This window comes from Euphorbia lathyris, chromosome 7 (genome assembly GCF_963576675.1).
Source record: "Euphorbia lathyris chromosome 7, ddEupLath1.1, whole genome shotgun sequence".
Taxonomy (NCBI): domain Eukaryota; kingdom Viridiplantae; phylum Streptophyta; class Magnoliopsida; order Malpighiales; family Euphorbiaceae; genus Euphorbia; species Euphorbia lathyris.
This window is the reverse complement of record NC_088916.1, coordinates 60,223,419-60,295,507: the sequence shown is the minus strand read 5'-3', so window position 1 is coordinate 60,295,507 and position 72,089 is coordinate 60,223,419. Positions and strand designations below refer to the sequence as shown.

Here is a 72,089-nt window from a genome sequence, read left to right as displayed (position 1 = left end):
AATTTTCTATAAGGACTTTGCCAATTCAAGACTTTAGTCGGCATAAGATTGATAAGGTAGGTTGCATGCAACATAGCCTCTCCCCAAAATTTGTTTGACAAACCTGCCTGGAAAAGCAAGGATCTAGCAGTTTCAGCTAAAAATCTATGCTTCCGTTCCACCACACCATTCTGTTGCGGGGTGTTAATGCAGGATCTTTGATGAACAACACCAAAATTCTGCAATATTTGTTGAGTTTGTCGACCAGTAAATTCAGTGCCATTATCTGTTCGTATGGTGCAAACTGCAGCATCAAATTGTGTCTTGACCAGATGTAAAAATCTTTGAATTAATGAAGGAACTTAATCTTTGTTAGCAAACAAAAAGATCCATGTAATTCTAGAGTAATCATCCACAATTGTCAGCATATATCTAGCTCCTGTGATAGATGTTTGTTTGTAGGGACCCCAGACATCTAGATGTAAGAGTTCAAAAGACTTTACAGATTTTATTTCACTCTTAGAAAAAGAAAATCTATGTTGTTTAGCCTTGTGGCAAGTATCACAAACAAGATCAGTTTGTTTACATGACAAATCTTTGATATGAGCTATTTTGCTAGATGAAATATGACCTAGTCTATTGTGCCAAAGCACCATATCATTTTCATCATTATTTTGTAAAACAACATTAGTAATAAAGCTATGAGAAATATCTTTCTTACTAGCTACTCCCAATTGTTGTAGTTGGTATAAACCACCTGTTTGTTCTCCAATAGCTATGACCAAATCAGAATCCAGGGCCTGCAATACACATTTTCCAACAAGGAATTTAGCACATAGTTGATTCTCTTCAACTATTTTTCCTACTGACAGTAAATTATACTGAAAGGTAGGAATGTACAACACATTCTTCAGCTGTAATTATGAGCTGATATCAACAACTCCAAAATGTGTAACAGCTTGTGTTGATCCATCTGGCAAATAAACTTTTCTAGGCATTCTTAGGCTCTGAATGCTAGAAAACAAATTTTTGTTGTTGCACATGTGAGCACTAGCTCCAGAATCAACTATCCATGTTTGGTTATCACTAGTTTTAACAGCATTAGAATTAATTGAGAGAGCATGAGAGTGTACAATACCACTGCAATCTCCCTTAGCAAAAGCAGAGAAATCAGTTCCAGTAGCTCCCGTGCCTCCCGTGCCTTTGCCGCTGAAATATTTGTGCATTTCCCTCTACATCATCTCAGAGAATCCTTTATCAAACATTCCTGAAGAAGAACCTTCAGTGAGCTTGTCATTTTGCACTTCACATGGAGAATCAATCTCATAGGCTACACAAGCTGCTTGAGGCTTCTTTCCTTTATAGTTCGACTTGAACCATTCCGGATAGCCAACAATTTTGAAGCATTCTTCCTTGACATGACCTCCTTTCTTGCAATGTGAACATTGCGTATCTGCCTTCGCAAGAGCAGTTTTCTTCTTAAGAGAATCAACATTGCAAGTATGAACTGCATTAACAGTTGTAGTAGAAAATTCTACTGTGTTCTCTGAGTCAGTTTGTTTCTCAACACGTAGAACCATAGAGAAAGCTGTATTTAACTCTGGATAAGGATCGATCAACAAGATCTGATTCTTAACATGCTCAAACTCATTATTTAAGCCACCAAGAAACAGCATCAATTGATCTTCGTTACAGTACTTCTGAACTCCACAACTACAAGAAGGAATAGGCCTCAAAGTTGCCATTTCATCCCAGACTTTTCTTTGCTTTGTGAAATAAGAAGTGACTGACATTGAACCTTGAATAATACTGTTTACCTCTTGTTTCAGACGGAAAAAGAGGATTCCATTATTCGCACCGAAGCGTTGTTTGATATTTTTCCACAAAGCATATGCAGAAGTAGTGTAGAGAAAACCTTCAGCAAACTCCTTTGAAATACAATTGCAGATCCAGGAGGACACAAGGCTGTCTTCTTCTTCCCAGCGAATATGCTCCGGCGTATCTTCCTTTGGTTCGAAATCTTCCTTTAAGATGTAATCAAGTTTTCGCTTAGCTCGAAGAGCTCGAATCATCGCATAACTCCATGAGATGTAATTCCTAGTGTTGAGAAGCGTAGGAACCAGAATCAAACCAGGATTTTCTGTTTGTAGTGTTGAGCGAAACGAATCTGGAATTTGACTCATCTCGAATCTCTGATGCGATGCTGTTGGATTTTCTTCGATCGATTCTACTGAAGAATCAGATTGATCGTCTTGATTTCCTTCGGTCGATTCTACTGATGAATCAGAGAAATCATCTTCAAGTCTCTCATCTTCGAATTCTGTCTGTAATGCACGTAGATAGGAATATGAATGCTTTACCATTGAAAAAGCATGAATTCCTCAACCTTTTGCTCTGATACCATATTGAATTAGTTGAGAGAATGAAAATGGATAAAACCGAATGAATATTATTGAAGAGAAATACAGCTTATATAGCAGAGTACAAAAAAACTAAGTTGAGCTATGCTGAGCTGAGCTGTGCTGAGCTGAGTTGAGCCGAGCTGAGTTGAGCCGAGCTGAGTTGTCAACTTATACAGCTGTCAACAAAGACGTAGAGAAAAAGAAGAATGGAGAAGCAAAACAAGTGAAATTCAAATAACGAAAGCTTATTTATAGGTAGCCTCGGAAGTCCAACCATCACTACAATAAACATTGGAAAAAGAAATCATCATTGTGATAGACACATGCGTGACACACGTCCATAGAACATTACTAAAAGAACAATTAAATGCAGCCGCCAAAACACGCACATGCGCAATGCCAAGACATATGAGGACATGTTGCTGCCTCTCCCCTGGAACAGACGACAAGAATGCCCATTATCCCCTAAGATCGCCCGCACCCACTAACTTACCTCGACTGGCCTATGGGGAGTTTTGATGAAGCATCTGGAGCTAAAGGCCCATGTACGGTTTCTCAATAAGGAATTAGGCCCGTTAAAAAAGCCCAACTTACCCCTCGCATCTAAGGATGGTGAAATAATCCATCTCCCAAAATAAGGGTATTAAGGACCTTACACCGCTCCCACAGGCCACGTGTCACACCCGACCCTAGACGACCTCAATCGGCATCGGGCGTGATATAGAAAGATCACAATCAACACCTAATAGTCTCCAAATTATCCAAATATAATAACAATCATACTTTTCAAGAATTCCTCTTAGATATATTATGAAATAAACTCATATTTCTACTACATTAGTCATTTAAGAGCCTCAACATATTTACCAACTCCTTGATATTACAATTGATATACTAAAGCTTTAGTGACAATTCTAACAATAAGCAACAACTTCCAATTCTCGCCTAATCAGTCGGTAATCTTCTCTATACCTTGTACTTTGTCACCTAAAAACATTAAAACATTTTAAAAACGTGAGACAGAAATCCCAGTAAGCAATTATCAACTACATAAAATACTTATACTCAAAATAAGTATATATATAGTTTAATTTTCAAAATACATCATATAAAATTCATATACTTCAAAATGAACATTTTATGGATTAAACCATAATAAAATATCCAAAATAGTACCTTTAACCAAATATGCAATTTAAAATATCAAGTTTGCTATCATTTCTCAAAATACCACACATAGTCAAAACGTAAATCACTGTATTAAAACACTTAATATAAAACTCATGTCCAAAATAGCTATATATATTTAGTTGTTTAAAATCTTAACTATACAAAATAAATAGGTTTGAAATTAACTATTTACTCAAATCAATTGTAAATCAATAAATACTCCATAAACCGTATTTCGGTAAATACTTCATAAATCGTATCTCAATAAATATTTCACAAACCGTATCCATCCGAGAGATAATCCCCATATGTATCAATCCCCACAATATAATAGAATCGAGATATCTCATAATTTGCCTATCCCGCATGGTCTTACTCAACGCTTCTTTGTCATACCCGATAGGTCTTTCAACTGTGTACACAGACCGTATTTCTCACTAAATATGGACTTTAATAAAAACAACCTATCCGGATTACTCTTGATGGATACTAAAAATTATATCATGCTCAAATCACTTTTCACAATCAAATTTCATAATTATTTCATAACCTTAAACCACAAACCATTTGGCTTCCGCAAAAGAACCACAATTATTCAAATATTCTCTAAAAATTGCTCAAAATACAAAATCATTTAAAATCAAATACTCCTTTAATATAACTAAAATCAGAAATATATATATATATATATATATATGTAAATATATATATATATATATATAACTCATAAATCAACATCATAGAGTTTTTCAAGTATTTTTCCTCAGATCAATCCTTCAAAATATCAATTCTTATACAAATATTAACCAAATATATTCAAATTCATCAAAATATCAAGTATACTCAAATCCAAAAATCCAAATCATGTATATATAATTATATATTATAGGTTAAAATTAACATGCAAATACATATATAATCACTTGAACTTAACTTTAAACTCATGTTAAAACTAATTCATAAAAACTCCAATTAATCAAATGCATGTTAAAAATCACCACAAAAATTCAATTTTCTGGAAAATATAGAGTTATATATACATATATATACATAAAAACTCAAAAGGGTAGTTGATAGTTACTTACTTTAGCAATAATTGGGAAAATAAACACATTAAGCCTCAAATCTTCCCCTCTAATCTGCTTAGAACGAATCCATGCTAAAAATCTCCAAATCAAAATCACACCGTCCACAATGTGTATTAGGATGTCTAGAAGCTACTGTAAAAAAATCAGCTCAATCGGACCACGCAAACTCCGGAAATCAAATAATCATTGCAGCTGGGTAAATCTTGGTGTTTGAATAAGAAAGGGAGAAGATGAAGAACAAACATTTGGGGGAACTATCCTGATGATGATGAGCACGAAATTAGGTGCATTGGAGTGTTAAATGTAGATTCCCAATAAGGGAAATTTTCCATTTTGGTCCCTCTATAATATTACTTCTTTTAAAATTTACCCTAAACTTTTAATTTTACATTTAAATCATGAAATTAGTCTCTAAACTATGTTCATAATACTCAATTAACTCATCAATCAATAAGTGAATGTAATGTAACATAATATTAGGGTATAATAACTAAAATTAGGGACACGGATGTGACACCACGCCTATAAATAAAGAGATATGACCCCACGGTAAAGGATCTAATATTTCTCTCTACTCTCTCTCGCTCTATATACATTGTTATCTTACCATCATTCAACACTAACTTGACCGCTGGAGTGTATTCTAGGGACCTATCCCGACGTAGGTACCAAAGACGAACTCGGCAAAGACCTCACGATCTCAACTTCTCATGAATACTTGTCTTTAGATGTATTTAATAGATACAACTGTGAATAGTGATCCCCAATTTATATACAGTCGTGATCGCCCTAAGATCCTTAAAAATAATAATTTCGTACGCATTCTCCACCCTCTTCGACTTCGTTGCAGATGGCCTATCAAAGGGTTCATACCAAGCCCAATCTCCTTATAAACCTTAGGCAAACTCACTGTAACGGAAGTCTATTGTCATAAATTATCCCTCCACTAGAACGAGGAAGGCCGGACAACAACTTAGGCTCTATCTTCTTCTTCTTCCTTTTCTTCCTAGTCACCTAGGAGGTCGACAGGATCCTAGAGTCCTACCACAGAATCAGACCTAGCTTGCTCCAACTCCTCCTTACCTTATGATTCTACATCCACATCAACTTGAGGATTCAATGACCCAGAAAAATCTATGGCGGACATATTAGGCCTACGCCTAAACACCTAAAGGTTTTTTCCTAGACAACAGACCCTCAACGAAGGAAAAGAGAAACATGAAAAAAAAGCAAAATGAAGCAAAGAGCGATAGGGGACTGACTTTAAAGCTGCCAGAAAACACCACCTTCTTTCTCATCGAAAAAGCAAAAGCTCCAACAAAACAGTAGAAATTGAAGAAAAAAGAAGATGGAAGACGTAGAGAAAAAGAAGAATGGAAAAGCAAAACAAGTGAAATTCAAATAACGAAAGCTTATTTATAGGTAGCCTCGGAAGTCCAACCATCACTACAATAAACATTAGAAGAAGAAATCATCATTGTGACAGACACATGCGTGACACACGTCCATAGAACACTGTTAAAAGCACAATTAAATGCAGCCGCCAAAACACGCACATGCATAATGCCAAGACAAATGAGGACATATTGCTGCCTCTCCTCTGGAATAGACGATAAGAATGCCCATTGTCCCGTAAGATCGCCTGCACCCACTAACTTGCCTCGATTGGCCTATGGGGAGTTTTGATGAAGCATCTGGGGCTAAAGGCCCATGTATGATTTCTCAATAAGGAATTAGGCCCGTTAACAAAGCCTAACTACCTCTCGCATCCAAGGATGGTGAAATAATCCATCTCCCAAAGTAAGGGTATTAAGGACCTTACACCGCTCCCACAGGCCACGCCTATAAATAAAGAAATCTCACCCCACGGTAAAGGATCTAATATTTCTCTCTCTACTCTCTCTCTCTCTCTCTCTCTCTCACTCTCTCTCTCACTCTATATACATTGTTATCTTACCATCATTCAACACTAACTTGACCGCTGGAGTGTATTCTAGGGACCTATCCCGACGTAGGTACCAAAGACGAACTCGACAAAGACCTCATGATCCCAACTTCTCATTAATACTTGTCTTTAGATGTATTTAATAGATACAACTGTGAATAGTGATAAATGTAGATTGACTGGTTTTTCTTTTCTTTGCAGGGCATATTTAAACCAGTCTAGTATTTCACTGCAGTGTTAAGCAACTTCAATCTTCAATAAAAATAAAGGGTAAATTACACCCATAGCCATTGAACTTTACCCATTTTCACATTATAGTCACTCGACTTCATTTCTTCCCGGTATGGCCACTAAACTTTACATTTTTTAACACCGGTGGCCACTCAATTTTAACTAACTTCTCAAAATGACCGTTAATGATCGTTAACGACCTTAAAATGAAAATATTCAAGAATTAAAATTGTTGAGAACAACATTTACCATGAAACCACATTTTTTATTTTCGAAAATCACATTTTTTGGAGCTTTCTCTCTCTAAAAACTCACTTTCTCTCTCCAAACAACACCTAAATGACCTCAAAACGAAAATTTTCAAGAATTAAAGTTCCTTAGAATATCAATAACGCTTTGGATTTTTTATTTTTAGCCGTCAATGGTCGTTTTGAGGCATTAAGTGGCCACCGGTGTTAAAAAGTGTAAAGTTCAGTGGCCATACCAGGAAGAAATGAAGTTCAGTGACCATAATGTGAAAATGGGTGAAGTTCAGTGTCCATAGATGTAATTTACCCTAAAAATAAAGTGTTCTTTTTGTAATAAACAATATCTCTGTATATTCTAAAAAATGTGATAAAACATTATTGTTCTTAAAATAATATCAAAAACATTATTTATATGATGATTTATTATTTCAATAAAATTAAAATAATTATACTTGATGATCCAAGTATATTTCAATAATCAAAAACATTAAAGTAGCTTCACCTACACCTTGACATTTACAATGGACGTGGTTCGAGATACAAGGAGGGAAATTGGGGAATTAATATGAAAAAAAAAATCATTATTTTGTACTTAGAATAATATTGAAAATATTCTTCATAAATTCCAAGAATTTATTTAATTAATTTCAAATTTTTAGAATTATTCAAAAAAAAATTCATTTTAATAATTTCAAGAATTAAACAAAATAATTTCAGCAATTAATTAAAATTTATTTCTTATTATTTTATCTCTCTACGAAATAAATAAAGCTTTAATAATCAATATTAATAGATGAATAGTGTACTTGTTAAAGGGTGTTGTTAAACATAGTCTCTATTTCTCACCTCTAGCCCCGTGAAAGAATGAAAATATCCTTAGAGCTTTTGGGGTGGGAAATGGAGGATTTTTTCCTCTACCGGCACGCGGACGTGAACCGGACGTGATAGCCTTACGCCTCACCTTGTGGTAGGTGAGGCGTGATATCCTCACGCCCGCGTGGCTGGGTATTAAAAATTGTGGAATTTAACCTTGTCAAAATTAACTCGGATTAACCTTTTAGAAATAAAAATTACAGAATTTAACTCGGATTACCTTTTACAAATAAAAATTAACAACATAAACATTAAAATAAATTAATAAACATAAAATAGTACATATCATCTCAAAAGTGTTAAAATGTGAGGCTATATAATAAGTTCTAGTAGATAAAAACATATATCAGTTCGACCGGCGCCACGCGTCCATAAACTCATCAATCTCGCTCCTAATAAGTGGGGCCTCCTCATCATTTCGGCCGGCAGCCGATGGCTGAGTGATACGCCACAACCAGCTAACCCACTGCAAAAAAAAAAAAAAATTTGAACTAAAATTAAAATGAACAAAATTAAATTTACAGCCTAAACATTTAACTAAAATTAAATTGAATAAAATTAAATTTACATCAACTAAATTTAACTATAATTAAACAAAATAAAATTTACATACATACAAATTAAATTAACAATTATTAAAATAACAATTATAACATATAAATTATAATCAAATTAATGTAAACAAATAACAAACAATTAAATTTAATTATATGTATTTAAAAAATAAAAAAAAAGGTCGGAATCGCACTCGGGCGTATGAACATCACGCCCGAACCATAGGTCGGACGTATGAACATCACGCCGCACCTATATTATAGACTTCTAAATTATAAATTTTAATCCTTAAAATATATTAAAAGTATTGATTTTACTGGTTTGACATAATTCAAATAGATACTTTTTAAAGTGAATTTATATGTAAATTTCTCTTTTCTTTTCTCTTACTTTCACGATCCATGCGTGAAAACAACTCGTCCAAATTTACCATTGCGGTTTCTACTCTTAACTGCTTCACTCTCTCTTTTTAATTATTATTTTTTTGTTAATTCTCTTTAAAAACCACTTTATCTTTTAATAAGTAGTTTAGAGGTTGATTTTCTGACAATGCATGTTATGGTTATCTCCTCTAGAATTTTCTACTTGAAGACGAGTACCTCCTCTTTGATGCGCTTTATTAATTGTAAGGAATCCCTTTCAGAAGTTTTTCCATGATCTACAAGACCCTCATCCAACAACTCATTATTTTTGTTAACTGTTTATAAGTTCGCCTTATAACAAAATTGTTTAATTTCTTCAAAAGTAATATATTTCTTACCATACAATAAAGTCCTTCTAAAAAGACTTATACTACTGTGGCAACGAGCATAACAAGATAATAGCCAAATCCTCGTCATCAATTTCTATATCAATCCAATATCCATCTTTCAAAAAGAAAACCCTAATATCATTTAATAATCTCGTTATATCTCTTCCACCCATCATATGCATAAATCAATAGTCAATTTATAATTGATTTAGCACCCATATAAGATAAAAGTGATTAAGCTTAAAAAAAAAAGGCCAAGTCAAGGAAAATGTGCATGCTAAATATTACTGGATTATAAATATATATATATATATATATATATATATATATATATACACTTGATTACTTTGTTGGAAAACAAAGTAACCATACTTTGTTTTAGTATCCAATAGTAATTGAACATATGTTAATAAAAATTAATAAAAAGGGTAACCAGCTATAGCAGGTAATATTTAATTATGGAAATTTTAAAGATTATTAATTACGAAGTAAATAATATACGAGTCCCTATATTTTAATCTAATCACTATTTAGTCATTATATATTAATAATACACTATTCAGTCCTTAATTCTAGCTCAATTCAACAGTTTAGTCTCTTATAAAGGGACTAATCTGTTCAATAATTTAAAAATTTAAGTGAAAAAACTGTAGATCAAAATAAAAAATAAAAACTAAAGAATATATTATCAAAATACCTGAACTAAACAATATGTTAGATATTTAACATAGAGACTGATAAAATAAAAGATTTGCGTAAAATTCGTAGATTTTACGTAAAACTCTATTTTCACAAGGTTTGTGAATTTTTTTCTCATAAAATAAAAAGGTTACGTAAATTTAGTCAAACTTTACCTATATTATGTCTAAAAATAAAAGATTTACATAAAGTTCAAAAGTTTTACGTAAAACTCTAATTTTCACAACGTTTCTGGGTTTTTTCTCCTAAAATAACAAGGTTATGTAAATTTAGTCAAACCTTACGTAAATTATGTCTAAAAATAAAAGATTTACGTAAAATTCAAAGGTTTTACGTAAAACTCTAATTTTCACAAGGTTTATGGATTTTTCTCCTAAAGTAAAAGGGTTACGTAAATTTAGTCAAACCTTACGTAAATTATGTCTAAAAATAAAAGATTTACGTAAAATTTATAGGTTTTACGTAAAACTCTATTTTCACAAGGTTTGTGAATTTTTTTCTCCTAATATATAAAGGTTACGTAAATTTAGTCAAACTATACGTAAATTATATCTAAAAATAAAAGATTTACGTAAAGTTTAAAGATTGATAACTTGTGGAAAAATCCTTGATCGGAGCACTTCCCTGTGAGGCGCCGTTGGGATCGGCCGGGGACACTCCGATGCCAAAGTCAGTAATATTTCTGAGAATAAACTGTAAGCACAAAAGTAGAGAATCAGTAAGTGTACCTTTGATCCTAGGAAGCTGGGGTATTTATATAGGTTTCTGTAACCTTCAGCATTAATGGGGAAGCAGGTGAAGAGTTGTGTCATTACTCATCTTTAATTGCTATCAATTCTCCATTAATCCCAGCATTTAGCATTGAAACCCTCAGAGTTGAGGTATTCGAACAGTCAAGTCTTTATTCCCCTTTAATGGCTATTAATTGCCATTTAATTGTATTTATTCCCATTCATGGATGGTAATAAAGGCGCCTTTTCGTATTCTTTGATCCGTCAAGGCGTATGTACGCTCTCCTTGAGAGCTATGGTGGGTCTCCGCTACTCACTCTCATCGGGCGTATCTCGTTATGGCATATCTCGCCATGGTCCACGGGGCGTGGCATAATGCTAGAGACTCCTTCCTTTTCCTCATTATTTGCATATTCGCCCCTGCATTAATTATCATTAATTCCACATTAATCATGCATAAATATCTCTTTTAGAAGGAATAATGGTTTGCCATTATTTCTATTAATTTTCCCTTATTCCTTATTCAAGAATAATTTGGGTTGTTATCAGAAGCCCCCCCCCCCCCCCTAAAGGTATAAAAAACTCTTTAGGGCTGTCTAAATGGTGTTTTATTTTTCCATCTTGGACGAAAGTGGACCCGCCCTAGATGGGGGATCATATATGGAAATGATGCGCCTTTTGGGGCTTCCTTATGCGGGATCTTATTAACAAGATCCGCCCTATGTGGGATCATATATGGATATGATGCACCTTTAGGGGTTTTTGCTTCCTTGTGGATAGGTGGCCAACCGTATCCATTGTTATCCTCTAGGGGCTTCTTGAAAGTTATATTTCCTTTAGAAAGGGAATAACCCGCCCTTTATGGGACCATTTGTTCCTACGACATAGGATTATGATTCGCCTTAGGGACTTCTTTTGTTCAGTTCTGCCATATTGAGGAGAATGACCCGCACTTAGGGATCAGTAAGAATGATCAGCCATTTAGGGACTTTTGTGCATTTTGTGGAGGCGAGACTTTGTTATTTCTATGATGAAGATGCGGATTCATTACTTTGATGAAAACGAGACTTCATTGTTTGGATAAAGACGAGATTTCATTAATTGGATGAAGACGATGCTTCATTGATTGGATGAAGACGAGGCTTCATGAATTGGATGAAGACGAGGCTTCATGCATTGAAAGAAGACGAGGCTTCATTAATTTGATGAAGAAGAGGCTTCATTGTTTGGAGATGAAGACGAGGCTTCATTACTTGGAGATGAAGACGAGGCTTCATTTTTTGGAGATGAAGACGAGGCTTCATTAGTTGGATGAACCCTTTGCTTTCCAAAACTATTTTTACTAATGCATTATATCTTTTAGCAAGTAATTTTCTAGAATCTGGTTTAGGATTTCTCTAATTGTTTAGGGTAGGTGGCCAGCCGTACCCCAATGTGTGAACCTTTGTGAAGGTTTAGAAGCTTTTATTCCTGGTGAGGAAGTTAAGCTGCCTTAGGCGATCGATTTGCTTCCTATCTTTGAGGTGAATCGATCCGCCGCCAGGTCTTGAGACTCTTCTTTGGGAAGAGTATTTGAGAGTGTAAAGTTCTCACGTCTGAGAAATGTTTTAACTCTGTCTCTGACGGTAATCAATTGTTTCCTATCTTTGAGGTAGATCGATCCGCCGCTGAGATTATTGTCCGATTATTTGTAAAACTTAAGTACAATTGTTTTAATCCTTATGGTCGCCATTTACTTTTACGTTTGCGTAAGTAAATATATAAGTTTGTAGGATTTAATATGGAGTAAGTGGCCAGCCATACTCCGTTGTGCGAACCTTTGTGAAGGTTTGAAGCTGTTCTATTCCTTCTAGAGGAAGTAAAGCTGCCTAGGGGATCAACTTGCTACCTATCTTTGAGGTGAAGCGATCCGCCCGTAGGACTTGTGAACCCTTCTTTGGGAAGGGAGTGAGAGAGTGTAAAGTCCTTGCGTCCAAGGAATGTTTTAACTCTTTCTCGAATGGTGATCATCTAAAGATGGATCCGCCCATGAGAGTGTTCTCCTATCTTTGAGGAGAAAGTTGAGGGTGTAATGATCTCATGTTTGAGACGATTTTAACCCGCTTTGATGGTGGTCAATCCTTTTTCTGTCTTTGAGGAGAGAGTTGAGCTCATTTGAAAGCTCCTGAGGGTCTGTGCTTCTTATCTTTATGGAAAGGGGATCCGCTCGTGATGGGATCAATTGTCCTATCTTTGAGGTAATTGATCCACCTGTGGAACTTTTCATTCGCCAGCCACTGGGCGTATATCAGCACTAAAAGCTAGGCAAATGAATATAAGAAGTATGGCGAGAAAGAATAAATTATAAAATATAGGATACTATAACAGTTTAATGCACATATAAGAATATGTAAAAATACTGATTTTTAGGCCCATGGTTCCGTCTTTTCTGAGCAACTAGAACCGCATCCTCAATGATGTTTAACTTATGAGTAATCACATCTGGGCTTACTCCTGTGGGGATCTCATTCTCCTATGTAAATACGCTTTCAGACTCAATGAGAACTTTTTTAACATCCTCTTTGATCTCAAGTTTTAATCCTTTGGCGATCCGCACCCGCTTTCCATCAGCAATAAGGAGCGTTTCTGTGTCGTCCAAAGCTGTAGTGACAAGTTAATATTTCTCACCTTCGTCCTCTTTGGATTGTGGGCGGATTGATAGTGACGCCGAGTATAAGTCTCTTTAGCCACCTTTTGGTTCCCGCTAATCATTACTCCTCCTTTGCTGGTAGGAATGTACATTGTCAGACGACGGATGGAAATTAGGGCTGCAACCTCTGGCCCTTGGTCTGGATAGTGTGACCCGTCACTCCAATGATGTCAACAATGGTTGTTTCTATTTGGATCGGATCAACCTTTAGTTTGGCGAATGCACCTTTGGTGATGACATTGCGAGAACTGCCCGTGTCTTTACTCGCTTTATTTTATCTCCCATCCTTGAATTGCCATTGTTACTACCAATGCATCTGCATGTGGAGAGATTACTGGACCTGTTTCTGCAAAAGGAGCAATGGAGGGATGTTTTATCCAGAGCGGATATTTTTGCTTTTTCCACGGGTGGCTGATACACTGGTCCATCTGCTATGACATTAATGACACTTTTGAATTTATTTTTGGGATCTGTCTTCTGCTTCTCATCTTGTTATTTGTTATTCTGGACAAAGCTATCTAGTTTGCCAGCTCCCAGCAAGCTTCAGTGTGGTGGCCAACCTGTAGTACGCTTTGGCGTTTCTTCCAACGGTTACATGCTCCCCTCCTTTGGGTTCGGGATATGTAATGTCCCGTTTATATTGACTCTTCTCCTTTATATTGTGGCAAGTTGGAAGCTTTAAACATTCTGTCCGCCTCGTACCTCAAGATCTGTGCTGTGAATGGCGAATTCCTATTAACTGGATGGCATATCTTTCTGCATTGTTCTCTTGTCTATCTAGAGCGGTATGCCCTCGTCTTTCAATCTCATCATCCGTGTGTTCAATGTTGAATCGTGATGGTAAATCCGGCTCTTGATCTTGATATCGATCATGTTGAGGTTATGCTTGGAGCTATGGTTTAACGCGGATGGATGTTGTCACAACCGTGGGAGCCATTTTATCTAGCTTCGAATATCTTGTCTCCGCATCCTTCAACATTTTGCTAACATAATAGATGGAGAACTGCTGACCTTCTTCTTCTTGAATAACCACGGTGCACATAGCTTTATCCATGATAGATTGATACAAATGCAGGTCTCCCCTTCAGATTGGTCTGCTCATCAAGGGTGGTTCTGCTAGGAATTGTTTTATACCTTGATATGCTTGTTGACAATCTTTCTAGTATGATGATCCGCCCGTTCAACCTCTGGATCTTTCTCACCCATTGTGAGGTTTTCATTTAGGCGCTCTTTTCACATTTTTCCTCGCATGGCTTTTATTTAGGCGCTCTTTTCACCTTTTTCCTCGCAAGGCTTTTATTTTATCTGGATTTGCTCTAACTCCTTTTTTGCCAATGACATAGTCAAGGAATTTTTCTGAAGTGACTCTGCATATACACTTCTTTGGATTGAGCTTTATTTTTCATATCAGTGTTTGCACTGGTTGTAGTATTAGCAACTCCCTTGTACCTGTGGGTTAGCACTGAAAGAACTCCAGAAGTGGGGCATACTCTTTCCATTATTAAAAGATTGTGGTAAGTCATAAAAGCTATATTCACTTACATTGGGGATCAATGGCTTGATCCATGGAACATACTTCATAGCAAAAGAATGTTTGCATTTGCCTTGTTGGCAAATATCATGTATGATGCAATTCTCTTTATGGAATTTTTAATTCATCTTGGAATCAACTTAATAATTCCTTCATGTTGGTCCCTGACTCTAGAATGAGCTTAGTCAAAGGATAAAACCGAGTAAATATTATATGTCAAATAAATTCATAATAGAATTTTAATCGTGCTTGTTTTAATAATAATATCACGTATAACGGTCATAACCATAAAGATTGCTACTGCACATGAATATCATAATGAGTTCTTAATAAATAACCATAATGGGAATGGTTTAAGAATAATGTCCTTTTGTATTTCAATGCGCATTAATATCCAAGATAGCATATTTATTTTAAACGTCATAAAAGTTATGACATTCTATATTGGGTAAGATATCTTACATAGTTGCTATTTACTTGCAATTAATATTGTGCATCCATACATTAATGGCATTCAGAGATCATTAAAGCCTCATTTGAATGAGGTGTAATTAAAGAAAGGTAAGTGGTGATTTAATAATATAGTTATATATAAAATTACTCTTATATCATTTCATTTGTACGAATAAAATAAAAGAGAAAGGGTAATTTTGGAAGAAAAATACATGTACCATGATTCTCCTCCAATTTGAAGTGTAAGGAAAATTACTCAAAATCCACTCTCACCTACCTTCACATACAATCCTCCAATCTTTAAGGAATTCTCATGTATATCCTAAGAATTTTGCATAAATTAATGTTCTGATCCGAAACCGACACTTGTACTATTTTGTAGTTAGCTCAAGACATGAAAGTTTTGTTTATCCAATTTGGTAATTCATCAGCCCATAATGGCCTTAATAGTTAGGGACAATTACAGGATAATTACAAATAGACTCAATATTTTCAAGTCTCTTGTGTTGGTAACATAAATTCTAACAATGTCAAATAAACAGTTTTTATATGAATAGACACATCCTTGTAAAAAAGGGAATAAAATAACTGTTTGACAAAACAATATTCAAAAATATGAATTTTTGATATTAAAAGTACTATATAGGAGAAAAACCATATATAGATGGTGAATTGTACAAGGAAAAACTAAATATGATTTTTTTTGTAATTTCTTTTAATAGTTATATGCATGTTCATCCAAAAGACCGACCAGATCTAAATCATTTGTAATTACATGAGCCCTTTTATGATATTTTAATATCAAATGACAAAATCATATTGAATGGATGAATTTTTTTGTAAATCCCAAGATTTCGGGTCTTATACATGCGTTTGTACTAATTCAATGATAATATCATATTATACTTGTCATGCATAAAAATATGAGGGCATAGTAAGCATGCAATATTTACATGAAAGATTTGTGTCTATGACTTTATCTTTCGCAATTTATTAGATTTATCATAATAACATATATGATATTCATAGCACTTTATAAGAGTGAGGGATCTCAATTTTCTTTAATTAAAAATGGAATAAGAAAGGGGAGTAAACTTATCTTTTTCATCATAAAATTCCAAATTTAATGTAGAAAACTCTTTCCCACCAATATATGGAGAACTGTATCTTTGGATAGATTTATTGTACTGATTGAGCCAAAGTTTGAGATTGTGATTTCTATTCTGTTGACTCCATTGTTCTGTTCTTTGTGAAACTCTATACAATCAAGATTTTGTGATCTTCTGTTTGCTAGAGATCCACCTTCACCGCACCAATTGATAACTTGTGGAAAAATCCTTGATCGGAGCACTTCCCTGTGAGGCGCCGTTGGGATCGGTCGGGGACACTCCGATGCCAAAGTCAGTAATATTTCTGAGAATAAACTGTAAGCACAAAAGTAGAGAATCAGTAAGTGTATCTTTGATCCTAGGAAGCTGGGGTATTTATATAGGTTTCTGTAACTTTCAGCATTAATGGGGAAGCAGGTGAAGAGTTGTGTCATTACTCATCTTTAATTGCTATCAATTCTCCATTAATCCCAGCATTTAGCATTGAAACCCTCAGAGTTGAGGTATTCGAACAGTCAAGTCTTTATTCCCCTTTAATGGCTATTAATTGCCATTTAATTGTATTTATTCCCATTCATGGATGGTAATAAGGCGTCTTTTCGTATTCTTTGATTCGTCAAGGCGTATGTACGCTCTCCTTGAGAGCTATGGTGGGTCTCCGCTACTCGCTCTCATCGGGCGTATCTCGTTATGGCGTATCTCGTTATGGCGTATCTCGCCATGGTCCACGGGGCGTGGCATAATGCTAGAGACTCCTTCCTTTTCCTCATTATTTGCATATTCGCCCCTGCATTAATTATCATTAATTCCACATTAATCATGCATAAATATCTCTTTTAGAAGGAATAATGGTTTGCCATTATTTCTATTAATTTTCCCTTATTCCTTATTCAAGAATAATTTGGGTTGTTATCAAAGATTTTAAGTAAAACTCTAATTTTCACAAGGTTTGTAGATTTTTCATCCTAAAATAACAAGGTTACGTAAATTATGTCCAACTTTACGTAATTTATGTCAAAAAATAAAAGATTTATGTAATATTTATAGATTTTACGTAAAACTCTATTTTCACAAGGTTTGTGAATTTTTTTCTCCTAAAATAAAAAGGTTACGTGAATTTAGTCAAACTATACGTAAATTATAACTAAAAATAAAAGATTTACGTAAAGTTCAAGGGTTTTACGTAAAACTCTAATTTTCACAAGTTTGTGGATTTTTTCTCCTAAAATAACAAGGTCACATAAATTATGTCCAACTTTACGTAAAATTCATAGGTTTTACTTAAAATCTATTTTCACAAGGTTTGTGGATTTTTTCTCCTAAAATAAAAAGGTTACATAAATTTAGCCAAAGTATACTAAATTATATCTAAAAATAAAAGATTTACGTTAAGTACAAAGGTTTTACGTAAAACTTTATTTTTCACAAGATTTGTGGATTTTTCACCTAAAGTAAAAGGGTTACGTAAATTTAGTCAAACCTTACGTAAACTATATCTAAAAATAAAAGATTTACGTAAAATTCAAAGGTTTTACAGAAAACTCTATATTTCACAAGGTTTTTGTATCTTATCTCCTAAAGTAACAAGGTTCGTAAATTTAGTCCAACTTTACGTAAGTTATGTCTAAAAATAAAAAAGATTTCTAGATTTTATCTCCGAAATAACGTCATGTAAATTTAATCAAACTTTACGTAAATTATATCTAAAACTAAAAAGATTTACATAAAGTTTAAATGTTTTACGTAAGACCCTATTTTCCACAAAGTTTGTAGATTTTAACTCCTAAAATAACAAGGTTGCGTAAATTTAAACCAATTCTATGTAAATTATGTCTAAAAATAAAAGATTTACGTAAAATTCGTAGATTTTACGTAAAACTCTATTTTCACAAGGTTTGTGAATTTTTTCTCATAAAATAAAAAGGTTACGTAAATTTAGTCAAACTTTACCTATATTATGTCTAAAAATAAAAGATTTACATAAAGTTCAAAAGTTTTACGTAAAACTCTAATTTTCACAAGGTTTCTGGGTTTTTTCTCCTAAAATAACAAGGTTATGTAAATTTAGTCAAACCTTACGTAAATTATGTCTAAAAATAAAAGATTTACGTAAAATTCAAAGGTTTTACGTAAAACTCTATTTTCACAAGGTTTGTGAATTTTTTTCTTCTAAAATAAAAAGGTTACGTAAATTTAGTCAAACTATATGTGAATTATATCTAAAAACAAAAGATTTACGTAAAGTTCAAAGGTTTTACGTAAAACTCTAATTTTCACAAGGTTTGTGGATTTTTCTCCTAAAGTAAAAGGGTTACGTAAATTTGGTCAAACCTTACGTAAATTATGTCTAAAAATAAAAGATTTAAGTAAAATTCATAGGTTTTACGTAAAACTCTATTTTCACAAGGTTTGTGAATTTTTTCTCCTAATATATAAAGGTTATGTAAATTTAGTCAAACTATACGTAAATTACATCTAAAAATAAAAGATTTACGTAAAGTTCAAAGGTTTTACGTAAAACTCTAATTTTCACAAGGTTTGTAGATTTTTCATCCTAAAATAACAAGGTTACATAAATTATGTCAAACTTTACGTAATTTATGTCAAAAATAAAAGATTTATGTAATATTTATAGGTTTCATGTAAAACTCTATTTTCATAAGGTTTGTGAATTTTTTTCTCCTAAAATAAAAAGCTTACATAAATTTAGTCAAACTATACGTAAATTATAACTAAAAATAAAAGATTTACGTAAAGTTCAAAGGTTTTACGTAAAACTCTAATTTTCATAAGTTTGTGGATTTTTTCTCCTAAAATAATAAGATTACATAAATTATGTCCAACTTTACGTAAAATTCATAGGTTTTACTTAAAATCTATTTTCACAAGGTTTGTGATTTTTTTTCTCCTAAAATAAAAAGGTTACGTAAATTTAGCCAAAGTATACGTAAATTATATCTAAAAATAAAAGATTTGCGTAAAGTTCGAAGGTTTTACGTAAAATTTATTTTTCACAAGATTTGTGGATTTTTTACCTAAAGTAAAAGGGTTACGTAAATTTAGTCAAACCTTACGTAAATTATATTTAAAAATAAAAGATTTACGTAAAATTCAAAGGTTTTACAGAAAACTCTATATTTCACAAGGTTTTTCTATTTTATCTCCTAAAGTAACAAGGTTACGTAAATTTAGTCCAACTTTACGTAAGTTATGTCTAAAAATAAAAGATTTACGTAAAGTTCAAATGTTTTACGTAAAACTCTATTTTTCACAAAAATTTTAGATTTTATCTACGAAATAACGTTATGTAAATTTAATCAAACTTTACGTAAATTATATCTAAAAATAAAAAGATTTACATAAAGTTTAAAGGTTTTACGTAAGACCCTATTTTCCACAAAGTTTGTAGATTTTAACTCCTAAAATAACAAGGTTGCGTAAATTTAAACCAATTCTATGTAAATTATGTCTAAAAATAAAAGATTTATGAAAAGTTTCAAGGTTTTACGTAAAACTCTATTTTTCACAAGGTTTGTGGATTTTTTCTTCTAAAATAACAAGGTTACGTCAATTTAGTCAAACTTTACCTATATTATGTCTAAAAATAAAAGATTTACGTAAAGTTCAAATATTTTTATGTAAAACTCTATTTTTCACAAGGTTTCTGGATTTTATCTCCTAAAGTAACAAGATTACGTAAATTTAGTCAAACTCTACGTAAATTATGTCTAAAAACCAAAGATTTACGTAAAGTTCAAAGTTTTTATGTAAAACTCTATTTTTCACAAAGTTTGTGAATTTTTTTCTCCTAAAATGAAAAGGTTACGTAAATTTAGTCAAACTATATGTGAATTATATCTAAAAATAAAAGATTTACGTAAAGTTCAAAGGTTTTACGTAAAACTCTAATTTTCACAAGGTTTGTGGATTTTTCTCCTAAAGTAAAATGGTTACGTAAATTTAGTCAAACCTTATGTAAATTATGTCTAAAAATTAAAGATTTACGTAAAATTCATAAGTTTTACGTAAAACTCTATTTTCACAAGGTTTGTGAATTTTTTTTCTCCTAAAATAAAAAGGTTACGTAAATTTAGTCAAACTATACGTAAATTATATCTAAAAATAAAAGATTTACGTAAAGTTCAAAGGTTTTACGTAAAACTCTAATTTTCACAAGGTTTGTGGATTTTCCATCCTAAAATAATAAGGTTACGTAAATTTAGTCCAACTTTACGTAAATTATGTCTAAAAACAAAAGATTTACGTAAAGTTAAACTTTTTTACGTAAAACTCTATTTTTCACAAGGTTTATGGATATTTTTCTCCTAAAATAACAATGTTACGTAAATTTAGTTCAATTTTACATAAATCATGTCTAAAAATAAAAGATTTACGTAAAGTTCAAAGGTTTTACGTAAAACTCTATTTTTGCAAGGTTTATGGATTTTTTCTCCTAAAATAAGAATGTTATGTAAATTTAGTTAAACTTTACATAAATTATGTCTAAAAATAAAAGATTTATGTAAAGTTCAAAACTTCTACGTAACACTCGTCTTTTTTTTTTTTTGTAAAGTTATTGATTTTTTAGTAAAAATAACTTTATATAAATTAAATCGCAATTTATGTAATTTATATTATGTAAAATTCAAAGACGTTAAGTGAAGTTGACTTTTTATTATTATTTTATATATTACTATTTTTTTTCATTTTATAGGAAAATTAATAATGAGTTAACACCTTTTTTTTGGGGGGGGGGGGGGGGGGGGGGGGGGGGTTTGGTCTATTATTTGGTCATGTTTGGTTCCTAAACTATCCTAATTGATAATATTTCATCAAATTTGGATGGAGACTTGACAAAACTGTTATCCCTCTGACATATCGTGATATTTTGATACATGGATTTAACACATCGCACGTCTTAAATTTTATTTAACACATAATAAAAATTTCTTATGCGAAAATAATTAATTAGATTTAAAAAATAAAAAATAAAAACAAATCCATGTACTAAAATTTATCAAGTATAAATGTCAAAATATTGTTACCTGTTAATAAGATAATAATTATGTTAAGTTTCCATTCAAATTGGGTGAAATTTTAACAATTGGAATAAGTTAAGAACTAAATGTGACTAAATAATAAGTCAATGGTTAAATTAATTTTTTTTTTTGATAATATGAGGACCTTAAGCTATTATTTTATTATTAAAAGTTTAGAAATTCAAAAATTAATGCATGTTGAGTGGAGACTACCGTGGAGAAAAAATAGAGAAGAGACAAAAGTGGAATCTGGAATTGAATTAAATTGTTACCGGTTTAAGCTGTGAAAATCAATTCAAATATTTTGATGAATGAGATCTATTCTAAATTAGATCAATGGTATATATAGCAAAGTCCAGTTACTTTGTTATAAAAGGACGTAATAGTAGCCTTATATATATATATATATATATATATATATATATATATATATATATATTATTCAACACTCATACTTTGTCCTTCTTTTGATTTCCAAAATCAATCAAATTCACTTTTGGTCCAATTTTTTTTATTTTCTTCAATTTTACTTTCATAAATTAATAGTTAAAATTAATATTTTTATATTTGATTTATTGATTTAATATTTTTTTATTCTCTAATAATGAAGAGATTTATTTGCTCAAAAAAAAAAGAGATTTATTATTTTAAACTATTCTCTAATAGTTTTTTTTGTTTGAAGAATTGTCTAATAGGCTTTATTATTTTTATTAAAACTTATTGCGCACAAGTAAATTTTCTTTGTCGGTTGATAACATTTTATTTTAGGATAAGGTACTAAAATAGGTCTAAGGTTTTTGGGGAAGTACCAATTTAGGCTCAACATTCAAAATAGGATTAATATAGGCTTAACGTTTACAACATAATATCAATTTAGGCTTAACGTGTACAATATAGCATCAATTTAGGCCTCACGTACAAAATAGCATCAATATAGGCTTAACTTTTACAAAACAATACGAATTTAAGCTTAACGTTTACAAAATATATCCAATTTAAGCTAAATGTCACAATTAAATTAACCATATTATATTCTTTTCTTATTTTTTTTTGTAAGAATATTCTTTTCTTATTAACTTTATATGTTATTTTTTTATTTAGTTCTATTCTCTTATTTATTATAATACAATTAATTAGTTTTCTTGCTCATTAAAACCTTATTTTTGTTTTTCATCAACCATTCCATAACTCCTAAATTCCATGGCTCATGTAATTTATACAAACTAAAAGCAATTGAATATCCACAATATTTTAAACACTAGTTAAAATAATATTGATACATGTCAGTGTTCAAAAAAGAATATTAATCATTTATGAAATTAATTAGTATTAATTGTATTATAATAAATAAGAATATATGATTAATTTAATTATGACGTTTAGCTTAAATTGTATATATTTTATAAAACGTTAAGCTTAAATTCGTATTATTTTGTAAACGTTAAGCCTATATTGGTGTTATTTTGTACGTGAGGCCTAAATTGATGCTATATTGTAAACGTTAAGCCTAAATTGATATTATGTTGTAAACGTTAAGTCTATATTGGTGCTATTTTGAACGTTGAGCCTAAATTGGTACTTTCCCAAAAACCTTAGGCCTATTTTGGTACCTTATCTCTTTTATTTTTTATAAGCATGAAAGAAAAACACAAGCGAAAAAAAACTAAGGCGGAAACATCCTCGAAAAGTTAATACCCAAAAGGTCATCTAATAGCAGCCTTCAAATCTCCTCTGGCAGAGAAGAAAGAACAGAGACTCCGGAGTCAAAACCATGAGCCATACCAGCCAAAAAATCAGCAACCCGATTTTGCTCTCGGAAAACATGACGAAGCCAAACACACTCAAAATTCCTAATAAGATGCTTAACACCTTTAAAGAGATTCCGACCAATAACCAGCAACTCCATCTTCATTAAGAGCATCCACAATCTCGGAATTATCCGATTCAATCTCAATTAAACGGTAGCCTCTATTCGAAGCAAGAGAGATACCATAGAAGATGCCCCAAAGCTCCACATCATAGGAGGACTCTTTACCAATCTTTTGACCGAACCCAGCCACCCAATCCCCATGACAGTCACCAATGACTCCGCCAGTAGAAATGGATTTGTCACTCATCCTCAAGCCATCAATATTAAGTTTGAGCCACTCCACATGAAGTCTCACCCAATGAACATTGGTCTTAACACGAGAAGGCTCACAACTGCCTTCCCCCGAGTTACTTCATGCCGCCTGAAAATCATTAACAGTAAAACAAGTCCAGAAAACCAAAGAACATGGGAGTAGGAGAATGGTGTACAAGGAGTTCTCCCGCACAAGGCCCCAAATTTAAGAGGGCCCAATTTTTTTTTATTATATAAATCTAAATAAATTATTATTATTAATTATTATGTGAAAAATTAAGTGAATGTTAACGTATCCAGAAAATTAACGTTCTAAGAGTCTTAAAGGGTCCAGTTTTTATTATTATTATTATACAATATCTAATTTAATTATTTTTATTATATTTAGTATGTTAAAAATCAAGTTAAAAGTATTTTGGTGTTTCATTTTGTAAAGTATTAATTTTTTTTAATAAATAAGGCTTAATTTTTTTTTCATTTAGCACAGGGCCCCAAAAATGTTTAAGACGGCCCTACCAAAAAAAACAACAGCAAGTATAAACACTAGCAACAGCAGAAACCCAGTCAATCAACAAATACACAAACTTCTCTTCTTTCCCTTCCATTCCTTCAAACCAAATAATTCAAATAAATGTATCGAAATTCAACTGTTGGGTTCTTTTCATGCACTCCATATGTTTAATAAAACGTTCCAACGATCAGAGAAGCTGTTCTTGATCAAATAATTTAAGTGTGTTTGATAATTGTTTTTTATTAGTCACTTAATTTATTTAATTAAGTTAAAAATTAATTAGTTGTGAAGTTAAAATATTTAACTTATAATTTTAAGTTAACATTATCGACTAATATTAAATTCAGTACTTATATTCAGGAACTTGCTAATTCCTCTGGTTTCGGTTTTCTTTTTAAGGATTCTGCAGGTTTTTTCTGTAGTGCTAAAAATGGCTCTCTATTATGTCATCGAGAGCCTTTATTAATTGAAGCTATGAGCATGAGGCTTAAGGATGGAAATTATAATAACATTTACATAGAATTAGAGTCTCAAACTCTTAGTCGCTGCAATCCATGGTGCAAAAAGTTCTAATTCTCTGTTTATTTTAATTAAACGGTAAAGCAGAAATTCTCTGTTTTTGTAAAAAGCTACTTTTCATGTGTAAAAGGTAAACAGTGTTAGAGATAATGTTCATAATTATCTCTGTAAATAGATTCTTATCTAGTTAGAGTTTCAATTTGTCTATAACCCTAGCTAGGTAGAGTTCTAATACGATTATACTTGTGTATTGTATTCCTATACAAACTACTATTGGCTCACTATAAATACAAGGCCTCTGAGCCATAATCACCAAGGTGATTCAAACCATTAATTGTGCTATTACTTCTCTCTCTATCTCCATAATCTTCCCTTTATCAAATCATTCATCCAACATGGTATCAGTAGTATCAACTTCCGCATCTTCTGATCATCCTCAATCCCCAACCTATTCTCAATACAAAGCTTCCGTCGCTGCCAACACAGCCGCAAATGCCGCTGCCTCCGCAGCTGTCGCCGCCGCCGCCGCCGGCGTTGCTGCCGTCACCATCGCACCGAACACAGCTTCCGATTCCGCGGCTGCTCAGAACGCGGACGACGCCCTCGGAGGGTTGTTTGCATCGTCAGGATGGAGGTTCACCTCACCATTCGTCACCGGAGAATCTGAATTCCTAACCACCACCGCCGCCCATCCTACCGCAACAGTTCCGCCGTAAGAGAAGACGGTGGGCGACTTCTTCCCGGCGGATGTCCGCGATGCGCTCCACGCGTATCTGGTGGCCAGCGCCCGTGCGCCCACCGCGGCACCTTCGACGTCTGCGGCTGTGGGTCCGTCTGCGCAGGTTGCGCAAAATCCAACCGCAACAGGCGCGGCGAACTTGCTGTCTCCGGAAGTACAGGCTGCGCTCCATGCGTTTCAGGTGGCCAGCGCCCGTGCACCCACTACAGCACCTCCGACGACTATGGCTGGGGGGGCGTCTGCGCAGGTTGCGCAAAATCCAACCGTAACAGCCGCGGCAACCTCGCTGGCCCCGGAAGTGGAAGCTGTGCTTCTCGTGTTCCAAGCGGCCAGCACCCGCCCATCGTTTGCGCGCCCAACGGCAACAGTGGCTCCTGTCCAACCCGCGAGCCGTCTTCCTTCCGCGGCTCCTGTGCAAATCGCAAAGCCACCACCACCGACAACGTCTGACGCACATGATGCGGTGCTAGCCGCCATTACGGCATATCAGGCGGCCCTTCCGCCTACACGGACTCAACAATCCTCGACTCCTCCAACTCTATTTTCTCCATCAGTTCTTGCTGCCCTAGCAGCATATCAGGCGGCTGAAGCCAGTAACACACATCAGGTTATTTCTGAATCTCAGACTTCACCATTTTGTTACAATACTCAATTATCCCATGATCCCTCACCATCTTTCTTCTCAAATTCTTTTCACAACACTGTTGATGCACCGTCAACCAATGTTAGACACAATTTTATTTCCTCATCCATCCCTCATAATACAAACAATCTTGTCCATCCAGAACCTATACCCACTCATGTTGAACAACCAAGACAACCACCCACAAACATCAATATTAACATCAAATTAACCCCGAACAACTACAAAACATGGAGAATGTCCATGGAATCTACCCTTCAAACCTATCATCTTCTTCCTCACATTCTTAGTTCAACACCACCTCCACCCAAATTTATTCCTAGAACAGGTTTTGTGACATCAGCTACGGATTTAATCATAAATCCATCTTTTATTCAATGGGATGATGTAGAAAATATGGTTAGGACTTTGCTCCTAAATTCTATCACCGAAGAGGTGTTTTCTGAGATTGCATATCTCAAATACTCACATGATATTTGGCTAGCATTAGAGGATGCCTACGGGCTTATTACAGGCAGCAAGCAGTTTCAGATGGGAGTCGAACTGCATGAACTTGAGCAAGGGGGAATGTCTGTTACGGCATATATGCAAAAAGTGAAATCCATCCTTGATGATCTGGCTGCCTCAGGGAATCCTTATCCTCGACATCTACTACCGTCAGTTCTTTACAAAGGTTTAGCAGAAGAGTATCGCTCCACTGTCCAGAATCTTGTAACTCAGCGCGGTACAAACATCAACTATCAAGAAATTTTGCACAGCCTGAAGATAGTTGAGGGCATGATTCAATCGACCAGAAAGACAACTCTGCTTCAGCCCGAGGGTGTATCAGCACATCGGGAGGCCAATGTATCCACCATGGAAACAAATCAAGCAAAGAAGCAGAATCCAAAGAAGAGAAGAAGTGGCAAGTGCTACAATTGTGGTGATCCAAGCCACTGGGCTGACAAGTGCAAAAGACCAAAGAACAATTCAAGAGCACAATACAATCCTGGACCACAAGCGCACATGGCATAGCAACAACCACCAAATCCATTCATGGGTCCTAATCAGCCGTGGTATCCAGACACAGGAGCAACCAATCTCATGACGGCAAATCCGACTCAACTTCATCAAATGCAGCCGTATCCAGGATATGATACAGTTCAGTTTGGCAATGGTCAAGGTTTGCAAATTTCTCACTTTGGAAATTCAAATATCAATAATTTGAAAATTAATGATGCCCTACTTGTTCTCAAGCTTACCAAATCTTTATTATCTGTTCAAAAATTTACCCGTGACAACTCATGTTTCTTTGAATTTTGGCCTAACCATTTTCTTGTGAAGGACCAAACAACTGGGGAAATCCTGTTACGGAGCCCGAGTAAAGATGGGCTTTATGTGCTTACACCTACCCTGAAGGAGGCGCTAGTTGGAGAGAAGGTGTCTTTTAAAAGGTGGCATGCACGGCTTGGACATTGTCAGAATCAGACAGTCAGCTCAGTTCTCAAAGGAAACAATCTATCCTCTTCAAAACCAGTTAGCAATTGTTCTTTCTGTCCATTAGGCAAGCTTACTAGAAGCTCTTTACCATCTATTAGTCGCTCTAGCACATTCATTTTTTAGAACTTACATCTGGATGTTTGGGGGCCAGCTCCAGTTGTTTCTTGTCTTGGCCACCGTTATTTTTTAATAATCATTGATGAATTCACTAGATTTGGATGGGTTTTCTGTTTAAAGAATAAGAGTGATGTTTTCTCAACCTTCTGTGATTTTTATGCCATGATTTCTAATCAGTATAGTACAAGGGTTAAGAATATTTACTCTGATCTTGGGGGAGAGTTTCAAAAACTACAACCTTTTTTCAAACGACATGGCATTATACACAAAATTGCATGCCCTCACACTCATGCACAAAACGGTATAGCTGAGAGAAAAATTAGACATGTCGTTGACACCTGCCTTACTTTGCTAGCCAATGCATCTTTACCTCTAAAATTCTGGAACTATGCCATGATACACAGCATTAGGCTATTCAACTACTTACCCACCAAAATCCTGAACAACAATTCACCCTATTTCTTGTTCTACAAGAAACAGCCTGCCTATAAGGCCTTACGCATTTTTAGCAGTGGTATCTATCCTCTTCTTCGTCCATACAATCAGCACAAATTTGATTTTTGCTCCAATCTATGTGTCTATCTTGGTCCATCAAAAAATCATTCTGGGGATATCTGTCTTGAGTATGCCACCGGACGCATATACATATGCAAATTTGTGCAGCACAATGAAGAAGTATTTCCTGCATCAACAGTCACTGCATCATCACCTTCATCTAGCAACTCGGGGGTAAGCACATCGTGTCAACTACCATCTTTACTCGGCCCGTATCCAGGTAATTTCTCTAATCCCAATCCTATATTATCTACTTCTAACTTAGTTCCATGCTCCCAACCCATCACACCTGTCCAATCTGGGCCTCATCCTAGTACCCCAATTACTCCCCCTGACTCTGAAGCCACAAACACTGCTCCTTTAGCTCCAGGTCAATGTTTGTCACCAGTGGTCACTGCTGCATCCACACCTGTTCCTCAGAATGATCCTAGTACACCAGTTGATGCTGTGAACATCACCACACCAGAAATACAGAATGCAGTACCTCATGAAGAGAACATCATACCACAAATAGATTCTCCTCCTCCTGAAACTGCACCACCTGCTCCTATTCCAACTGAAAGGCCCAGGCCTCGCAATGCATCGCTGATTGGTCCACGACAACATTATATGCAACTTCGACAGTCGTCTCTTCAGTCAAGAGGAAGGTTTGAGGGACTTTTAGCTACACATCCAAATGGCACAGTGGATCCCACATGCTTCAGTAAAGCCAATAAACAACCCGAATGGCGTACAGCAATGTCTGAAGAGATTCAAGCTCTTCTGGACAATGGCACATGGCAACTTGTATCGAGACCACATGATCAGTATGTCATCACCTCCAGGTGGCTCTTTCGTACAAAGAAGAAGTCTGATGGAACCATTGATCGTCACAAAGCCCGCTTGGTAGCACGGGGATTCACTCAAAAAGCTGGGATTGACTACAAAGAAACATTCAGTCCAGTAATCAAAGCTACAACCATTAGGTCTGTATTTGCCATTGCAGCAGCAAACAACTGGTTCATCAATCAGCTGGATGTTTCTAATGCATTTCTTCATGGAAACTTATCAGAGACAATATATATGGAACAACCGTAGGATTTTCGGGACAGTGACCAACCAGATCATGTCTGTCTTCTGAAAAAGAGTCTCTATGGATTAAAGCAAGCACCGCGAGAATGGTTCACACGCCTTCCCACATTCCTCCTCTCCCTTGGGTACAAAATGTCACAGGCTGACAACTCTCTGTTCATCAGACGCACCGACACTGAAAAGACTTACATTCTGTGCTATGTTGATGATATACTCATAACAGGTAACCATCCTGCACACATCACCAACACTATTGCAGCCATCGAACAAGAGTTTCCCATTCGCAATCTTGGCAAGGCAGGATACTTTCTCGGAATTGAGATCAGATATGAGAAGGATGGCATTCACATGTGTCAGGCCAAGTATGTGGCTGACATCCTAGACAGAGTGAAGATGATTGACTCCAAGCCCACACTAACGCCCATGGCAGCCACGCCAACACTTTCAAAGGAGCTAGGCACCAGCTTAACTTCTGGAGATGAATATAGAAGCATTGTGGGAGCCCTTCAATACCTAACATTCACTCGTCCTGACATTGCATTTGCAGTTAACAAATTATGTCAGTTTCTGCACTGTCCGACTGATGAGCACTGGAAAGGAGTTAAGAGGGTCTTACGCTACATTCAGGGCACATCAGACTTTGGCATAGTCATGTCCATCAAACCAATACAGCACATCCATTGTTACTCAGATAGTGATTGGGGAGGGTGTCCTGATGATCGACGATCCACGGGTGCCTTCTGTGTGTACCTTGGATCCAGCATTGTATCGTGGCAGACCCGCAAGCAACCACAAGAGCCAGATCCTCAACAAAAAGTGAATACAAGGCAGTGGAAAATGCCACCGCAGAACTCCTATGGTTCAAATCTCTTCTCTCGGATCTCGGATTTCCCTTACCCACCCCGGTTCAGCTATGGTGTGATAATGTTGGAGCAATTTATCTCACCTCAAATCCGGTGTTCCATCCCCGTACGAAGCACATTGAGCTAGATTATCATTTTGTTCGTGAACAAGTTCACAGAGGTTTTCTCAGTGTCAGATTTATTCCCACTGATGATCAGGTTGCAGACATACTCACCAAGCCGCTAGCTCCGGCTCGCTTCACGATGCTACGCTCTCGCCTCTTTGTTCGTGCCCGCCATCGGCTTGAGGGGGGTGTTAGAGATAATGTTCCTAATTATCTCTGTAAATAGATTCTTATCTAGTTAGAGTTTCAATTTGTCTATAACCCTAGCTAGGTAAAGTTCTAATACGATTATACTTGTGTATTGTATTCCTATACAAACTACTATTGGCTCACTATAAATACAAGGCCTCTGAGCCATAATCACCAAGGTGATTCAAACCATTAATTGTGCTATTACTTCTCTCTCTATCTCCATAATCTTCCCTTTATCAAATCATTCATCCAACAAACAGGAGCATGAAAATGAACACTCAAACACCCCCTTAATCTTCAATACCTAATTCTAACAATCATTTTTTGTGCTTCAAAAAATATATCAATTTTTTGTAATTTAAAAAAAGGCATACTAGTAAATAATTCATTATTCAAACATTTATTGTAATGAAAATATAAATATTATTGTATGAAAACAAGACTAAAGGGGTGTTTGTTTCACTCCAAACCGCAGAATATATAGTGTTTAGTTAGGTTTACACACACCAACATTTAATATTTTTTATGAAAATATTTTTGAAACTTTTCGTGAACATGTTCAATTAATGTCAAAGTCAACCATTCAAAAACAAACAAAACTCATTAATACATAAAACAAACTTAATAAATAAATAAGATAAAATAAAAAACAAACAAAAAAATCCAAAAATGAAGGACCATGAAATGTGGTCGGGATCACATGCATAAGTTTGAAACTTATGGTCTAAAATCAATAAATAATTCAAAGTTATATCCATTTTCTACATATGAAGTGTGAAATCAAATAATGCAGTTTTTTTTTAATAGTATAGAATTTCATCTATATATATTGTAAGAGTTTGGACTTGTGACGATGAGTTTTTTCTTCAATTCAAGTTAAATGAAATAATTAGCTTCCATTCTCTTGTCTTTCCTTTCAATTTCTCTACTCATTTTTATTTTGCTCTACAATTAAATTAATTGCTTCCGCTAAATTAGTCGCAATACCTCCAACAAGTGGTATCAGAGCTTAGTCGGTCCAGCGGCTAAATAAAAAATTTCTCTTTTCTCCACCAAAAATATTATTTCTCTCCATGGCAGTCACCAACTCAACACTCGTTGTCCCAATTTTCAACGGTGAAAATTATGATTTTTGGAGCATCAAATTCAGAACGATATTGCGTGCTTCGAATTTGTGGGATATTGTAGAACAAGGAATTCCACAAAATTCTCCATCAGCAGAAGCAGAACCAACTCCAAAATCAGCCAGCACCACCAAGGCGGTTCCAGATCAGCAAAAGGAATTGACTCGGAAGGATGCAGATGCACTAGCAAAAATTCATAATGCTGTTGCAGACTCAATTTTTCCAAGAATCATGAATGCCACCACGGCTAAACAAGCTTGGGAAATATTGAGAGATGAATTTCAAGGGACTGTCAAAGTTCGCAACATCAAGCTCCAAACTCTTTGGAGAGATTTCGAGAACCTTAAAATGAAAGATGGCGAAGGTATCAAAATCTACTCGTCAAGAGTTAATGAAGTTGTGAACCAGCTACGAGCTTATGGAGAAGATATTAGTGATCAAAGAGTTATCCAAAAACTCTTGATTACACTGACTGAAAAATTTGATTCAGTCGTCAGCGTTATCGAATCCAATGATCTTTCCCAAACATCGGCCACCGAAGTACTAGGCACTCTACAAGCTCATGAAGAAAGAATTTCCAGACGAGCAGAAATTCATTCCGAGGGAGCTTTGCAGTCCAGACACAAAAGTAAATCTTCTTCCTTCAAATCAAAAAATAAATCTGAAGGAAAAGGAGGCCAAAATTCGGGAAACAATTGGAGATCCAAAGATGGAGACAAGAAAGGGAAATTTCCTCCTTATGGCGTATGTCAACTTACAAACCACTTGGAGAAAAATTGTTGGAAGAAAGGAAAACCCAAATGAAATTATTGTCACAAATTCGGTCACACCGAAAATGATTGCAGAAACAAGCCACAACAGCAAGCTGCAGCCAGTCAGGAGACTCAAGATGAAGAAGATCACTTGTTCGTTGCTTGTCAAGCTGAGACAGAAAATAAAGATATGTGGTTAATAGACAGTGGATGCACTAACCATATGTCTAAAGACCCTCACATCTTCACCATACAGGATGAATCTGTTCAAGTTCCAATTACGATGGGAAATGGAGCTGTCGTAAAATCGGAAGGCAAAGGAACGATCGCCATCAACACGAAGAAAGGAACAAGACTAATAAATGATGTCTTGTATGTTCCTAGGTTGAGCCAAAATTTGCTGAGTGTGCCACAGATGATGCTTAATGGTTATTCCTTGCACTTTGAAGGTAACACTTGTGCAATTTATGATCCTCAACAAAGAGAGGTTATATGTGTGAAGATGGAACACAAAGCATTTCCTATTAAATGGGAAAGTATAGCTATGGCAGCAATGAAAGCTCAAACTGAAGCTGATAGTTGGCTCTGGCATAAGAGGTTCGGGCACAGTAATTTTCAGAGTTTGAAGTTACTCTCTCAACAGAGCATGGTGAAAGATCTCCCCACAATCTCTGACTGCACTAGAGTTTGTCACGGCTGTCAATTAGGAAAAATGAGTCGTCATTCATTTCCTACAGGCGAGGCTTGGAGAGCAAAAGAGAAGCTTCAATTGGTACACACAGACATTTTCGGGCTAATGAGGACTCTCTCACTTGACAACAGTAAATATTTCATCTTGTTCATAGATGATTATTCAAGAATGACTTGGGTCTATTTCATGAAAGACAGGTCTGAGGTTCTGAAGATCTTCCAGAAATTCAAAAATCTGGTAGAAAATCAAAGTGGTTACAAACTGAAGACAATCCGAAGTGATCGTGGCACGGAGTACACATCCGCACAGTTCAACAAGTTTTGTGATGAAGAAGGTGTTCATCATCAACTCACCACTCGATATACTCCTCAACAAAATGGGGTTTCAGAACGGAAAAATAGAACAGTAATGGAGATGGCCAGATCAATGTTGAAAGATAAAAATATGCCTAACAAGTTTTGGGCAGAAGCAGTCTATACAGCAGTTTATCTTCAGAATCGCAACACCACAAAAGCGGTTCAAAAGATGACTCCACTCGAAGCATGGACCGGTCACAAACCTTCTGTCGGGCATTTGAAGGTGTTTGGTTGTATCTGCTACATGCATGTCCCAATTGAGAAAAGACACAAGCTAGAAGCAAAAGCTGAAAAAGGAATATTTGTTGGTTACAGTTCTCAATCCAAAGGCTACAGAATATACAACTTGAAGACATCAAAAATTGTCATTAGCAGAGACGTCAATTTTGATGAAGAAGCATCTTGGAATTGGGAGCAGAACAAAGAAGAAAGGAGACTATTCGGCATTCCATCATTTCAGCAAACTACTCAGCCAGAACAGGGTCAACCACAGGAGGAGCACCAGCCGGACTCAAGTTCAGACTCAAGCGATGATGATGATTATTCAAACGATTCAGAATCTCCACCAAGAAGGACAAGACTCTTAACTGATCTCTACGACAACACCGAGATTGTAGAATCTTGTAATTATGTTTCACTTGAACCAAAATGTTTTGAAGCAGCAGCTCAACATGATGAATGGAGGCTTGCAATGAAGGAGGAGATCCGGATGATTGAGAAAAATCAGACATGGGAGCTAGTTGAAAAACCACCGCACAAAGACGTTATTGGCGTTAAGTGGATTTTCAAAACCAAATTCAACCCCGATGGCTCAATCCAAAAACACAAGGCGAGATTGGTTGCAAAAGGATACTCACAACAATTTGGAGTCGACTACAACGAAACATTTGCTCCTATCTCAAGGCAAGATACAGTTCGTACAATTCTTGCACTAGCAGCACAAAAGGCGTGGAAAGTTTATCAACTAGATGTGAAGTCAGCTTTTCTGAATGGGTTTCTCAAAGAAGAAATATATGTCGAGCAACCACCGGGTTTTATTGTTGAGAATGAAGAAAACAAGGTACTAAGGCTAAAAAAGGCCTTGTACGGTCTCAAACAAGCACGGAGAGCATGGTACAGCAGAATCGACGCCTACTTCAGTGAACAAGGCTTCAAGAAAAGTCCAAGTGAGTATACTCTTTACATAAAGGCTGATAAAAATTCAAATATCATCATTGTTTCACTTTATGTTGATGATTTGATTGTGACGGGAAACAATCCATCCTTAATCTCCGAATTCAAAAATGAGATGAAGAAAAATTTTGAGATGACGGATTTGGGCTTGATGAATTATTTCCTTGGCATGGAAATTATTCAAAGCGTTGAAGGAATTTTTCTCTGTCAAAAGAAATATGCAAGCAATCTTCTCAAAAAATTCAAGATGGAGAATTCCAAGGCAGTAAGTACACCTCTAGTCAATAATGAAAAATTGACTAAGGAAGATGGTTCACCTCCCGCAGATCAAAGGCAATACAGAAGTCTGATCGGTAGCTTGTTGTATCTTACATCTACTAGACCAGATATCATGTTCGCTACAAGCCTATTATCACGTTTTATGCAGAATCCAAGTCAAATTCATTTCACAGCAGCAAAACGAGTGCTAAGATACATCAAAGGCACTGTTGATTTTGGAATCTGGTACAAACCAATGAAATCTTATCAATTAATTGGTTTTTCAGACAGTGATTGGGCAGGTTCAGAAGATGACATGAAAAGTACGTCCGGTTACAATTTCAGTCTCGGTAGCGGAGTATTTTCATGGATCTCACAGAAGCAAGAGACAGTCGCGCAGTCAACTGCAGAAGCTGAATATATTGCAGCATGTTCAGCGGTCAATCAAGCAATATGGCTAAGAAGAATTTTATCCGATATGGGAGAAGTGCAAAACCAACCGATAAAAATATTTTGCGACAGCAAGTCTGCAATTGCTATTGCGAAAAATCCAGTCCAACATCGAAAGACGAAGCACATCAAGATCAAGTTCCATTTTGTCCGAGAAGCTGAAAATGAAGGTGAAGTTAATCTGATTCACTACAGAAGTGAAAACCAGATTGCTGATATTTTCACAAAGGCACTACCGAAAAATAAGTTTGAGTTCCTTCGAACCAAACTCGAAGTTCGTAGACATGACATTAAGGAGGAGTGTTCAATTAATGTCAAAGTCAACCATTCAAAAACAAACAAAACTCATTAATACATAAAACAAACTTAATAAATAAATAAGATAAAATAAAAAAAACAAAAAAATCCAAAAATGAAGGACCATGAAATGTGGTCGGGATCACATGCATAAGTTTGAAACTTATGGTCTAAAATCAATAAATAATTCAAAGTTATATCCATTTTCTACATATGAAGTGTGAAATCAAATAATGCAGTTTTTTTGAATAGTATAGAATTTCATCTATATATATTGTAAGAGTTTGGATTTGTGACGATGAGTTTTTTCTTCAATTCAAGTTAATGAAATAATTAGCTTCCATTCTCTTGTCTTTCCTTTCAATTTCTCTACTCATTTTTATTTTGCTCTACAATTAAATTAATTGCTTCCGCTAAATTAGTCGCAATACCTCCAACAGAACATCTGTCTGTATTTATTTGATATTGAAAAAAAAAATTTATTTTCCCATAACACATTTCTCCTTTAATGTTTATTTCTATTTCTATAATATTATCGTCGAAACAATAAAGTTTTATTCCGTTCAATAAATGATTATTTTTAATTTTTATTTAGTTATTTAGATTATTTTTATTAGTTTATATATATTGCAATTTTTATTTTTGAAATTTGTTTATTGATTTTTTTTAAATATATTAGATTTTTGGATAAATAATTTATTGGTCTCTATATTTTAACCTAACACATTATTTAATCATCATATTTTAATAATATTTTTTTTAATTCTTAATTTTTGTTCCATTCAACAGTTTTTTTTTTTTTTTGAATGAAAGAATTGATTAAATAAACTTAAGTTGTTGCCATCAGGCTTACAAATGAAGGAGGAATAAGATAGGTTACAGTTAAACTAGGGGCTAGCAGACCCAACCTTGCAGCTTCGTCAGCTACACGATTAGCCTCTCTAGGTGCAAAGAGAAAACTACAACTAGGAATTGCCTCCGTCAGATTCCGACAATCTGTTAGAATTAATCCTAGACTCGAGAGATCCTCATCCATAGTTAGAAGTAACGCATTAATAATCAACTGAGAGTCTCCTTCAACATAGACGATTCTATCACCTCGTTCTTTAATCCAGCTAAGTGCTTCCCGGCATGATATTGCTTCTGCTAACTCTGGGGTTACCATGCCAATTTTTGGTTCGAATCTGGTTGCTATAAAGGAGCCTTCCGTGTTTCTTATCACTGCACCGATACCAAATCTTTCCTCACCGCTGCGAACTGATGCGTCAAAATTGATTTTTATCCCGGTCGGCGGCGGTATCCATATCCTGCTATAATTCCTTCGGGGTGCTGGTGCTAAATCTTCACTTCGGGCTTGTGCTTGTCTCCATGTCGCTAGGAAACGAACCGCATTGGATGCAATCTCTGGTGCCGTGAACGGTTTTTGCTCCCAAATAAGTTTGTTGCGGCTGAACCATATAAACCACAGCAATGTAGCCCACATACCTGCTACCTCAGCAGAGCTGTTGTTAATTGCTTCCTGCCACCAATTGTGAAAGGGAGTTGTTGTCCCTTGTCTGTATGTTCCTACTGCTGATTGATTCCATACTGCAATAGTCATCGGGCATTCAAGAAGAACATGGGATACTGATTCTGCAACCTATCTACATAAGGGGCAAATAGAATTTACATCAACTTGACGAACTCGGAGATTATCATTTATTGGTAAAATATTCCAGGCTGCACGCCATAGGAAGTTTTTAACCTTCGGGGGACAGGATAATTGCCATAGCTTATTCCAGGGGGCCCTACAGACCTCCTCCGACGGTTTTGGAAGCGACTCCACCAAAGCATAGTAAGCTGATTTAACACTGTAAGCTCCTTTCTTTTCCCACCGCCAACATAATTTATCTTCCGTTTCACGTCTTGCAATCGGTATATGTAAAATACTTTGTCGATCTTCATGTGAAAATAATTCGTTAAGCATCTGAATGTTCCATTCCCCATTATGAATTAGCCTATCCACCGTCCAATTTCCATTCGGTGCGTTTAAACGGTTTGGCCTCCCTGTATCCGAATCGAGCCATGCATCTTCCCAAATTTTGGTTTGTCGTCCATTACCAATACAAACACGAGTTCTTTTAATCATTAATTCACGACTTTTATATATGCTGGACCAAATTGCACTTGGGTTGTAGCCCAAACTTGCATCTCTGAAGTCTGAGTTAGGGAAACCGTGCTTTAAAAATGCGGGATACGAGTGTGTCAGGTCGGGTGAGAAACTTCCAAGCTTGTTTGCCTAGGAAGGCGATATTAAATTCATAGAAGTGTCTGAAGTTTAGTCCTCCCCAAGCTTTACGTTGACATAGATATTTCCAGGCTTTCCATTTAATCCCACGTCCCCACCAGTATCCGTTCAGTAATACTTCAATTATGTTACATATAAACTTTGGAAGGGAAAATACCTGCATGGCATAAGATGGCAGTGATTGTGCTACTGCTTTTATTAAAACTTCTTTCCCGCCTTGTGATAGTCTTCTTCCCTGCCATCCGCGTAGTTTTTTGTTTAATCGGTCGACTACATAGGAAAATGCGGTTGTGCGGCTTCTTCCCACCAAAGATGGAAGGCCCAAATAGGTATCCTGTGTATCGACGATCTGAACCCTTAGAAACTGTGCCAAAGTCGTTGTGCGCTCCTCCGGTACTCTTGCGCTGAACATGATTTTAGATTTCTCAAAATTGACTTTTTGTCCTGAAGCTTTCTCATACAGTAGGAATATTTGCTGAATCGCACCAGCTTCTGTTAATGTAGCTTGGAAGAAAAAATAACTGTCATCAGCAAATAGCAGATGTGATATAGTCGGTGCTCCCCTACAGATGCTACACCCATGAATACTACCTTGTTCTTCTGCTCTCCGTAGAAGTGATGTAAGCACCTCCGTGCATAAGATAAATAGATAGGGAGACAAAGGGTCACCCTGTCTAAGCCCTCTTAATGGCTTAAAGGTAGAGAATGCCGCATTTCGGTTCATAATTTGATATTCTACTGATGTGACACATGTTATAATCAGTTCTATCATCTTTAAGGGGAAGTCCATGCGCAGTAATACAGCCCGCAAAAAATTCCACTCAATTATGTCGTACGCCTTTGACATATCAATTTTTAGGGCAGCATAGCCCTTCCTTCCCCTTTTTCCTGCTCTTAGTGCGTGTCCTGCTTCATATGCAATCATGATATTATCTGTGATGGCTCGTTTGGGAACAAAAGCACTTTGAGCTTGAGAAACTATTGAATCTAGCACTCTTTTTAGCCTATTTGCAATTGCCTTGGTCATTGCTCTCATTAGCACATTACATAATGCAATAGGTCGGAGATCAGACATTGTTACTGGGGGATTCTTTTTCGGAATTAGAACAATATTTGTATGGTTGAGGTGATCAGGAAAATTACCAGTATTTAAGCATGTAGTACAATAGGATGAAACAGATGCACCAATGGTTTGCCAATGTTGTTGAAAGAATCCCGGGTTGAGACCATCCGGACCCGGGGATTTGTCCGGGTGCATAGAAAATATTGCCTGTTTGATTTCTTCCTCAAGGAAGTCTCGTGAGAGGGCCTCTTTCTGTTCCTGTGAGAGTCTGGTGCTTACTGTGTCCACAACCTCCAATTCCTCAGTGCCGTTTGATGTGAATAGATTCTGAAAATGTTCCTGTAGCATTGCTGCTAACCCCGTCGCCCAGGTAATTCGCTGGTTGTCTCCCGTGTAGAGATCGCCAAAATCATTTTTCTTTCGTTTGTGTCGCACCGATTCATGAAAGAATCGCGAATTGCTGTCTCCCGCTTGTAACCACTTGGTTTTTGCGCGTTGTTTCCAGTATTGCTCTTGGGCCGTTCGAACTTCCTCTAACTCCTTACTGGTCTGTTGTAATTTTATTTGGTTGTTCGCTCTTCGAAATTCCTCTATTTGTGTACGCAGCCGAGCGGTCTTGCCTCGGAATTGTTTTTTGAATCTCGCCCCCCATTGCTGTAATTTTCCACGACAATTTGCCATTCGTTTCGTGAAGTTCATTGTTGTTGAATCTTCCCAAGCCTGTTGTACTGTTTTTCGACATTCCTCCTCTACACCCCAGCTGTTCTCATATCGGAAGCACGTTGGAATTACAGATTGGGCTTCTACTGTTGTTAAAATTAGCACTGAATGGTCTGATTGTGTAGTGTAAACATTCTGAATGATTGCCGTAGGGAATAAATCTTGCCAAGTCTGAGACGCTAGACCCCGATCCAGTTTTTCCTCGATTATATTATCGCCTTATCTTACTCGTTGCCAAGTGAATGGATATCCATCCATATAGATTTCTGAAAGTGTATAGTGATTTATTGTTTCTGCAAATCCCGATAATAAGCTAGATGGATGGCCACGTCCTCCCCTTTTCTCAAATGTGTACAACATGTCGTTGAAATCCCCCATTATTAGCCACGGGAGGTCTGATATTCTATATAGGTCCTTCATACATTGCCATGATGCACTTCGTCTACCTCGTTCTGGAAAGCCATAGAAGCCCGTCATTCTCCATTTTGCTTGAGTATTAGTGGCAATTGTTATATCAATAAAATTGGTTCCAAATTTGACTAATTGGACATCCAGTTCTTATTTCCAAAAAAGTGCAACACCTCCTCCCCCTCGGTTACTGTCAACTGCAAAACATCTGTCGAAACAAATTCTGTCTTTTATTTGTAACATAGCATCTTTAGATATCATGGTTTCCATCAAGAAGATGATGGAAGGTTTGTGGGTGAAGATGAGCTCCTGGAGCTCTTGAACTGTGCTGAGGTTACCCACTCCTCGACAGTTCCAGCTTAGAATTTTCATAGCTTCCGGCTGACCCATGTGGAGTCTGCCGATATCTCTTTTTCAATAGTAATTCCTTCCATGTTGCTTGTGTTCTCACTCTCCTCCATTCGACGTTTGCGTTTTGTTTCAGTAGTTATGTGGACGTCTTCTTCCTTGTTAATCTGCTCCTGTAGTTTTTCCTGAGTCTGATGCAGTAAGAGTATTGGGCCATGTCCTGTAGCTGGTTCGTTGGTTTGCGAGATCAGTAGAGGTGAGTTTTTTAACCATGGCGAAGCATTCTGAGACCATCGGCGTGGAGTTGCTCGTAAAAAAGGGCCATGCAGAGTTTGGAGATCAGGATTATTCAGTGCTCGGAACGGAGCACAATCTCGAGCATTGTGACCCAATAAGCCGCAGAAAAAACAGAAGTGCGGAAGGCGCTCATATTGGAAATTAATCCAAACCCAATCAGTAGCAGTTTTACCTAATTTCATTCTTCGTTTCAGCGGGGTTCTTACATCAAATTGTACTTGTACCCGTAAATATCCATGGAAGTATTCGGTGTAATCTCGCGGGTCTGTGCGAAGAATTGTACCTACAAATTTACCACATGCCGTGGCGATTTTTTCTGTATGGTAGCCTACAGGAAGACCGTGTAGTTGGATCCAAAAAGCTGCTTCGTTGAGTTCAAGACCATGTACATCCTCCGGTTTATTTACTCTTCGTATAATGAGTAGTTTGTTTTCGAACGACCACGGGCCTCCATTCAAGACTGCATTGATGTCAAATTCATGATTAAATTGGAAGAGATAACGGCTACCTTCTAGTTCGACTATTGCCATGCCTCCTGCTGGTTTCCAAAGTCGTGATAGTGTAACTTTCATGCCTTCTGTATTGATAGATTTATCAGATATAAATCTTCCTATACCACTCCATCTGAGATCAAACGCAGGTAATGCCCCTTCCTCTGGAATTATAACCGGTGCGGCGTCTTCATCTGCTAAAGATAGTTGGAGGCAATCTTGCGTTAGGTTTTCCATAACCCTAAGGTAGTTCGGATGGTAAGATCGAGAGATAAGAGAACTTTGATTACAGAGGTAATCGAGATGTCTACAAACGTAAGATCGATGTAGAAACTGTAGTAGATTTAGAACAAATTTTCGACAGAAAAAAACGTAGCACCCAAGTTAGGTTAGATACGAAAGAACCCTAATACGGGGTATGGACGCGAACAGCTAAATGAATTATGTTCCATTCAACAGTTTAATCTTTCACATATTTAAATTATTAAACAGTTTAGTGCCTCTTTAAGGGACTTAACTATTGAATACAATAAAAGTTAAGAACTAAACAATGTATTATTAATATACAATGACTAAATAGTGTGTTAGGTTAAAATATAGTAACTAATAAATTATTTATCCTAATATTTTACCAACTAACATCCATAGTAATGACACTTTTTACCAAACACTGATCATCAATCAATCAGCTAATAATAAACATCTAAGAGCAACTCCGAACACCTTAATGCAATAGCAAATGCTAACTGCAACAACAACAACAATCGCTAATAGCTGAACCAAACAAACCTTAATTCTCCCGAAAGGAGCTAACGAGACCCCTAATCAATTTTTTTGGGGTCAAATTCAGTGGCTTGTAATTACCAAACCTCTTTCTAATGAAAATAGGAATATTACTGCACCACAAAACAAATTCAGGTAACCAAAGAAAACAACAGCAAGTATGAACAAAAGCAAACGCAGAAACCCAATCAATCAACAGACGCAACAAATACGCAAACATTCCTTCAAACCAAATAACTCAAATAAATATGTTGAAATTCAACTGTTGGGTTTATTGGATGCACTCCATGTGTTTGATAAAACGCCCCAACGATCAGAGAAGCTGTTTTTGATCCAAATAAATTCAGGAGAAGTCTATGGTGACTATGAATTCTCGACAATTGTTTGTGAGTTCTTTACTTTGCCATTTCTTGTTATGTTCTTGCAAGGATAGCATAACTATAAACCAGACCTTTCAAGATGGTGAGCTTTTAATCTCTAAAGAAAACAATTTTGCTTTAGGATTTTTTAGCCCTGGCAATTCTAAGTTTAGATATCGTGGTATCTGGTTCTATAAAGTTCGAGAACAAACGGTTGTGTGGGTAGCAAATAGGAATAATCCAATTAATGGCTCCTCTGGTCTTTTATCAATTAGCAATTATGGAAATCTCATTTTATATAGCCAAAAAGTTCCAACATGGTCTACCAGTATCTCGGTGGATGTGACAGAAGCTTGTGTAGCTCAGCTCTTAGATTCTGGGAACTTGGTTTTGTTAGAAAATAGGAGCAAGAAGATTGTGTGGCAAAGTTTTGATCATCCTACAGATACTTTGCTTCCAGGATTGAAAATGGGCATAAACTGGAAAACAGGTACTCGCAGCTTCCTTTCATCATGGAGGTCAGAAGATGATCCAGGAACAGGAGAGTACTCGATCGAATTGAACCCAGTAGGATCACCACAAGCCTTTCTCTGCACACGTAGAAATTGTATTTGGCGAGGAACCCCATGGCCTTTGAGAAGATTTATGGATGTTCTGACCTTCAATTTCATCAACAATCAAGATGAGGCATACATAAGCTTTGTGGCTGAAGCTTCTGTTATTGCAAGAGCAAAGTTGGACTTTTCAGGAATTCAGAAGCAGCTAATATGGGATGAAACCAATGGGGGGAAATGGAAAGAAATCTGGTCAGCACCGAAATATAAGTGTCATGCATATGGACGATGTGGCACCTATGGCAAGTGTGATCCAGGGGTAGTTAACCGTGGATTCGAATGCAATTGTTTGCCTGATTATGAACCCAAATCAGTTGGTGATTGGTATACTCTTAAGAGATGGATCAGGTGGGTGTGTAAGAAAACGGCTAAATTCTTCATCGGTGTGTGAGCATGGGGAAGGATTTCTGAAAGTGGAAAGTGTCAAGCTTCCTGATACTAAAGCAGCAATTTGGGTGAGTATGAGCATGAATCATATGGAGTGTCAAAAGGAATGCAAGAAAAATTGTTCATGTACAGCATATTCAAGCATTGATATTCCTGGGGAAGGGACTGGTTGTTTAGTTTGGTATGGAGAACTAAATGACACAGTAGATTATCCAAAAGAGGGATATGATCTACATGTTCGTGTTGATGCAATTGAATTTGGTAATTATTGTTCTTATCATTTCACAAATTTATATGTTCATTACTGTGAATTATCATATTGAGAGTGTCTGAGCAAGAAACTAAATTCTTGTGTTTGTTGAATATGGTTTTTCAGTTTCACCCTGAACCATGCTTACCCCAATGATGACTCAATTGATCTCCTTGAGGGTTTGCTCCTTTGAACCTGAAAAATGGTTCCTGGATTGACCAATGTAAGCACTTCGATTTATAATTAAGAAAATAAGTGTAAGAGGAAAGCACTGTAATGCTATGCAGGTTTGGGCTAGAAGACCCTCTTTATATATATGCTTCCCTGTGTTGTCCGTCGGTTTTGAAAATGCTCTGTCTCATTGTTATCGAAATTGCGCCTGGCTCAAAAGGCGCTAGGATCTAGGCATATGATAGCTCCCATTTATATAGGGTTTTTAGGATTGTTTTAGTTCGCTTTTGCTTTATTTCCACTCAATCTCAGTATCATTTTGTTATCTTTTAGTTGAAGTGAGTAATTTCCGTTATTTATGGCATTTTCTGTATTTTCAGGTGTTTTTAGGACTGGTTGAGCATTTCCGGACAGTTCGGGGACCACTAGAGCGAATTCCGGAAGCACAGGGACCAAAACAGATAACTTCCGGAGAGAACTGCCCTTTCTCAGCACCTGTCTCGCCGAGACAGCGCCTGTCTCGCCGAGACAGGCCTCCGTCTCGTCGAGACACAGCCTGTCTCGCCGAGACGAGGCGGGCCAATGGTTCCCAAAGGGAACCATCGCGTGGTGTCTCGATGAGACACCCATTGTCTCGTCGAGACACCCTTTCGTCTCGGCGAGACACCTCTTGTCTCGACGAGACGAGGCGCTGGGAAGCAATTTCCCAACGTCTTCTCACCCCAGGGCGCGAATCTTGGCCTGAAAATTGCCCAAAATACCCCCTAACACACTTACCACTATAAATAGAACAATATGCCTCTTTTGTTAGGGTACTTTTTCTTTTTCTCTTTTTTGGCTTCTCTTCCTCTCAATCTTTCTTCTTCTTTGGAGGAGATTGGAGTTTCTTGCATTGTAATTGATTTTGATTTGTTTGAAGACTGGGAAGGAAAGCTCTGTCCTTTTTGTAATCAGAATCAGACAAAGCCGGGTTTTAGATCTCTAAATTCCTCAATCTGTCTCTTACTTTTTACTTATTTAATTAATGATGATTCATGTTGATAATATGTGCTTTAATGATTTGATTAGTTTAATTATGAACTAATCCCCATCCAATCTGGGATGGGGATGAGATTGATTGTGTAGCCTTGAATGATTAGGGATTTGGTTTTATGGGTTTAATCTCAGTTGATTAGATTATGCAAGCTTAGTGTCCTAAATTTGTCAGAGATAGGATGATTGCTAGAATTAGATTCGATGATGATAAACTAGCCTGACATAGCTAAACCTAATGCCTTGAGTCCGACAAATTTAGGATTACAGATAGGTAGTTACCTGACCAAGGAACTACCTGACCCGAATTAGCATAATCTAACCTCGCTAGAGACCACTAGGAGTGCGGACTAGTGGCTGGGCTACGGCTTTAGCCTTAATAACCACGGAACCTATTGCTTTGCATGCCTTAGGTTATATGCCTAATCAAGCCGTCAACCAAAGGCATGTGAATAGACTACATGAGATTGACTATCTCTACGTGGTTACTTAGGTGATTACCGTCAATTATCATTATGATATGAAACCAAATCCCAGTAAATCATACATGGGAACCAATTAAGGAAATCCCCATCTTAGATTGTGTCATTAATTAATCTGAATTCTCCCCTGTTAAACGCTTAACACTTTCATTTTAGAAAGTTTGTCTTTTTAATCACTCTTCACACATTTAACCTTCCGAACAATTACGTCGTCTTCCCTAGACTAATTAGTTGTGGCAAATAGTCCTTGTGGTTCGATCCCGTGCTTAAGCACTGTACTACTTGATGCGATAGGATACACTTGTCCTGTTAATTGCTATATACTTTACGAGCATCAAGTTTTTGGCGCCGTTGCCGGGGACTATTTTTGTTTATAGCTAATTAATTGATTGCGAAGCTTGAATAATTGCTTGGGATTCTTCTAGCCGAGGGTCTGATAATCAACCGTATTATTATCTGAATTCATAAGCTAAAACTGTTCTTGCAGGGCCTGAGACGAGGATACGATGGCCGAGGATATGTCAGTGATGGAGTTGCTTAAGGCAAGACGGCCGACAAGCACCTCCGGCATACTCGATCCAGCAATAACAGCGGAATCATTCGAAATCAGGCCAGCGATGATCCAGATGATCCAGAACTCGGGACAGTTCAAGGGGGATTACTACGAAGATCCCAATTCACACCTTGACAAATTCGTAGAATATTGCAGCACCTTCAAGTGCGAAGAAGTTACATCTGAACAAGTCTACCAGAAGTTGTTCAGATTTTCCTTGAAAGAAGAAGCTGCAGAATGGCTACATGCAGTTGAGCCAGGCTCTCTAACTGATTGGGACACCACCGTATCAGCTTTCCTAGCAAAATATTTCCCTCCATCCAAGACTGCTCAGTTCAGAAGCGAAATCGCATCGTTTAGGCAGTCTGAAAGTGAGAACCTGCATCTAGCCTGGGAGAGGTTCCAGAGGTTGTTGAGAAGGTGCCCCCATCATGATTACCAGCGGTACCAGCTTGTTGATATGTTCTATTCGGGAATATCTCCTGTTAGCCGTGCTTTTCTTGATACTGCGGCGGGAGGAAATTTGTTCAACAAAACTGCAATGCAGGCCTATAATCTGGTGAAAGAATTGGCTGAACGAAGTGCGTGTTGGCAAGTTGTGAAGCCGCCTCCGAGCATGTTTACAACAGCAGAGGAGTGCATTGGAGTATGTCCAAAATCCAATCCTCAGATAGCAGCACTCACAGAAAAGGTAGCTCTGCTGGGAAGTCACTTGAAATCAGCGGGGTCAGTGGTGAGCTGTGAGGTTTGCAGCGGAGGGCACAAGAGTGTGGAATGTCCCGTGGTGCTCGCACATATCCACTATTTAAAGCAGGATGGGCACAGAAGGACCGGTTCCGAATTCAACCTAGAAAAGGGTGTAGACGCCCTGATAGAAAGCATGAGTGCCATGGAGGGAAGATTGGCACACAATGAAGCAGTCTGCCAAAGACTTCAGATGCAAGTGGGTAAGTTGGCAGAAGAGGAAGCACGAGCAATTACGCTCAGGAGCGGAACACAGGTCAAAGGACCGGATTTTGTGCCTCAACGAGACGAGGGGTTAGACCCAGCTACTGGTAATATCTCGTCGGTTCCATCTTCTCCTCAAGTAAGTGTTTCCGATCCGGCTTCGATAACTGACACTGTTGACCCGCCAACACAGGTGACATTACCTTATCCTACTTCTAGAAGAGCTAAATTAGATAAGGATTATTCAAAGATGCTTAATGTGTTTAAGAAAATAGAGATTAATCTTCCGTTCCTTGAACTTCTTGAAAATATGCCTGTGTATGGAAAGTTTTTGAAAGAATTAATCTCTAAAAAGAAAAGATTAGGAGATCATGAGGCTGTAATGCTGAGCCAGGAATGTTCTGCGATGCTCACAAACCCACTCCCAAAAAAATCGAAGGATCCTGGTACTTTTAGCATACCTTGTACAATAGGGAAAGTTCATTTTAAACGTGCCTTATGTGATCTAGGAGCAAGCATTAACTTAATGCCTTTGTCTGTTTACAGGAAACTGGGGATGGGAGATCCGAAACCAACATCAGTCACCATACAACTGGCTGACAGATCGATAAGGCGACCGGTAGGGGTGGTAGAAGACCTTTTGGTGAAGGTAGATCAGTTCATCTTTCCGGCTGACTTTGTGATAATGGACATCGAGGAGGACGATCAGGTGCCTATCTTATTAGGGAGACCTTTCCTCGCGACAGGACGGACCCTGATTGATGTCGAGGGGGGGAAATTAATTCTCCGATTACAGAATGAGGAAGTAGAATTCAATATTCTGAAGTCTATGAAATTTCCCGTCGATGACGAGTGTTGTAATTTCTTGAGCCTTACTGACTCTTTGGTTGAGAGTACTTTTCAGGAAAACGAGGTCAAGAATCTGAACATTGAACTAGAAGAGGAGGAGCTGTCAGATGAAGACGTTGGGGACGGCAGTAAAGAAGGATGTAATTGGGCCTGGCACGATGAACTCCTGGAGAGGGAAACCAAAACAAGGCCCAAAACATCAATCGAAGAACCACCAACCCTCGATCTCAACCCCTTGCCTGCACATTTAAAATACGTATTCTTAGCACCGCCTGAACATTTACCTGTAATTATCTCTGCTAAACTTACAGGTCCTGAGGAAGATCGCTTGGTGGAGGTGCTAAGGAAGCATAAGGAGGCTTTTGGATGGCAAATGTCTGACATAAAAGGGATCAGCCCGTCGCTTTGCGAACACCGGATCTATATGGAAGATAAAGTGAAGCCGACTGCTCAACCACAGAGAAGGCTTAATCCAAAAATGAAGGAGGTAGTGAAGGCTGAGGTGATTAAGTTGCTTGATGCAGGGATGATCTTTCCGATCTGTGACAGCCAATGGGTGAGTCCTGTGCATATGGTGCCAAAGAAGGGAGGCACAACAGTGACGTTGAACGAGAAGAATGAGTTAATTCCGGTGCGAAAAACGATCGGGTGGCGAATGTGCGTGGATTTCAGGAAGTTGAACGACGCCACCAGGAAGGACCATTTTCCCCTTCCGTTCATCGATCAAATGCTTGAACGCATGGCAGGTAAGTTTTTCTTCTGTTGTGTGGATGGGTATTCGGGCTACATGCAAATCTCAGTGGATCCTGATGATCAGGAGAAGACCACTTTCACATGCCCTTTTGGGACATTTTCATATAGACGGATGCCCTTTGGATTATGCAATGCACCTGCTACGTTTCAGAGGTGCATGACAGCTATATTTTCTGATATGATAGAAGATTTCATGGAGGTCTTTATGGACGATTTTTCTATTTTTGGGACGACCTTTGATAGCTGTTTGCATAACTTAGAATTAATGCTGCAAAGATGTGAGGAAACTGATCTAGTCCTAAACTGGGAAAAGTGTCAGTTTATGGTCACTGAATGTATTGTTTTAGGCCATAAGGTGTCGCGAAAAGGTATTGAGGTAGACCCTGCTAAAATTGAGGTCATTGAAAAACTGCCCCCTCCTTCCAATGTCAAAGCAGTAAGGAGTTTTTTAGGCCATGCTGGTTTTTATAGACGTTTCATTAAAGATTTTTCTAAAATTTCTAGGCCTATGACCCAATTGTTATTGAAAGATGCTAATTTCGTTTTCACACCCGAATGCCTGGAATCTTTCAATACCTTGAAGGATAAACTGACCAAAGCTCCCATAATGGTTAGCCCCAATTGGGATTTACCCTTCGAACTGATGTGCGATGCTAGTGACACAGCTGTAGGTGCATGCTTAGGGCAGAAGGTGGACAAAATTTGCCAACCAATTTCTTATGCTAGTAAAACCCTTAATGATGCTCAAGTAAATTATACAACCACAGAAAATGAGTTATTAGCTGTGATTTTTGCACTAGACAAGTTTCGTTCATATTTAGTGCTTTCCAAAGTTATTGTTTACACTGATCATGATGCATTGAGGTATTTGTTTTCTAAGCAGGATGCAAAACCGAGACTCCTTAGGTGGATCTTGTTGCTGCAGGAGTTTGACCTGGAGATACGAGACAAGAAAGGAGTGGAGAATGTGGTCGCTGATCATCTCTCCAGATTAGAACAAGAGGAATTGAATACGGAAACGACTGCAGGCATCCAGGAGACATTCCCCGATGAATACTTGTTGTCAGTACAACATGTACCTTGGTTCGCTGATTTCGCTAACTTCCTTGTGGGAAAGGTGATCCCTCCAGAATTCTCCTACCAACAGCGGAGAAAATTCCTGCATGATGCGAAGCAATATTTTTGGGATGACCCCTATTTGTTCAAAGTCTGTGGTGACAACATTATTCGCCGGTGTATACCTGAAGAGGAGATTGCCTCTGTCCTTGCATTCTGCCACTCCAAAGAGGTAGGTGGACACCACGGGGCAGATAGGACCGCAGCTAATGTACTTCAGAGTGGGCTTTATTGGTCCACCATCTTTCATGACGCTTTTGATTTTGTGAAAAACTGTGATAAGTGTCAACGAACTGGCAACATTTCACAAAGACATGCCATGCCCATGAAACCAATTTTAGTCTGTGAAATTTTTGACGTCTGGGGAATAGACTTCATGGGTCCTTTCCCGAAGTCATTTAATAACGAGTACATCCTTGTAGCCGTAGACTACGTCTCCAATTGGGTTGAGGCTGTAGCCTTGCCTAGTAATGATGCGCGGGCTGTCATCCGATTCTTGCAAAAGAACATTTTCACACGGTTTGGCACTCCCCGCACCATTATTAGCGATGGTGGGTCCCATTTTTTCAATCAGGCTTTTAGACAGGTCCTGCATAAATACGGGGTCACCCATAAAGTGGCAACCCCGTATCACCCTCAGACCAGTGGCCAAGTAGAAGTTTCTAATAGAGAAATCAAAGCTATTCTTGAAAAAACTGTGAATTCCTCTAGAAATAATTGGTCTCTCAAATTAGATGATGCATTATGGGCATACAGGACCGCATTTAAAACGCCAATTGGCATGTCCCCATTCAGGTTAGTTTACGGTAAGGCATGCCATCTTCCTGTAGAACTCGAACATAGAGCCTACTGGGCTACACGTTTTCTAAATTTTGATACAAGAGTTGCAGGAGAAAAACGGTTACTGCAGTTGGATGCCTTGGAAGAGTTCAGGCTTGGTGCCTATGAGAGTTCACGAATCTACAAGGAGAAGACGAAAAGATGGCACGACAAGAGAATAATCAAACGTCACTTTGAGGTAGGGGATAAGGTGTTACTATATAACTCCAGGCAGCGATTATTCCCTGGTAAGTTAAAGTCGAGGTGGTATGGGCCATTTGAGGTCATCCAGTTATTCTCCTCCGGAGCAGTGGAGATCACGAACGGCCGTAGTCCCCCATTCAAGGTCAATGGGCAGCGTCTGAAAATTTATGAGGATGACTTGGGCGCAGTGGAGACACTGCGTTACATAGATGCACCATGAGGGAGTTTTCCTATCCTATCTCTTTTCTTTCGCTTACTGTTCAATTTCATAAATATGCATCTTTTGGAATTAAATGCATGATTTAATGTGGGGGAGGAGGCAATAGGATAGGACATTTTGTACATGTACCAATTGCATGCTTTATATGTATTTGTGTTTGGAGATTTCGTTTTTGCTTTCAGTAGTCAGAAATAAAAAGAATAAGAATCTTAGGCAGTTGATTTTTGATGCGTCTAGCAATCCTGACATTACAGTTGAAATTGTGCTCTGAAATTCTGAAAGCTCAGTGAAATCGATGCATGCAAAAACTTGTGAACAACATTTGAGTCCCCAAAGAGTGTTATTTAACTAAGATCGACATGGAACGTTTCGTTAGGTGAGGCTAGGATTGTTGCAAATAACCCCTAAATTGTGAGCTAGAGCCTAAAGGTCGATATTTTAGACTCATTTTTAGGAACAATCGATCTCTTAGGTGTGGGATTACAGTTATTGTCATTATGCTCATAGGAATTGCATCCAATACTGGTTGAATGTTGTGTTATAATTGAACTTGAAATGATTAGGCAATCTAGGTTCAGCCATTTGTGAACGCAGTCTAGTCTTTGATTAGCTAAAATCCTTTGCCAATTCCACTACATAAGCCCCTTTGAGCCTTATTTACCCATTTTCTTTGATCAACCGTGTTACGAGCCCTTAGCCTTCCTAAATACCCTTTCTTACCCAAGTTAATTGACTTAATTACAGCTGGAAGATCCTTAGGCACACATCCTTCAAATTTCCATTAGCTATCATTGAAAGGTTGTAATTCTAAATAGAAGAAGTAACCAATTCAAATTGACTCTTTGTCCCCTCTATCTCAAAAGAAAAGAAAAGAAAAGAAAATTTATTGTTCAAAAAAAAAAAATGAACCGAATAAATTGTAGAGGAAAGGATAAAAGACATTCTTTAATTGCTTCCCGAACTGAAATAAAACAACCTTGAGCTTTTATGTCGCACATAGCGGAAAAAGTGCCAATTTTTGAGAAAATTCTAGCTAGTTGAGTCATTAACTTTTTGCCTAAATTCCCTTCTTCCTACCCCCAAACCTTAGCCTATGTTACAACCCTTTAAAGACCTCTAATCTTGTTTATTTGTGATGCGTGATTTCAACCGGATGGATGATGCAATTCCAACGTGACCATTTTGTGCAATACACTGTAGAGTGTTTGCCAAATTCATATGACACCCCAAACACTTGAGCGCAAGAGCGACCACCTGTGAGCTAGCAACCTTAGTCCTCGCCTTTCGCTTCCGCAAAGTGTTGGTTGATAAAACTAATTAATCAGTTTTGGGAGATTTATCTGAAGTTCACTTTGTTTTTAATTGCAACTTGAGTAGTCTGAAACCGTATAGATTATAAAAGTGCAATGGATCCTTGTCTGTGTACGGGAGCTATTCGTTGAAATTTCGCTGCTTTTGACTCTTTCTTGCTTGAGGACAAGCAAGATTCAAGTGTGGGGAGGTTGATAGCTCCCATTTATATAGGGTTTTTAGGATTGTTTTAGTTCGCTTTTGCTTTATTTCCACTCAATCTCAGTATCATTTTGTTATCTTTTAGTTGAAGTGAGTAATTTCCGTTATTTATGGCATTTTCTGTATTTTCAGGTGTTTTTAGGACTGGTTGAGCATTTCCGGACAGTTCGGGGACCACTAGAGCGAATTCCAGAAGCACAGGGACCAAAACAGATAACTTCCGGAGAGAACTGCCCTTTCTCAGCACCTGTCTCGCCGAGACAGCGCCTGTCTCGCCGAGACAGGCCCCCGTCTCGTCGAGACACAGCATGTCTCGCCGAGACGAGGCGGGCCAATGGTTCCCAAAGGGAACCATCGCGTGGTGTCTCGATGAGACACCCATTGTCTCGTCGAGACACCCTTTCGTCTCGGCGAGACACCTCTTGTCTCGACGAGACGAGGCGCTGGGAAGCAATTTCCCAGCGTCTTCTCACCCCAGGGCGCGAATCTTGGCCTGAAAATTGCCCAAAATACCCCCTAACACACTTACCACTATAAATAGAACAATATGCCTCTTTTGTTAGGGTACTTTTTCTTTTTCTCTTTTTTGGCTTCTCTTCCTCTCAATCTTTCTTCTTCTTTGGAGGAGATTGGAGTTTCTTGCATTGTAATTGATTTTGATTTGTTTGAAGACTGGGAAGGAAAGCTCTGTCCTTTTTGTAATCAGAATCAGACAAAGCCGGGTTTTAGATCTCTAAATTCCTCAATCTGTCTCTTACTTTTTACTTATTTAATTAATGATGATTCATGTTGATAATATGTGCTTTAATGATTTGATTAGTTTAATTATGAACTAATCCCCATCCAATCTGGGATGGGGATGAGATTGATTGTGTAGCCTTGAATGATTAGGGATTTGGTTTTATGGGTTTAATCCCAGTTGATTAGATTATGCAAGCTTAGTGTCCTAAATTTGTCAGAGATAGGATGATTGCTAGAATTAGATTCGATGATGATAAACTAGCCTAACATAGCTAAACCTAATGCCTTGAGTCCGACAAATTTAGGATTACAGATAGGTAGTTACCTGGCCAAGGAACTACCTGACCCGAATTAGCATAATCTAACCTCGCTAGAGACCACTAGGAGTGCGGACTAGTGGCTGGGCTACGGCTTTAGCCTTAATCACCACGGAACCTATTGCTTTGCATGCCTTAGGTTATATGCCTAATCAAGCCGTCAACCAAAGGCATGTGAATAGACTACATGAGATTGACTATCTCTACGTGGTTACTTAGGTGATTACCGTCAATTATCATTATGATATAAAACCAAATCCCAGTAAATCATACATGGGAACCAATTAAGGAAATCCCCATCTTAGATTGTGTCATTAATTAATCTGAATTCTCCCCTGTTAAACGCTTAACACTTTCATTTTAGAAAGTTTGTCTTTTTAATCACTCCTCACACATTTAACCTTCCGAACAATTACGTCGTCTTCCCTAGACTAATTAGTTGTGGCAAATAGTCCTTGTGGTTCGATCCCGTGCTTAAGCACTGTACTACTTGATGCGATAGGATACACTTGTCCTGTTAATTGCTATATACTTTACGAGCATCAGCATATCGTCTGAGAAGCCAAAGGGCGGGCTCTTTTCAAGAAGCTTGCGCCTGAGTGTGCCTTTCTGAGCCTAGTGCCTTGTTGGAGGCACGCTTAGACACAAATTTAGAAGCTTCACAGTGTCTTCTAGTATTTCAAGTTAAAAATAGGATGTATAATCTCCTCCTTTTCCTATCTATTTGATCTACGGCCGAAATTAAATTAGAATAAAAAATGATATAATATTTGGACGACCGAAATATTGCAAAACAACAACAACAACAAAGCCTTAGTCCCGAAATGATTCGGGGTCGGCTAACATGAACCATCATATAAAACCGTGAAATCAAGTCGTGTCAGCGACACAAATTCGCTCCCTCCACTCCGTCCTATCCACTACCATATTTTCCTCAATTCCCAGTAAACTCATATCACTCTCGATCACCCTCCTCCAAGTTTGCTTAGGTCTTCCCCTACCCCTCACCACTACATCCCTTTGCCACTCTTCGGTTCTCCTAACCGGCGCATCAAGCGCTCTACGTCTCACATGGCCAAACCACCTTAGTCGGTTTTCTCTCATTTTATTCTCAATAGATGTGGCCCCTACTTTTGTCCTAATTATTTCATTACTCACCCGATCATTTCTCGTATGACCACACATCCATCTCAACATACGCATCTCCGCCACCGACATCTTATGGATGTGGCAGTGTTTCACTGCCCAACACTCCGTACCATATAACAATGCTGGTCTAATTGCGGTCCGGTAGAATTTTCCCTTCAGCTTTAATCCGTAGCACTCTTCCACTTCGACCAACCAGCTTTAATCCTATGAGCAACATCTCCATCTACTTCTCCATCCGTTTGGATAATAGATCCTAAATACCGGAAGCAATCCGAGGCTTGAACAACTCTCCCATCTAGGGTGATTGTCCCTGCCTCCCTACTCCTATGGCCGCTAAACTTACACTCCAAATATTCTGTCTTACTTCGGCTCAACTTAAAGCCTCTAGATTCTAGAGTTTGTCTCCATAGTTCCAACTTCCTCTCCACTCCTTCTTTCGTCTCATCAACCAACACAATATCATCTGCAAACAGCATGCACCATGGTATACCATCTTGAAGTGAACTTGTTAGTTCATCCATAACGATGGCAAAAAGAAATGGGCTTAGACAGAAATATTGCAAAGAACAATAATAATAATAACACTGCTCCATTTTGAAGAGTTCGGAATATCGCGGACAGAGACTTTATTCTTGATGAAAAGTAGTTATTAGACTATTAGTTAATTAACTTATGATTTGGTTGAACTTTAGTAGTTAGATTTAGAATTTTTATTATGAATTATGATTATGAAGAATTAGTAGTTAATTTTGAATTTATTTCACACATTTTATGATTAAGAATAAAGATAATTGGATATGATTTAATATTTGACTATTTCTTGCATTTTAGAAATGCTACTTGTTATTTGTGATTTTATATGTTAATTTTCTTTAGTGCATCTTGTGTGGCTCAGGCGTGCCTGAGACTTGCGTCTTTAATAACTATGCATTATTGTTTTCTTCATCAGTATCTTTTCAATACTTATGCAGCTAATGAGGTTCCAAAATCAAGGAGTTCTGTTGAGTTGGAGCCAAAAACCATTTTACTGTTATCTGTTGTTTCAGCTTGGATTGTTCTCATCTTTTTCGCCTTTGTGTGGTTCAAAAAGAAACGAAAAAGGGGTGAGAAATAAACCACCTATGTTCATTAATTTGCTTGAAACAACCAAATGTTCCTTAGACTCAGAATAAACATTTGTTTTCATTTTGTTTGAGGACAGTGAAATGGAACAAAAGATGGCTTGATGCTATAAGTGATCCAAACAATCATATGGATGCTCCAGTAGGCAATGAAGTCGGAGTTAGTAGGTCTCATCCGGATGTAGCACTTTTCAGCCTCCGGACCTTAGTTGCTGCAACTAACAATTTCTCTCCAGCTAACGAACTTGGACAAGGTGGCTTTGGCTCGGTTTATAAGGTTGAGCCCTGTGTGATATCATTTTACTGAATGCACTTATCGCATTCTCTCTCTCCTGCTTTCTTTCTCTTCATGTTATGCCTGATAAAGTCACTTACTTGACGTGAATTACTCTTCTGAATATGATATCAGGGTTGTTTAACAAATGGACTAGAGGTTGCAGTAAAGAGACTATCTAAAGATTCTAAGCAAGGAATAGATGAATTTAAGACTGAAGTTACCTTAATTGCAAAGCTTCAACATGTGAATCTTGTCAAACTTTTAGGATGCTGCATCGAAGGCGAAGAACCAATGTTGATTTACGAATACTTGCCGAACAAAAGTTTGGATTCATTTCTTTTTGGTAAGTTCTTCCATGTTGTTTCCATCACTGCAGTATTTCAATAGTTAACCAATTGAAGCATTATCAAACTTTGTTGCAGATGAAAGTAAAAAGTCTATCCTTAATTGGAAAAAACGTTTCCATATTATTGTGGGGATTACTCGTGGAATTTTGTATCTACACGAACACTCAAGATTGAGAGTAATCCACAGAGATCTTAAAACTAGCAATATTCTACTGGATTCAGATCCGAATCCTAAAATTGCAGATTTTGGTACAGCTAGAATATTTACAAGTGACCAAACCCAAGAGAGGACCAAAAGAGTTGTTGGAACATAGTAAGTAAATTTGCATATTAAAGCGAGAATGGCGTATTTTTTGTTTAGGCTGACGCGTATTTTGACAATTGTTTTGAAGTGGTTACATGTCTCCAGAGTATGTGGTGTTTGGAAAATTTTCAATGAAATCCGATGTGTTCAGCTACGGGGTTATATTGTTGGAGATCATTACTGGCAAGAAGAACAATGACCGCAATCTCGAGGATTATTCACTAAGCATGTTACAACATGTAAGATATAGATAATTTCTAGTAAATTATATTAATGGTCACTAGAGTTTTGGATACATGCTTTGCGGAGGTAGTTATAATTTCAGTAATTACTGTGACAAGAAAAACATATTGATTTATGCAATCATGTATAATTGGTTTAGGTATGGGAGATGTGGAAAGAAGATAGAGTAGTGGAGACAGTTGATGAATCTCTAAAAGAGCCATTTGATGTTGATCAAGTGTTAAGGTGCATCCATGTTGGACTATTATGTGTACAAGAAGATGCAACGCGCAGGCCAGATATTGCTGAAGTTGCTCTAATGTTGAATAGTGCAGCTACTCTTCCTTATCCAAATCAACCAGCATTCAGCTTTCAAAGATCTCCGATGAGCGGAGAAGCTTCATATTCTGTGAATGAGGTCACAATTACTAGCATTTCTAGTCGCTAAAGATATGATCCGTTCAATTATTACCTTTGTAAATCAGATTGTCGTGTTAGAAATCGAAATGAATTCAAGATAGAAAGGTGTAACTGCATTGCCAATTAACATAATCGAATGACAATTTTTCATTCGAAATAAAATGGTACAAGTTGTCGCGCAATGTGTCTGAATTCCCCTAGATCTCCATGAAATCAAAAGCACTAACCCCAGGAAAATTGTCATGAAGATTCTAGAGAGCAATCAATGAATTGAAATGCAGCAGCTAAGGTATGAAATAGTACACCTCTACACAACAAAATTTACGTTTCCGGGCTGAACTGTATGCCCAAGTTTAGGCCTTTCGTGGCCTCCCTCTCTTCCCGGTTTTCACCTGAGATGAACTGTCATTGTTGCTTGCCGCGGATGAGCCACCCCGCCCACGCCCACCACCGGATTTTGGTGTACCTTTACCACGACCTCTGCCCGAAGCTTTTCCACCCCGCTTACTTTTCGAGGTCCGGCCATTGACCTGTTCATCACTATTTTCACTTTCTTCTTCATCATCATAAGCCTGTTCGTCTTCCTCCTCCGATTCCGAGGAATCTTTAGCCTTCTTCCTTTTGTTAGAGTTTTCAGAAGCTTTGGTGCTTCCTTTCTTTGTATTTTGCTTGACAGGTGTGGCTTTGGTCACAGGTGCTTCACTCACTGCACCAAAAATAACCTGATCAAGTCCAAAAGCTTCATCTCTGTGATGCAATGCAATTCACCACAGGAGCGGCATTTTAAAGGCTGCAAAGTGCAAACCAAATGAATAACACTTTATAGAACATATGCCCACATACCTTCACCAAAAGCTTTGCCATCAAAGATTTCGAGCTGCGAAAACAAGAGCACAAATATCATTATACACGTGTATCTTATCCATTCGTGAATGTTATCATTGAAGGATGAAAGACAAATCAAATCAAAGTTAAGTAAAAAGCTCTTGACAAACTAAAGACATTAACAGTTATTAAAACCTATCCCAAAAAACCTCAAAATCCATTACTATTGATATTGATAACTATGCACGGAAACTCCTCTTCAGTAGCGTTTTCCCATTTTGTGTCCATTTCCGTTTCAGTTTTGTTTCTGTACATTTCCGTTTCCTGGCTGTGTTTTGAAGACTATGTTTTAGAAATAAAATTTCTGGTGTCTGTTGTCTGTGTTTCAATTTCCTTGCAACATAGTTGATAACAAAACTAGATTCTTGTTGCAGTAGCATAAAGATAGGTATCAACAAACAGTAAAATCCCAAACCAGAGAGACTGACATGTAGCAACAAAATCATTTCACTTCTAATACAAGGACATCTCCAGGCACATATTTAGAAGAATTTACCTGCTCAAGTCGATCAGCGATGTTCGTTCTATCAACTATGACCATAGAGTGGCCCAAACCGCATGCAACACTGGAAAAAAACATGCATCAATTGTAAGCTTGAGCATACAATCTCAGTACATGGTTCATTGATACTTCTATACAATATTTGCTTACCCAATAACATGCATGCCCTCGAGAATTTCCACCTTTTTGGGTATTGCTGAAGACCTTATGCAGAAATGAACATGAAAGTCAGGTATTATGTAAAAAGATGCATTAGATATAAAAAGGGCAGCCCAGTCGCACTACGCGTCCCCGCTGAGCGAGGGTCCGGGGAGGGGTCCCACCACAAGGGTGTACTGGGGGCAAGCCTTCCCCTGCCAATTTATTTGGCAAGAGGCCGCTCCTAAGACTCGAACCCGTGACCTCTTGGTCACACAACAACAACGTTTACCGTTGCGCCATATAAAAAGAAATAATTGAAAATGTAATCTACATACTTCTGTCCAGCAGGACCATATCCTAGTTCACCATACTGAGCATGGCCCCAGCTTATGCAGGAGTTATCAGCGCCAACAAAATGATGCATGCTGCCTGAATCCATGCAACGCAAATTCCAACCGCTGAACACCAAAATAAAAAGTATAAGAGCAATAGCCAGTATAAGAGCATAATTAAACTATATTATGAACTTCACATGACATCCAATGACCAAGAACAATATAAAAAAATTCCACCAAAAAGTTGAGTAAACAATGGAGTATATAGATAGAGTATATAGTTGTTGAATTCCAAACTTGCTGATTTATAGGTTGATTAACAATCTGAGGCCCTTAATCAACTTATAGATCCAACAAAAAGACACTGACACGACTTAGCCCAAATCAAGATACAGCTAAACCACTTGTAAAGAAAACATTGAACCAAATGTCAGCATGGAGAAGAAGGAAGGATACGACAAAAGAAAGCAACAATGAAAATCTAACTCTTATATTCAGACATTTGGTTCATTTCTTGAGCAACACTACTACAAAAACCATTCCAGTTAAACATGGTCAGAATGAACAGACCATCAAATATCTCAACGTAAAAAATAAATTAGAATCTATCCATATGCATATGCTCAAGTTTCAAACTACAGGAATAGAATAGGGCATTTAAGGTAGTTTGGGCATTTCGGCACTGATTCATGGATGGTCCTGTGCATAAATGCAAGTAAATATGAAGTAACCACAGTCAACAATGGAAGAGGAAGACAAAAACCTATAAAATAGATGATTGTTGACCTGGAAATGCTTAACCACTCAAAAGGAACATATTTCTAACAAGATTGATTGGAAAAGAGGAATCCATCTAGTAGTCCTCAATTAATAGAAAATCAAGGCTTGTTTATGGCTATTGTACTAAAGTTTTACACTTTGGAATTAATCAACGACTTCATAATTGACATCTAAACTGTGAGGGAAATAGTATTACAGAGAATAGCAGCTAGTTCAAAAAATCATGACAGATAAATCTTGTAACTAGCAAATGATATAACTTTACCCCAAAGACAGCAAAATCTGAGACATGTACTGTCAAGTCCCTAATAGATGTATGGCCAAGAAGTTACAAGTCTAATGTCACGGGCCAAGGGACTAAGTGCCGCGCGGGTCCAAAATATAGCCCCGTGACACTAAGCTATAGATCAGCATGCAGGATATCAAATAAAAAGAGTGCAAAAATTGCAGAACAGGACATTAAAAAATACAAAACAGCAGCAAAGGACAAAAATATGACTAGGAAGAAAACCATTGAACATCATAGATCAAAAGGCAAGCCAAATAGAATCATAAATTTAAACTAAGAGAAAATCAAAAGCTATCAGAGAAAACAATGGCTGGAAAATAACCTTAAATCCATTAGAGGTTTAGGGTACATCCAATCATCACCAGTGCTCTTTATTTTTCCCCACATGTACAACTGCCCACCTCCTGGGGAACAAATACAGCTTAATATTATCAGCAGATCCTTGTATGAAAAAAGAAGCTACCATTATGACAGATTAGACAGCCAACTTCATAATCAAAATCAATGACTATAAAGTGCTATTTTTGTTCATGTGTTCAGGATTATTTCATTTGACAAATATGAAATATCACATATCTCTATAAAGTACTCCTATAGTCTTCCAATGTTTTAGATGGCATTATGATAAAACTAACAAATTCACCAATTACTCCGAAGTCCATTTTTTAATACCGTGCATGTAGGTCCGCACCAACTTCCATGTGTATAACTTATAAAATAGAAGCAAAAGGACTTCAAACAGCAGCAGAGCAGGAAAATACAAGCAAGCAATTAAACATATAACAACAAAGCCAAATAATTTTTTAAGCAAAAAACTTAAAGCAAGTACCATGATCAGACATAAAGTAGCAGATACATTTCTTGTCATTGGGTCTAAATTTCTTAATTGAAGAGCTGCGTAGCAGAGACATCAAATGATCTTAAAGACTATAAGAAGAGATAAGGCATGTGTTTATGCAGACTTCAGATGCAAAGGAAAAGGCTCGAGCATACCAAAAATCACATAATCAAGGTGATCAATTTTTAAATGTTTACTCAGCATATTTCCTAAGCCTCGAGATGCCATGCACAGCAACAATAACTGAGCAATCACAAAGGGAAATAGGTCCACATCAACTCAACAATAACATGGAATCAATTATCTAACAAAAAGAAAAATGCTATCTACAATCCCTAATTCCCTATGTCAAGTCTCTAAGTACATTAATCAACCTTGAAGAATCCTATATTTCCTCCACTACTTACATTCCCCACTCATTAAAAAACGTGAACATGTCATTACTTCCTAAAACAAGACCATAAAAATTATGAAAAAAACATATGGAAGGATAAAAGGTACAAAAAAAGTACTACAAGGAAAAAGAAACAGAGAGACTTTTTACTCTAACAACGTCAACAATGAACAGATGATACCTGCAGTACATGCAGAGTTCACTGAACCAGCAGAAACAATTGCATCAGGAGGGAGAAGATTGTTCCTCTGAAAAACATCCACCCGGCGAGGAGCCCATTCGTCCTTTTGTTCTCTATGTCCTAGCCTATCATAGCCATCAAAGGTACAAAACACATTAATGAGAAGGGAAACAAGATTCGGCCACCAGGAAAAATCACTAAATGCTCATTCCCGCGTCCTAAAATGTATCAGTTGCATGCCTCATGAAAAGCTATGTCAACAGCGAGTACCAACCTTCCATAACCACCAAAACCCCACCTGAAAACATACACCGGAGAAGTTGTCAATTATTCATGTATTTAGATGCATTCAATAAAAAAGGGGTGCAAATTTATATCAGAAAAAACCAAATGAGGGAGAACTTACGTGTAAACATATCCGTTTGAATCCACAGCCACTGCAAAACCATAAAAATTAGCCAATGCACCAAATTATTAGAACAATCACATGCCTAGAGCAGAGTGATGTAAAAGAGAATCCAGTTGACTACCTGTATGGTTCGCTCCACATGCAACTTTTACAATAGTTTCTCCAGAGAGAGAAGCTATAGCTCTAGGGCGTGGCTGGGCTTCATAAGCAAGCCTGACTGAGCTATCTTTAGTATTATACTGCAATCATAGAATATCTTATTAGGTACTGTGTCTATTGCAAGTAAATAAGCTAAAACTGTTATGTGATACCAGTTGACTGCAAATCTAATCCCAGAAACAGGCAGTTGCAGACCATAAATAAACACAACTTAAATTTAGGACAAACTAGTTCCTTGTATCAAATCTAATCCCAGATTTCCTTGTATCATATGTATTCCCCAAACACCAACTTTATATTCTTTATAACTTCCTACACATTCAAGGGCACCATACCAGCCCCTTATTACAAGCTTAAAACTTGAAAGCATACAGGAAGCCAAGTTAAGTGTTTAAGGTTTCAGGCAAATATTGCAATTTGCATCTAACAGGCAGGATAAATATTTGGAAGAAAGTCATCCAAAAGTGATGCAGTATTATTTATTTACTCAGGAAACCACTTAATTAACTTCAACCTACCTCATTATCAGTTCCATGTCCAAGTTGGCCATACTGTGGAAGTCCCGCAGTTCTACAACCATTGAAAATGTTTCAAATCAGAGAAAGCTGGGAGATTTAAAGACCATAGACATGAAACTTATCAACTGAAGGCCGTGGGAAAACTAATTCAATTGAGAAACCATACAGTATAGAAGCTCCTTCAGCTGATGATAACCACACAGTGAATTCAGCTCCGCAAGCAGTATTCTTGACATCAGACACAAGACAACGAATGGGGGATGACTCGATTTCTACAAAGCAAAAAAAAAAAAAAATTAGAAGGTTTAGTACTGATTACTGAATTATCACATACATGGAGACAAGCAATTGATGTTAAATAAAACTAAATACAATTCTTCAAAAGGTTTTTGTTATCTTTTTACTGTTTAATGGGAAATTGCAAGAACACAACCAACCATAAGCATAAACTATTTTCAAAGCTCCTACTGTGAGAACATCCAATGCTTTCATGATTCAAATGTGTACCATTGAAATTTACCATTTTTTACTGAACCAGAACCCAGCTGCCCATGTTTGTTCCAGCCAAATGCTAACGAATGACCATCTTCAGTGACCACCACTGTGTGACCCTTTCCTCCTCCAGCTTTAATGATGTTATACCTTCCAAAGACAACCTTTAAAGCATTAAACTTAGCTAAAACAAATTTATAAACATTAACTTGAAAGCCTAATAATGTTCTTGAATTAAGAATAAGCAACACAACCAAAAAGACCAGAAAAGTATCTGGACTGCTGTAGGACAAATAGGCAAAGATTAATTACTTTGAAAGTTCAGAAACAATTGTAGGCCTGTCACGCTGGATTGTGTCTCCATGGCCCAGTTGCCCCTTCTGCGCACAAAAGCTAAGCGTTCATAAGTACTTGGTAACAGAAAAAATAATAATAACATAAATGTGACATATAACTTCAAAACTGAGCTCATTCATGCCTCATTCCGTCCCCAGGTATAGCAACGCCCCTCAACATCCAGCGCCACACAGTGACATGATGCTGCAGCAAAATCACAGAAAACTAATAGCACACAAAATGTCCATAGAAATCACACGTATCTACACATATAAAAGAACAAAAATACTTTACCGCTGCCGGAAGCAACGGAACGTATCTGGACTCCAACGAGCGGACGTAGGCGTGTAGGTGAGACCAAATTGCCGTCCTGAGAGCCTTTTTTGCGACCAATAATATCCCAACAAGTAGCGCCACAGTACAAGAGCTCCCCTCCTTTCTCCTCAACCTTTTTCTCGTCGTCAAGCTTCTTCTCTGCTTGAGCAGCCGACATTTTGAGTTAGTTTTTTTTAAATAAGACAAATGGGACAGATCTAACGGCTAGTATTTGATATATAGAGTAATGAACGGCTGGATGAGGATGAAATTGGAGGGAAACAGCAAGTAACGGCTAGTAAAGGAAGATCAGATCGAAGATTAGGGTTTAAGCATGAAAGTGAAAGAACGAACAGGAGAAGAGAAACCCTAATTGAAAATGGAAGAATGAGAAGTGAGAAAATAAAAAGGATAAAAAGGGATTTGGGATTTCCAAGAATAGCTACTTTTTATTAATTAAAGCAAAAATATAATGGGGAGGTTGAGATAGCATTGAATTAGATTTTGTTTCTCTTTTCTTTTCTTTTCTTTTCAATTCCTGATTTGATTTGTTATTTAATAAAAAATTAAAACAGGAGTCATTAAATGTATGCGTGAAAATTTGCATGAAAATAATAAAATTTGCATATTTAATGGACGTGACGTTATATTGTTTTTTGAAATTATTGGAGGAGATGAGAAAAATATTGGTTTAATTTTTAAAAATAATCAATATTTTCGAATTTATACAAGTAAATATCATCTCTAACCGCAATCCTCAATCTGGAGGGAATTTTTGAACTTCAAAATATTTTTAATGATAATTAGTTTTGTTACAATGGATAATGAATTTTCAGAGTTGATTTTGATTTATTGTAAGGGTTAATTTCAAATAAAACTCATGTGGTTTTACATTTTTACAGTTCGGTCCTTGTGGATTTTTTTGTACAAAACAAATAACGTAGTTCGCGTCTTTAACCGAATCAAAACAAATGTTTTAACTTTAAATGCTGACGTGGTAGTGGTAGTATGATATTTTAAGGAATAAAAAGAAGGGAGGAGATGGAGAAATATATTTTAACATTGATTTTGACTTTGACTTATCTCAAACTACCTTTGTCCTTTAAAGAAGTTAAGAGTTTTGTCACGATTCTGTTGACGCAAACCATATGGTTTGTTTTGTAACAAAAAAAAATCATAAGTACCGATCTGCAAAAACGTAAAGCCATTGAGATTTTATTTGAAATTAACCCTTATTTTAATGAATTTTGAACCACGATTTCACGAACTTCCTTCAAGACCACATCTGTGGATTTATTCACCAATTTAGGTTTTGTGTTTAGCATCTCATAAGCCCATATAATTAGTTTGTAATGTTGATTTGGACAGGGATTAATTTGGTCATTTGTCCTATTATATATGAGCTTATTGTAATTTCACTTTAGGATCAAAGGCGTAACTAAAATTAGTTCAAAATAATTTTCGAACTCTCATGTCGGAGAGTGAATGAGAGAAGGAGAGGCTATTCGTAGGAGTGACAATTATCGAGTCAGCGTTGTATTCATATCGTGTTTATTGCCGAATTCCTATCAAATGAGGTAACACTAACCCAACTCAAAAAAATGTTATAGTATGCCATAATGGTACCAGCATAATCGGGTTAGTGTCGATTTTGTGTCGTGTTTTCAGGTCACATGTAATTTTAGTATGTACTCATGTTAATAATGATATTTAAAAATACAAGAGGATATAATCATAGTTCTCAATATTTTATGTCGTTTTTTTATTAACATATTAGCCATTACAATAAAAAAATGTTAATATCGCGTTTGGTTCGTGTAACTTGTTTACAAATCACATCTAATTTTATTATTTTTATTAAGAATCACATGTAAAAATATAAAAAGTTCGAGTCGTATTTTTAGGTAATAATTGAAATTTTAATATATTTATTTATTAAACTCACCATTAAAAATATGAGAGAATACAATTGTAATTTTAAATATTCGTATCATTTTCGAGTTAGCTGGTCAATCTTATTCTAACCTAAAAAATTGCGTGTCAATTTCGTATCAACCAAAAAATGACCCAATACATATTAAGTTAAACTCAAACATTATCATTCATGTCGATTTCGTGTTGTATAATCAGTCGTGTGTAGTTTTTCCATCCTTGTGTTGTTGTCATTAAAAGGTAAATGAAGAATATGTAGAATTAGGGTCTGGATACGAAAATGATGAAGTTTTAATATTATTATTTTTAAATGAATTGTTGATGAAGCGACATCGTTTCATTAAGTTGAGTTTGGGCTCATTGGGAGTCTCGATTGTGCCACTACTTAGGATTAATTTATTTTTCTAACATATGATGGTAACAAGCTCATATTTAATGATGACTTGTCAAATTCATTTGGTCAATTACAGTCCAAGTGAATATTATTAATAGTTCACAGGAAATAAAATGGTTTTCGATATGTTAGTGACTCTTAATCTTACACTTAATATATCACTATACAACAAATCTTTTAGATTTAGAAAAGTAAAATATGTAGGTTGTGACAACCTGCCACGATGAAAATAAAAGAAAGTGTATTGGTTATTCTTCTTCCTTCTATTAACATTCCATGCTTTTTATGACCTCATTTGTTTATCGTATCCATAATGAAATTTTCCAAATAACTTTTGGATATTCTTGAACATCGGTTTATTGTTACTGTGCAATTTGTGATTTCATCAACATTAGAAAGTTGTAATTATTCTTATAAGTGATGGTTTCAATTTTTAAGTAATTTGTTTGTTTAATATAAGAGAATTTTGGAATCACACATCATCTAATGAATTGGATTCTTGAATGTGCACGCTGTTAATAACTTTTGAAACGCAAAGCGGACCAAGTTGTCGATTGCCATAACGACGTATTATCGATGTCTCGTTGCTTTTGTGGAATGGGTCCATAATATCCATACCCCATAGTGTGAAGGGCCAATGGGATATGATTCCTTTTACCATGGATGAGGGTGCAACATGGGTGTTGGTGTATATTTGGCACTTGTGGCGCCACTTGAATATGGAGTTGACGTCTTCATCCATGGTGAGCCAGTATAATCCTTGGAGGCAGGCTTTCAAGCCAAAGTCTTACCTCCCTAATGAGAGCCATAGACTCTTTCGTGGATCTCATGGAGGCAATAGTCACCCTCATCCTTAGATATGCATTTCATCCATAGGTGGGTGGTTGACCATCTGTATAGAATTTCGTTGTGGAAAGCATAGCGTCAGGATCTTCGACAACCAACAAGGCCTCTGTCTTGTCTGGTTGGAGAGTGTCATTAAGGATGTAATGGATAATGGGCATTCGTCAATCGCTAGGATGGACTTCTTCGTTCTCAATAGTGAAGAGTTGTGTTTTCGGTTATAGTTGGTTAGTAAGATGTTTCAATAAATAGATTGTTGGCGATGGGTATGGTGCTAGCTACCGCCATAGTGAGAGCCTCAATCTCTCAATTTTCTTCCATTAGAATGAGAAAAATGACAAAGTCGATGCCTTTGGCTTGCAGTTGACCCATAAGGGATACAGTTTTTGCCAAATAGCGGGTCATGACCTCTTCCTTAGGTTGATGTGTTCTGTCTAGATGGTTAACCACGAGTTACTTTACCAGTTGCGATAAGGATGGCAATATGTAATCCAGTGATGAAGGCTTTGTATTCAGCCTGATTGTTCATGCTGGGGAATGCGAGACGTAAGGCATAGTTGATACAAAAGTGATTTGGACCTTAGATGGAAATGCCCGCCCTCGCTTGTTACCACTGTAGGATCTGTCCACACTTATGTGCCATTCGAGGATATCGGGATCGGAATAAGAAGCGGGGTGGAGGTAGAATCACTTGACCTGGTGAATTCTACCAGGAAGTTTGTTAATGCTTTGATGGAGGGGCGTGGCTCGAAATAGATGTCAAACTGGGAGAGGCAAATAGACATTATTCGCTTGAAGACCTATGGCTGTTGTATGACCTTTTTTCACGAGGAAGTTGGTCTTGACAATGATCAAGTGGGCCTGGAAGTATGGTTGTAGTCGGTCTATGGTGTATGTAGTCGCTCATATCCTTCATCATATATATATATTGAAAAGTTGAGGATATTACAACCAATATCATAAAACTTATTTTCTGAATATTAAATTAATTCAATTTTGCATTTGATTTATCTTGTAGTTATTTTAACCAAATAATAATAACAATCATCAGAAATAGACACATGGACGACACGTCATATAAATCTATCATATTGATTTTTTTTTAAATGATGTCACTAAAGCCAACCCAATTAAACCAAGACCGAGCTGAGTTTGAATCGTTTTTTAAATAAACTTCGTTGGGTTGAGTTTTGTGTCATGTCAATTTTATTTTTAATCAAAATAAAAAGTTTTTCTAACCACGCATGGACGACTTCTATATTTTAGAGGTCATAGGCAGCTTTCATTGTCCATTTTTTTATAAATCTAAATTTAATAAATATAAAACTTAATTAATTCTTATTTTTTTTAATTAATTCTTAACTGAAATAAGAAGAACTAAATAAAGATTAATATAGTGGAACAAATACAAGTTTAACCATATGGTTATTAGGGAAGAATAGTTTTAGCCCCCACGTATAAAACATTGAAAACTTAAGCCTAACATTTACTTGACAGTTCAATTTCAAGCCTCACTAATGAAATATGAGTTTTTTTTCATGTACAATATAATTCAATGTTTTAGCTACCATTATACCTCTAGTGTTTTAATCGGCCAATAATAAAATTTCAAATTGCACATCTTCTGTTAATTAAAAAAACCCATCGTTTGTTAATGAGGTTTGACATTGCATTGTCAAGTAAATAGCCTTGCAACCTACGTTAACTAATCTCATCATTTGGGCCCAACTCTCTGACCTCCCAATTGGCTTTCAGACGGAAGCAGTTTGCAAGGCTATTTACTTGACAATGCAATGAGTCAGACCCGAAGAACTTCACCAGCCTCCGTCGTAGCTATCTCAAAATTATGATCACCATCGACGTTCGAAAGGTACTGAAAGTGGGCCAGAAAATTAAAAGGAGCGGAGGAGACTAGCTATGGGTTAATGTGAGATACGAACGCCTTCCGCAATTTTGCTTTTATTGTGGAATAATCGGCCATGCCGATAAATTTTGCCCATCATTGTTCGACAGTAAGGAAATATCGGATGAGCGCAAGTTCGAAAGCTGGCTCCGGGCGACAGTTCGGAAAAACGGAATTCAAAGGGGGAAAGAATGGCTTCGAGATCCGTCTGATGAAGCCGACTCCTCCAAATTTAATAAATTCTCTCATACTGATGCCGGTGGCACGACTTCTGATATAAAGAACAGTGAACGTTCAATAGGAAAACCAAACAAGCAAGTCACGATCACAAATAGAACACTCAACTCAAAGGCTGACTCACACACAAAAGTAGATATACTGATTGATGACACCCTCATCCTGGACCCTAAATGTCCACGGCTTTCAGATACCATTACAGGAGACTTCAGTTGCACCGTTCAACCAAAAAGCGGAGGAGAGGCGAGACCTGGAGACCAGGTCCGCCCAGGATTATGAGTTTGCTCAGCTGGAACTGTCGAGGGTTGGGCAACTCTCGGACAGTCGCGGTCTTACAAGACCTGGTTCGTGCCCACAGGCCTCTAATTATTTTTCTTATGGAAAGTATGATCAAAGAGGCAAAAGTTTTACTAGTTTGCAAGAAGCTGGGTTTTGAAAATCATCATGTGGTGGATGGCAGAGGCCACGGGGGTGTAATTGCATTGTTCTGGCATAGTACAATCAATTTAAATGTTCTATCTGATTCAATTAATTTTATTGACGTTATTGTTACAATACCCCAGGTTCAACCATGGAGACTCACATGTTTTTATGGCTACCCTGAGAGAAGTCGTAGGAGAGAGTCTTGGGAGCTTTTACGGTCTTTATCACTAGTATACGACGGGGCTTGATGCTGTATAGGGGATTTCAATGATATCGCCTGTCTTACAGATAAAAGAGGAGGTTCGTAGAGACCTTACTGGTTAATTGAGGGTTTTCAGACAGCTTTGGAAGATTGTGGCTTAAGCAGTTTAAACATGAAAGGGCACCAATATACTTGGGAAACCGGAAGAGGCACAAGTCGTTGGATAGAAGAACGGCTGGATCGGGCAGTTGTAAATGCAGCATGGAAAGAACAATTTGGTCAATCAGTGTTAAAGAACCTAACGGCTGCCTGTTCCGACCACTCTGCACTTCTACTACAGCTCAAGGTATGGTTACGTGCCCCCCGTATTCGTAGATTTCGCTTTGAGAATTCGTGGATCAGGGAAACAGGATGTGCAGCCGTCGTTCAATCGTCTTGGGAATCTGACAAACCAATTGTGAACAAAATTGAGGATTGCGCAACCGCTTTACAACAATGGAGTAAGTCTATTACGGGGAACTTCACGGAATAGATCAATTCTCTAAAACAGCAAATGGAGGTACTTAGATCAAGGACTGATCAGATGGGTATCGAGCTTTTTCAGAGAACTAGATCCGATTATGTAAAAATCCTCCAGCAACAGGAGGATTTTTAGAAGCAAAGGGCAAAGCTCCATTGGCTTCAGGAAGGTGATTCTAACTCCAAATATTATCATGCTTATGCAACCTCCAGGAAAAAGCACAACACATTTACGACACTCAAAGACGAAAATGGAACTTTATGTGGATGGGGAGAGGGACTCGAAGATATATTAAGCAGTTATTTCCATCAGATCTTCACCAGCAAAGGTAGTGAATCGGCTGAACTTTTGTCACAAGTGGAAAGTCGTATAACAGAAGAAGCCAACTTGTTCCTATCGAAGCCGTTTATCGCTGAGGAGGTGAAAGCTGCTTGTTTCAGTATGCACCCGGACAAAAGCCCAGGCCCTGACGGTCTGAATCATGCCTTCTTTCAGAAATTTTGGAGCATCATCGGAAAAGACATTACAGAACTCTGTTTAAATATCCTTCAAACTGGCCAGCTCCCAAGTATAATGAATGACACATTGCTTGTACTGATCCCAAAGAAGCCTAATGTCGGGAAGGTTATAGATCTAAGGCCAATAACATTGTGCAACATCATCTTTAAATTAGTATCCAAGATGCTAGCTAACAGGTTCAAGGAAGTTCTTCCGTCAGTCATTTCACAATATCAAAGCGTGTTTATTAGGGGAAGACTTATTTCAAACAATGTCATTGCAGCATACGAGGTAATTCACCACCTAAAAAACAAAAGACAAGGCAAAGTTGGCATAGCTGCGCTAAAACTCGATATGAGTAAAGCATACGATCGGGTGGAATGGAAATTTTTATGGGAAATGTTGTCTAAAATGGGTTTCTCTGATATCTGGATTAATTGGATGCGGATATGTGTGGAATCGGTCAGTTACACGATAGTACAGGGGGGTAGAGAAGTGGGGCCAATCATTCCGACCCGGGGTTTAAGGCAAGGTGATCCGTTGAGCCCTTTCCTTTTTTTGATCTGTGCTGAGGGATTATCGGCACTTCTGACAGCCAAGGAGAGTGCAAGTCTTATTCATGGATGTAAAATAACGCGTCTTGCACCGAGTATTTCTCATTTGTTCTTTGCCAATGATAGTTATCTATTTTTTTGAGCTAATAGTGAGGAATCTACAGTAATTCAGCAATGCCTCCAGTCATATGAACGCGCATTTGGGCAATGTATTAATCTAAACAAGTCGACGCTATTTTTCAGCTCCAACACAAGCGAACCAGCGAAGCGAAACTCATATGATTTGTTGGGCATTCCGGAGGTGCAGGAAATCGGATTCTACCTTGGATCACCTGCCTATGTGGGACGGAGCAGAACATAGACCTTTGGGTACCTAAAAGACAGGATTCGATCTAGGTTGAATAATTGGAAAGAGAAGTTTCTTTCTCGTGCAGGAAAAGAGATCCTAATTAAGTCAGTCCTTCAATCAATCCCCACATATACAATGAGCGTGTTTCTCCTACCAAAGCAATTATGTGAAGATGTTGAACGGTTACTGAATCGTTTTTGGTGGCGAGCTGATAGTAGTGCTACCTCTAGTATCCACTGGATGAGCTATGACAAGATGTGTATTCCAAAAAAGTTCGGAGGTCTCGGCTTTCGAAGAATACGGGAGTTTAATATTGCCCTGCTTGCCAAACAAGCATGGCGTCTGCTTCAAAATCCGAACTCTTTGGTTACTTGTCTCTTAAAGGCTCGTTATTTCCCCACTGTCGACTTCCTGCATGCAGAATCGGGTCACAACCCCTCATTCATATGGAGTACCATTCTTTCGAGCAAACAGGTGATATTAAAAGGCTTAAGGCGGAAAATCAATGATGGTCGGTCGACGCGCATTTGGGATGATCCTTGGATCCCGGACCAGGTAAACCCCAAAGTCTCATCACTATATAATCA

General features: G+C 37.2%; 2 protein-coding genes, 1 non-coding gene and 1 pseudogene across 3 annotated transcripts; 2 read left to right on the top strand and 2 right to left on the bottom strand.

Moving 5' to 3' along the window:
- The first annotated feature begins 42,086 nt into the window (after nt 1-42,086).
- On the top strand, nt 42,087-44,700 carry LOC136235588 (G-type lectin S-receptor-like serine/threonine-protein kinase At1g11410; annotated as a pseudogene).
- A 1,385-nt stretch (nt 44,701-46,085) lies between these two features.
- Nucleotides 46,086-46,192, bottom strand: LOC136201724 (small nucleolar RNA R71). The gene has a single exon (XR_010674065.1). It is a non-coding gene; the product is annotated as a small nucleolar RNA R71 (small nucleolar RNA).
- Nucleotides 46,193-55,249: 9,057 nt separating this feature from the next.
- LOC136235589 (cysteine-rich receptor-like protein kinase 44) lies at nt 55,250-57,254 on the top strand. The gene is made up of 6 exons (XM_066025378.1): nt 55,250-55,485; nt 55,584-55,780; nt 55,913-56,123; nt 56,203-56,440; nt 56,520-56,670; nt 56,814-57,254. Exons 1-6 carry the CDS (start codon nt 55,308-55,310, stop codon nt 57,099-57,101), a joined length of 1,263 nt encoding a protein of 420 aa, XP_065881450.1. The 5' UTR covers nt 55,250-55,307; the 3' UTR covers nt 57,102-57,254.
- On the bottom strand, nt 57,174-64,151 carry LOC136235587 (uncharacterized). Its single transcript, XM_066025377.1, has 16 exons — nt 63,627-64,151; nt 63,475-63,536; nt 63,309-63,376; nt 63,025-63,146; nt 62,671-62,776; nt 62,505-62,556; nt 61,949-62,066; nt 61,825-61,855; nt 61,693-61,716; nt 61,419-61,543; nt 60,328-60,409; nt 58,937-59,059; nt 58,611-58,664; nt 58,455-58,524; nt 57,917-57,950; nt 57,174-57,779 (listed from the first exon to the last, which is right to left on the bottom strand). The coding sequence occupies exons 1-16, from the start codon at nt 63,823-63,825 to the stop codon at nt 57,427-57,429; spliced, it is 1,623 nt and encodes a 540-aa protein (XP_065881449.1). The 5' UTR covers nt 63,826-64,151; the 3' UTR covers nt 57,174-57,426.
- Between the last annotated feature and the right edge of the window lie 7,938 nt (nt 64,152-72,089).

Excerpts from the sequence above, each read along its gene's own strand:
- LOC136235589 (XM_066025378.1), top strand. The coding sequence starts at position 55,308 with ATGCATTATTGTTTTCTTCATCAGTATCTTTTCAATACTTATGCAGCT. Across the intron at positions 55,486-55,583 it reads CAAAAAGAAACGAAAAAGGG|TGAAATGGAACAAAAGATGG; the intron begins GTGAGAAATAAA and ends GTTTGAGGACAG. Across the intron at positions 56,441-56,519 it reads AAAAGAGTTGTTGGAACATA|TGGTTACATGTCTCCAGAGT; the intron begins GTAAGTAAATTT and ends ATTGTTTTGAAG.
- LOC136235587 (XM_066025377.1), bottom strand. The coding sequence starts at position 63,825 with ATGTCGGCTGCTCAAGCAGAGAAGAAGCTTGACGACGAGAAAAAGGTT. Across the intron at positions 61,717-61,824 it reads TCAAACGGATATGTTTACAC|GTGGGGTTTTGGTGGTTATG; the intron begins GTAAGTTCTCCC and ends GTATGTTTTCAG. Across the intron at positions 58,665-58,936 it reads TATGGTCCTGCTGGACAGAA|GTCTTCAGCAATACCCAAAA; the intron begins GTATGTAGATTA and ends TTTCTGCATAAG.